The sequence below is a fragment of the Papaver somniferum genome, chromosome 6 (genome assembly GCF_003573695.1).
Source record: "Papaver somniferum cultivar HN1 chromosome 6, ASM357369v1, whole genome shotgun sequence".
Classification (NCBI taxonomy): Eukaryota; Viridiplantae; Streptophyta; class Magnoliopsida; order Ranunculales; family Papaveraceae; genus Papaver; species Papaver somniferum.
The window spans coordinates 163,294,458-163,366,546 of NC_039363.1; the positions used below are offsets into that span (position 1 = coordinate 163,294,458).

A 72,089-nucleotide genomic window follows, 5' to 3' on the forward strand; every position below is an offset into this window, starting at 1 on the left:
TTGGTATCAGAGCGGGCAAACACGTTTAAAAGACCTTACAAGTCTGTGTTTGTGGTAATCTGAGTCTGAGGACAGAATCTCTGACATATACACATACTAAGATGTCTTCTAAAGCTTTTAACTATGCCAAATGTCTTGGGAATACCTCAAAGGATTACACCTTAGTTGATTCTTCCAATCCCGAGGTAAGAAGATTGTTCCATCTTGTGTCAACAATTCTCTCTCCGATGAGACATTGGGCACTATGGAAAAAGATGAAATGAAGCTCACTAGAATTTCAAAAAATTCTACTGAGATCATTGATTTTCAGGATCATGATCAGCTTATTGATGAATTTGAAAAGTCTCTTGATCGAGAACATGAACTTTATAGCATCATTGAGTCCTTCTCTAAGAAAATTGAAAAACTTCTCCAAGAAACTACTCTACAGCGTGAAAAGATTAGTGTTCTTGAGGATATTGTTAAGGAAGACTCAGCTAGAGAGAAACGTTTGATCGAGACGCATTCATCAGAGCTTAACAGGCTTCGTGTAGAAGAAGAGAAACTAGAAGCATACCTTACTCCAGCCGATGAACAGTGCAGATCCTTGGAAAAGGAAAACTCTGTCTTAAGGAGAAACTCTTCTGTTCAAACTAATTCTGATGGATCATAGTACATGAAGGAACTTCCAGAAGAAGGTTGTGTCAAGAAAGGTTTACATAACTTGCGATCTTCTCATATGCCTATGAAGTTAAAACAGTTGCCGTTTATTACTTCTCTTCCACAAACCTGTACATTTTGTGGGAAAAATAATCACTATGATATCCATTGTTTTGCCAGAAGGAAACAAATTTCTAAACTTCATAATTTGCTTCTCTCCACTATCAATGGAACAAATAGTCGGTCGACTACTGCAGTGAATCACATGCCCACATAAAACCAGAAACCTTATAAACATGACCTCTTTCCTAGAAATCATCACAGTGTTCAAATGCATTCGAGTGGTATAAATTCTTGTGCTAATGATAAAAGCATTCCCTGTGTTTATAAGACTGTTTCTGGTAAATCTAAGTCTAGAAGATGGATCCCTCTCTATCCTGATCCTCTTGAACCAGTTGCAAGAGGTCCTAGATTTAGTCGTCCTCAGAGAAAGCCTTCTGACGGATATGATAAACACACCGTGTTTTACTCTTCTGGGATGAAAGACAACCGAAGAAAGGCGAAGAACACGAATACCAAACTGTCAGATGATATATACAACTCCTTTCTCGATGATCATAGTGGGATTAATTTCCACTCTACCACCTGACTCTAGGTATTCTTTTCCTTGTTTCTAACTTAAGAGGTGCAAGGAAATTTATTGATAAATACTCAAGTATGTCGTATATTATTTCAGTTTGGGTTTTTGTGCGATTTTTTGTGCTAACAGTCCACAAACGTCCGCGTTCTCCTCTTGAGAGTTCTTAGGGTTTCCAAAAACAAGAGTTTTCTTCCCTGTTTACATACACATATATATTACTCTATATTGTGTCTTGTCATCCCTAACAAGAAATTATATGGAGAACTCTGCAAAATCTCAAGAGATTGTGCATCTTGATATGGAGGAAGACGCTCAAGGACGGGAGTCAATTCAAGAGCTGGTTCTAAGGAAGATGCTTGAAAGAAAGGATCACAACTCATGGATTGATGATTCTGTCAAGGATTTGATTCGTGTTCAGAACGATTCAAAGGTCGAGTTTGCAAATCTTCAACTGCAAATAAACCAACTCTTGGATGGTCATACCAGAATCCTTGCTAATCAGAATATTCTGATACGGAATCAAAAGAAGCTCATCATGGACTGCGCCAAGGCTAGACAGCTTGCTCGGATTGTTGACGCAAAGTTAGTGTTCTAACTCACGAACATGGTGTGTCCACGGTCAAGAGAATAAAGGAAATCAGTGATACCTTCTTTGATGGATTCATTGAAAGATATGAGGTTCTCAAGGAACTTTGATTTTCTTCTTTTTTACCTAGTAAATCTTCTTTTTTCTTGTTTTTGTTAGAAGGATAACTAGAGTTTGGAATAGCCGTTATTATGGTTGCACATAGCTATGTCCAACATTTTCATCTTCATGTTTTTAGATTTATTGGTTTAAATTCTAAATTTGTTTGGAAGATGATTTTTGCAGTATTAATCTTTATGGTTTTATATATTGCAATATTGTTATGGGATATATGTGTTTACGTCCGTGAACTTTGACTGTCCCATATCTTGTCAAAAGTAAAGTCTTTCGTATGTCGATATGCATGTATTGATAAAAGAATGAATGGACTTTTGACAAATACCAAAGTTAAGCCTATATTGTCAATTATTGATGGAAGATAGGTTAAAATCTTTTGTTTCAAGGATTATGTCTATTGTATGTCATTTTGCAAATGGTGATGGAAAATATAATGAGTCCTTGATTATTCCACGGTATTAGGTCGATCTCCGATCCACAATTTTTGTGTATATACTGTGTTTTTCCATAAGGTGTCTTATGTTAAGCCTTATCGACTGAGTTATTATTGGCCTAGGTGTTGCTTTGTGAGGTACTTTATGTCGAGCATTTTTGAACTAAATTAATCATCTTGTTTGGTTATTTAGTTATGACTCCATAAGTCTTCTTATGTTTGAGCGTTTTTGACTGGGTTGATTATTTTCATGATTAACTTAGTCATTTCTCCATAGATTCTCTTATGTCGAGTATGACCAATTAAATTGATTACTTTTGTGATTAGTTTGGTTGTGTATTCCAATCGAATTAATCATTGGTTCTCTTGTGGTTAATTTAATTGAGTACTTTGGATTCAAATTCATACTTGTATATGATTTGTTATGTCCAAAAAAATCCTTCTTTTCCTTCGAAATTAAGGTCACTCTTGTTGTTCTTTCGGGAATGACATATAATGGGGGAGAGTTCTTCTTGAACTTGCGCTTAATTGCCAAATATTTGTGGGGAGTGCGGCTGTGGAATATTATAGGGGTTATCTTGTATCTTTAAACTCCTTGATGAATGCATTTAGCTTCAGCTTTATGATTGCATCCAAATAAGATGATATGTGTTTCTTTCTTTTGGTCATGAAATGTCTCTTTCGGAAATTTCATTAGGATCCCGTTCTTGTACCTTTGCCAATTTTATTGACAAAAGGGGGAGAATTAATATGTAGTTCACACTACAAATACATATGGTTTTCGGATCATTATGTAAGGGGGAGTGGTTTCCATGTGAGATGGAGTATTGACTAAGGGGGAGTGATACATATCACCATAGTGTTGTTGTTGAAGTTGTTATACAGTTGTACTTGGACACTGTGTAATGATACTATAACACTGTATAACAATGATTGAGAACTATTGTTTTCTTGTTGTTATATCTACGAATTTTCAACAAGGATGATGCTAAACTTACAACCTTTGGGATCATTGGAGTACTTGTAAGTGACGAATATTTCGAGTAATGTTGAAGATTAGGCATGTGGAATAGGAGCTACAAAAGTTAATTTATTTATTTTTTCTATTCCATATGTATTAATAGTTTTGTCACTAAAATTGACAAAGAGGGAGATTGTTAGAGCATTGCTTGGTCAAACTCGCATGCGTTGCTATCTCAAGCATGTTTGTCAATGTTAGTGATCAAAACTATAAGTCTTGATTTCTAGCCTATATAGCTAAAGGTCTCGGACTAGGATAGAAAGTGTAGTTGAGCTCAAGACTCCATGGCAATCATCATACAAGACGAAGGACTACTCAAGGAACTGGTGGACCTTCATCGACTAAAAGGTATGCGGAGACTTGAAATTATATGTCACTCAAAAGTCTATTTACTCTATCTCCTATTCTTGAGACAAAAGTCGTTTTGATATATAGACTTTCATTATACATATTTGCTATTTCGAGACGAGTTTAACTTGCCTATCTATTCTCGAAATATGTGTTGGTAAGCTTTCGCTTTAGCCAAATTCATCTTTACCTAGTGACGAATGTCATGTTATGTTTCAATCAATTTGAAAATTGCTCGGACGAAAAATGGTCTGTGAATAACGGCTATATAACGTCCTCCGAGAATGTTTCAATGATTGAAATGAGAGTTTAGATTACATAACCATTGGTAGGATATAAGCATTGTTGTGGAAACACATATATGTATAAGTCCTTATTCCTTGAACCAAAGTTTGCGAACTTTGTTGATCAAGAGAAACGGAATGTGGCGTGAGCCAAGTCCGCGAACTCAGTCCGTGAACTAGCGGAGATTCTCGGCCCGAGAATTTCTGCTGGAGTTTCTGAACTCCTTCTGTGAGCTTAAGTCCGCGAACCCAGTCCGCGAACTTGAGTAGGTTATATCTAAAATCGGTTGTTCTTGAACTCATGTTTATCTAAACTAAGGAATGCTTTTGCAAACCGTGGCTATAAAGTTCATGAACCGATTCGAGTGAATCAAATTGTTTTTGCTTCGATTGTGTCTTCTGAAGTTACATAATATCTAAGCAATTGAACAACTCTCTAACTAGTTCATTTGAGTCATTTGGACTAGTTATGGTGAAGAAGAATATGGTGGATATGAAAGTAATCATATGGCTAACCATTTTGTTAACTATTGTTGAACCAACAAATGTTAATGTTTGGGAACGGTTAAATAAACCCAAAATTGGACATTTCATTTGTGTGTAACAAGCTAAGGTTTCGATCCAACGGTTGAGAAATATTAGCTTGAATCTAATCAGGTTTTCATCTAACGGTGAATATTGAATACTTTGTTACCAAGCTAACATTGATTGCAAACCCTGATTTGAAAGACTATATAAGGGAGAACTCTAGCAACTGGGAAACCTAATCCCCACACCTTACGTGTGATACTAGTTGCATGAGCTAGAGTCGATTCTCCTTTAACCTTTGGTTTCTTCTTCTAAACCAGGTAACGACTTAAAGACTTCATTGGGATTGTGAAGCCAAACCGATACTACTTTTCTTGTAGTTGTGTGATCTGATCTTGTTGTTTCTATCGTTTTGAGTACAATTGTAATAATTGGCTTGAGATTTATATCTCCGATAGGCAAGATAGAAAAGTAATCACAAACACTTTGTCTCATTGTTTGTCATTCCACAATATCTTTTTTCACTGCGTCGATTAAGATTAGTGTGAGATTGATTGGGGTTCAACTACAGTCCAGACCGAAGTTAGTTTGGAGTAGGCTAGTGTCTGTAGCGGCTTAAAAAATACAGTGTGTGTTCAATCTGGACTAGTTCCCGGGGTTTTTCTGCATTTGCGGTTTCCTCTTTAACAAAATTCTGGTGTCTGTGTTATTTCTTTTCTGCATTATATTTGTTTATATAATTGAAATATCACAGGTTGTGCGTTGTTCAATCAATTAGAATATCCGACCTTTTGGTTGTTGATTTAAATTGATTGACACTTGGATATTGGTCTTTGGTACCATCCAAGTTATCTATCTTTGATAAAGACTCGTAGATTTCTATTTGCTTGAGTAAAGATCAAATCGAGAGATTGAGATATAAACTCTTTGATATACTTGTTATCTATATTGAGTCTGACTGTCTAGTTAATTCTCTAGAAAGTATACTGGAGTTTTCCCATACAGATTTCTAATCGAATTGTTGTGTGTGGTTGTTGTACCCCCACTCTTTCACCAGCCGATCAAGATGTGTGCACAAAATTAACCAGATACAAAAACTAAATAGATAAATCTTATTCGTCTTCAAATCTTCGATTATCTTGAAAGTACCTGCACATAGAAACTTGAATCCTCTTGTGATCAATCACGCACAGAACAGAGTCTGTTAACAATGGATTATTACAAGATGTCTTTATATTTGATAATAGTTCTAAAGATCTCGTCGATACCTTAATCTAGTTTGAGTGACCCTTATCTCAAAAGAGAGGGCTCTCAAGAATAATCAATTTAGGTGCAATCAAAGTTTCAACAACCATTAGTCAATCAAATCAATAATCGAAAGTTTCCCACCAACGGTACTCGTAGAGCTTCTTGATCCCACAAAAGTATTTAAACGAGCGATCGTAAGAGATTTCGCCTAATTAGGTTACTTTCATCTCCGAATAGACTACTCCACCAGAAACAATACGAATGAAGTTTTTCTGCTCTTAGGACAGTTTGCAAGAAACTCAAGTATTTATAGAGCACGGTTGCTTGAACTACAAAGAAATTCCCAAACCAAAAGATTCTCAAGATATGCAATAAGTACTAATTTCAGTATTCTTATTTATAATTGATGTCAAACAATTTTTTCGAAATCTCTCATAGAAAATTTATATTATTAGTTTGGCACATTAACTAATAATCATTTTCTAGAGTATATACTTTAATTGCTAGTAATTAAAACATATAAAATCGAAAATCATAATTAAATGCTTTTCAATTGTTTCAGTTTGGGATCACCTTGAGCGTCAAGGAATATCTTTGAAAAATTAATGATAAGAAACCATCGGGGGTTAGCTTAGTTGGCCAGGAGTCTGACTCTCAAATAAGAGGTCAGCAGTTCGAGTCTCCGCTCAAACGTAATTATACTAACTTTAACTTGGGTTTCAGACGGGCCGAGTTTGCTCAGTAGGGAGTAAGCCGGTGGCTACGGTGCCAGGGGACAGGACGGGCCTATGCCGCAACATCAAAAATAAAAAATTAATAATAATGATAAGAGTTTTGCACATGTTCAAATAATGTCGACATCTAGAAGTTTCCTATCTTAGCAAAACCTAATTCTAAATTCACACACAATACAAAAAAAATATGTGAATTTTGGAAACTCGGTTTTGCTCTTGGGAACGGTTCTACCATGACTCCCAAACTAAGTTAGGATCGGCTATACCATGACTCCCAATATAGGTTATGACCAGTTATACCTTGTTTCCTAATACTAGTTAGGATTGGTTATACCATGTCACTAGATGTAGGCCATGAACGGTTCTACCTTGTCTCCCAATAGTAGTTAGGATCGGTTATACCTTGTCACATAATATAGGTTATGACCGGTTATTCCTTGATTATCAACGTAAGTTAAGATTGGTTCTACCTTGTCATCTTGCATTGGTCATCCAAATATTCTTCAATGAAAAACCATATACTTCCTTAAACCAATGTAATAATACATAGTTTCCTAGGATGAAATCATACCTATATCCCACACATAATCAAGTAAGTAAATACATAGATTATATTGATGTCTTATTTACGAAGCTCAAAAGATAAGCGTTATACTTTGTAATTCAATATAATTCCTTGATGCCTTGATCATAATGCTATGACCAAGTCTAATCACTAGAGGGTTATAAATATAGCTTCGGATGTTAAGTTTTCTATATAAAGTGACTTGAAAGATACGTTAGTAATGGAAACAAGTTGAGTCATATTACTAACTTTAAGTGGAACGATGATGTCTTCGTTGTAGTTTTTACTTCTTCACAGTCTTCGGAATAATACTTGTAAGTCTCAACATTCCTAGACTTTCTAGTCTAACCTAAACGAAGGTGACTATAGTAATTAATCAAGCGACTCTAGATGAGTTTTGATACTGTTAGTGCATAGCTCGGTCAACCTCGCATGCGTTGCTATATCAAGCATGTTTGTAAATGTTAGTGATCAAAACTATAAAGTCTTGATTTCTAGCCTATTAGCTAAGTCTCGGACTAGGATAGGAAAAGTGTAGTTGAGCTCAAGGACTTCATGGTGATTCAACGACAACGACGAAGATCTACACCAAGGAACCGTGGAACTTCATCAACAAAAAGGTATGTGAAGACTTGAACTTATCTATCACTCGAAAGTCTATCTATTATTCTCATACTTATTATGATACAAAAGTCGTATGCTATATAGACTAGATCATATACACTTGATATTTCGAGCTGAGTATTCATTGCTTATCTTTTACTCGAAATCATGTGTTGGTAAAGCATTTCGCTTTGATCAGGTTTATCTTCACCTAGTGACGAAAGTCATGAAAGTTTCAATCACTTTGGAAATTGCTGTGAAGAGAAAGGTATGTTGTTCTTCATGACTGAATATCGCCCTCTGAGAATGTTTCAATGATTGAAATGAGAGTTTAGATTACATAACCATGTATTCCTTGAACTGAAGTTTTCGAACTTTGTTGATCAAGAGAAATCGGTAGGATTGTGAAATTGGCTTTGCCAAGTCCGCGAACCCAGTCCACAGACTCAGTCCGCGAACTGACGGAAGTTCTCGACCGAGAATTTCTGCTGGGATTTCCAGAACTCGTTTGTGTGCTAAGTCCGCGAACCCAGTCCGCGAACTGACGGAAGTTCTCAACCCGAGAATTTCTGCTGAGTTTGGAAAACTCAACCGATTAACTTAAGTCCGCGAACTTGTTTGTGAGCTTAAGAGGTTATGATCTAAAAATGTGCTCTGAACATAAAACATTAATTATTAAGTAATTCTTTATGCAAACCGTGGCTATAATGTTCATGAGCCGATTCTAATCGAATCGAATCATCTTTGTTTCAATTGTGTCTTGTGTAGTTACATAAGATCTCATAGCAATTGAACAACTCTTAACTAGTTCATTTGATTCAATTGAACTAGTTATGGTGAAGAAGAACATGATTAATATGAGATGCTCATATGGTTGACTGTTTATAATATTGAAAGTGGTAGTAAAAGTTCGTTGCTCGGACTTGTAAAGATTTAAAAATAAAAATATATGCACAATATTTGTCACAATGGGCGAGAGGTACTGGGACTAATGATTCGGCCAATTTTCATAACATAGGGCTCAATGATTTATTCTCAACAATAATCGCTCAAAACATAAATTATATGGACTCTTATTTTGCCAAAGTAGATTTTCAAAACATTGATTGTAAGTCCTAAGCATGATGTATCAAAACACCTAAGCCAAGCATACATCATCAAATTAAATAACAACCAATTAATTCAAATCATATTTCAATTTTAAATTAATGCAAAAGTCTTAAAAAGAATTAATGAAATTACCCCAAGTATGAAGTTTGGCCTCCTCCGTCGTCTCAGTGTTGGGTTTTAGCTAATCATAGTAAAAATGCTCTCAAAATAATTATTTATTGCTCAAAAATTGGTTTACAAATGATGAAAAGGTGTAAAACAATTGAACAGAAAAATCGCAACAGAAATAACTGTTGCAAAGGCGTTGTTCAGCTGTTACAAGAAGAACGATAAATGATAACTGCTGTTGTACGACGAACTACGACCCACGAGTGTGCGTCTTAGACACTGTTGATAAACGACTGCTGCTGCGAGTCCGTTCTTCGTGTTCTTCATCTTCATCAATGGCAGCAGCAGCAGCAGAGAGAAATCATGGTTCTCGATTCTGCAGCGTTCCTTCTCTCCTCCCAACTCTCAACACCCCTTCTACATCACCCTAAGAGACTATTTATACCCATATCACGCATTGAATCTCGTCATAACTCCAAATAATCTTCATTGAACACAAATATTTTCCACGGGCAATAATTTCTATATTTTGTTTCTCCACGCGTTTCTGAGATGTTTCGATCATTCCAATATCTTCTAAATATGTATATGAATCCTCAGAATTATTTTTATTGCCTTTAGTCTCCTTTAATTTCCATAAATCAACTTGAAACCCTATTTTCCTTTTTTTAACTGTTGTGAAAAATATCCGGCGATTTTGCCCAACTCAGGCCATTCCAACACTCAAAATATATTCATATACCCATAAGGAGTCTATCCCTTGAATTTCAGCTCTTTAGTCTACTCATAAACCTTTCAAATCATGCCCGTAAATTCTGCCAGTGTGTGTGAAATAATTTTCCCGCCAAAAATATTTTCAAATTCTGGGAAGAAAGTGACCTCCCCCTAATCCATTCATGGAGTCCCTTTAGCAATTGGGGCTGAAATAGTAATTTTTGGGGCTGAAACAGTAATTTTTCTGGGTTCCTCCGGGACATTTCTGGGGTTCTTCCGGTGCATTTCTGGGGTGCCTACGATACATTTCTCTGGGGTGTAAAACACTGCTTTTTGAGCCCATTTCGCCGCAAGGGCTTATTTATCTAAAAATTCCTACAAAGACATAAAAGAACACAATAAATACAAAATTGAGCACTAACAATACATACAATAGAGACATATTAGACACATAAATGCGTCTATCAACACCCCCAAACTTATTATTTGCTAGTCCTCGAGCAAAATTTATTCTTGAAAAGTGACCGAGTTAATCTCGGGTGGGTTTATCAGAGGTGTACCCACAAAAACCAATACTCCAGACCCTAGATATCTACGCAGAACCTTGGAAAGCACTAAAGAACCTCCTTGGTTGGCATACAATTGTTGACTCTAAGAGGAAGAACCCTGATGCGAAATTCCAATTGATGTACACGAGTTTGCACTCAAGCATACTAAAATTCATATAAGTGACAGAGCTCTACTAAGATAGTTTCACGATGGACATCATACTCAGAGTCAGACTAATCACATGAAAAGATTAAGAAGACGGAAAAAGAAAAATGTAGATGGTTGAAAAGTGAACGGTGTTTCCCATATCTGTCTGAAGGCCTCTGCCAAGGTGAACCTAACCTAAATGACTGAGATACCGGTCTGACTAATATTAACACACTGGCATATACAAGGGAACCAGTGGTCAATAACTTAAATCTAGATCAACAAACTGGCAAATACAAGGGAACCAGCAGTTGACTACACATAACAATAACCTTTTTTTTTTAAACTTAACGGCATGAATAGATCTTTTTGATCCAAGCGCATGCTTCTTGTCAGCAGATTACACGATAGTTCCCACGGGTCCTGCATTCCACGCTTGCTTAGGCGACGGAAACAGGGAGAACACACACATATTGCTATCCAAGTGTTAGTATTTATTCCGATTGGTCTACTGGTCTGGTCTAAATTTTTTTTTTTTTTTTTTTTTGAAAAGGTAACTCAGTCACTCTATTTCACCCTAGCAAAGGTAACAACTTGAATCGCGTGCCCCACCAAATCACTTGAAGTAAAAGAAAACTAAAAATAGAAAGTGAAAAGGACTCGACGAGATATGGCGAAACTATCATGTTAATTCTAACACCTGAGCTCTGTGCTTTTATGAATAGACTCTATAAATGTTTCCATCTAGTCAGATTGGTTCCTCAACTCCTAAAACAAAAATGTTTGCATCCACTTAGATTGGTTAGTGCCATCCTAAATACGCATAAATCTCTAGGCTCTGGAGCGTATTTATTTATTATGCAATTAAAAAGTTTCTCCCATACCCCCAAACTTAAATCTAACATTGTCCTCAATGTTCTAAAGATGAAATTAAAAGCATGCACAAGGAGAGACAGTTATTATTTGAAGCAAAAGAGTGAAGGAAGGATATTACCGGGTTGCATGAGATTGGGTTACCTCCCAAGAAGTGCTAAGTTTATAGTCTTCAACCATACTAAGAAAGGTTTAATCACCTCGAATCATATAGCAATAGCCGAAATAATTGTGGGTTATCGAAACCAAATAGAGCTATCACAAGTAAAAGGAATCTACAACAAGCCAAGAAAATGAACATGTACTACATACCCTTATCTAGTTTCCTGATTAAGATACCTATGTCCCATTGTGGTTCAGGTTCAGGTTCTATGAAAGGATCTTGATAGAAAATTTTCATTGGATGCACTTCCTCATAGCTAAGATCCAACAGTTCAGGTTTAAAAGTCTGGAAAAACTCAATTAAAAATAATAACAACCTGAATAAATGGGGATCCTTAAAGTCAATCAGATTTGACTTACACAGCTGACCACAAAGAGAGTGGTGGTCTTCCTTAAACAGATGTGTCGACCCTAATCTCCTAAAGTAATTAGGTTTAGTCTCAAAACTTAATAATTGACACATCTGAAATTTATATGTTCCCACAATTGGTTGAAAAGTTTTTGGTGGGAAAACAAAGTCAATCTTGGTATCATAGCCTGGGTTAACCACATCAACCAGAGGATGGGTTTCTAAAAACTGAGCTTCTTTCTGGACATCATTAGGTTCGGGAAAACGTGTATGAAGATAATCTTGTAATATGGTTGAGGCACAAATGTCAAGTCCTACAGGAGGGTACTTTCTAAGATTTAAAGCACACGGAGAATGATAATCACCCCCAAACTTAAAGTTTTCTGTGTCTCTAGAAAGACTAGTCACAACTTCCCTAATTTCTAGGTCATCAGATTCCTGGAAATGGTCAATAGATTCTTCTAAGTTGGGTTCATCCTCACTCATTTCTACGAGTTTATCATCTTCTAAGACTAGTGTTTCTAAATCGCTAGATTCTAAAACAGTATTGTCAGGGTAAACTCTTTCCTCTAAACCATCATCACAATCATATAAAGGATTATCAGAGAACGGATCATAAACTAAGGTTTTAATCATAGTTACCTCCTCCGATTCACTAATATGCACATCAAATAATGGATTATCCAACATACTGCAGGCTAAAGGATCATGAACTACATCGTCTAAAACGGTGGTATCTCTAGTCAAATCCACATCCTTTTGAATAGGTGAATAATTATTAAAATTATTTGGATTTGTATTAGAAACAACACTATCATTATAAAGCTCAATCGGAGTAACAAATTCCTGATCACTATGCCTACATATTTCATGTTCTTCATCAATACTATCCTCATCATAATCATCACTATAATAACATGAAAAAGATCGAACCTTATCAAAACAAGTAGTGTTACCAATTCTAACCTCGTCCTCTAAATTAGGCAAACAACTATCCTCATTTTCAAGGGTACTATTGGAAACACTATATTGGAAATTAAGACTATCTTGAGCAGTTCTGTTCTGGGCCTCTAATAAAAGCTTTTGAATCGACTCACATGGCTTCCTTATGGTATTGTGTATAAAAGGTTCACTCATGGGTGCATTTTGTTTATTCATTTCTAACACAAACCTATTTGTATTCTCAGTTAATTTTTTGAGAGACTCTTCTAGAGGAAGAACAGGTTTAGAAGGATCATAATAGGGACTAGTTTTCAATAGTTTGATTGTCTCCTCTAGAGACGAAGAACTAGTACTATGATCTTCTTGCTCGTAAGACTGATGCATGTGTGGATAATAATTGGGCTCACCAGGGTATGACCCATATCCTTCCAAAGGATGGCGTTCCCAACCACTATTCCCAACATGGTCATAAAAAGGATGATGTCCATATTCAAATTCAGGTCGATATTCATTGTATTGGCTTTTATCATACCAGCTCGACATTCTTAATTGCAAGGGAATTATACACAACCACAAACAAGGCCGACTCGACTTCACCAAAACAAACCTAAAGATTTCTAGCAAACAAAAAGCATGATGGCTCCACTTAGATTGTTTCTAGACCAGCTTCTATCTTTCGAAAGGGAATTCGTTGCAATTTGAGCAAACCCCTCTGGAATCAATCCGAGTCAAAGTAAGTTGAATTGAGGCGAGGGAAGCTCAGTGGAGCTTTGATACCCAAGGCCTCACCGCTATCACAAGGCGGCGCAGTCACGCATTCAACTCACAGAAACCATCATGAACTTTGGAGTGTGCTTAAAGAGCAACCAATATTTTTCGAACGAGTTTCCTACTAAGCTCGTTACCCTATCGGTCTCGTTCTATTCCAAATTTTAAGCTTGGGTTCGCGTTAGGTTTCGTTTTCCTAAGGCGGGCAAGAAGGGAGCGGTGATGAAATCCGAACCCTTATCTTGTATTGGACAGGCCTTGCCCTTTACTAGGAATTTAAAAACAGTCCAAATTCGTCCTCAATCAATGAATCACCTTAAGGAATACAATAACTCACTTACAGGAGATTCGCGAGTGTTTCGATGGACTTACCTCCCGTACCAGACGGGGGATGAACCGTTGAAGTCGACTCGGGCCATGACTCCTATGTCATGTACGAACCCGAGGGGCAGAGACGATATTGTAATCGTCGTCCTTCCCTGCAAACAATTTATATATATATTTTTTTTTATTAATAATACCCTTCCGTAGGGTTAAAAAAAAAGAATAAAGTCCAAAGTCCAAAATAAATAAAAAAAAATTACAGTTTTCCTCACGCACTCTAAAAAAATTACAAATTAAAAATTAAATCCTAAAATTGTCCTTTTTTTCTTCTCTTTTCGCTTTTCCCTTTAAGATTTTTCCTCTCCAAGTCCTTAGTTTTCACTTTGAACCTGCAAAATAAAGACAAAAAGAAACGTAAAAAGGAACAAACAATTCTAAAAAAAATAATAAACCTAAAAAAAATAAATCAATCTATATACAAGTCCGTGTCGGCGGCGCCATTTTGTTGTAAATATTGAAAGTGGTAGTAAAGGTTCGTTGCTCGGACTTGTAAAGATTTAAAAATAAAAATATATGCACAATATTTGTCACAATGGGCGAGAGGTACTGGGACTAATGATTCAGTAAATTTTCATAACATAGGGCTCAACGATTTATTCTCAACAATAATCGCTCAAAACATAAATTATATGGACTCTTATTTTTCCAAAGTAGATTTTCAAAACATTGATTGTAAGTCCTAAGCATGATGTATCAAAACACCTAAGCCAAGCATACATCATCAAATTAAATAACAACCAATTAATTCAAATCATATTTCAATTTTAAATTAATGCAAAAGTCTTAAAAAGAATTAATGAAATTACCCCAAGTATGAAGTTTGGCCTCCTCCGTCGTCCCAGTGTTGGGTTTTAGCTCATCAAAGTAAAAATGCTCTCAAAATAATTATTTATTGCTCAAAAAGTGGTTTACAAATGATGAAAAGGTGTAAAACAATTGAACAGAAAAATCGCAACAGAAATAACTGTTGCAAAGGCGTTGTTCAGCTGTTACAAGAAGAACGATAAATGATAACTGCTGTTGTACGACGAACTACGACACACGAGTGTGCGTCTTAGACACTGTTGATAAACGACTGCTGCTGCGAGTCCGTTCTTCGTGTTCTTCATCTTCATCAATGGAAGCAGCAGCAGCAGAGAGAAATCATGGTTCTCGATTCTGCAGCGTTCCTTCTCTCCTCCCAACTCTCAACACCCCTTCTACATCACCCTAAGAGACTATTTATACCCATATCACGCATTGAATCTCGTCATAACTCCAAATAATCTTCATTGAACACAAATATTTTCCACGGGCAATAATTTCTATATTTTGTTTCTCCACGCGTTTCTGAGATGTTTCGATCATTCCAATATCTTCTAAATATGTATATGAATCCTCAGAATTATTTTTATTGCCTTTAGTCTCCTTTAATTTCCATAAATCAACTTGAAACCCTATTTTCCTTTTTTTAACTGTTGTGAAAAATATCCGGCGATTTGGCCCAACTCAGGCCATTCCAACACTCAAAATATATTCATATACCCATAAGGAGTCTATCCCTTGAATTTCAGCTCTTTAGTCTACTCATAAACCTTTCAAATCATGCCCGTAAATTCTGCCAGTGTGTGTGAAATAATTTTCCCGCCAAAAATATTTTCAAATTCTGGGAAGAAAGTGACCTCCCCCTAATCCATTCCTGGAGTCCCTTTAGCAATTGGGGCGGAAATAGTAATTTTTGGGGCTGAAACAGTAATTTTTCTGGGTTCCTCCGGGACATTTCTGGGGTTCTTCCGGTGCATTTCTGGGGTGCCTACGATACATTTCTCCGGGGTGTAAAACACTGCTTTTTGAGCCCATTTCGCCGCAAGGGCTTATTTATCTAAAAATTCCTACAAAGACATAAAAGAACACAATAAATACAAAATTGAGCACTAACAATACATACAATAGAGACATATTAGACACATAAATGCGTCTATCAACACCCCCAAACTTATTATTTGCTAGTCCTCGAGCAAAATTTATTCTTGAAAAGTGACCGAGTTAATCTCGGGTGGGTTTATCAGAGGTGTACCCACAAAAACCAATACTCCAGACCCTAGATATCTACGCAGAACCTTGGAAAGCACTAAAGAACCTCCTTGGTTGGCATACAATTGTTGACTCTAAGAGGAAGAACCCTGATGCGAAATTCCAATTGATGTACACGAGTTTGCACTCAAGCATACTAAAATTCATATAAGTGACAGAGCTCTACTAAGATAGTTTCACGATGGACATCATACTCAGAGTCAGACTAATCACATGAAAAGATTAAGAAGACGGAAAAAGAAAAATGTAGATGGTTGAAAAGTGAACGGTGTTTCCCATATCTGTCTGAAGGCCTCTGCCAAGGTGAACCTAACCTAAATGACTGAGATACCGGTCTGACTAATATTAACACACTGGCATATACAAGGGAACCAGTGGTCAATAACTTAAATCTAGATCAACAAACTGGAAAATACAAGGGAACCAGCAGTTGACTACACATAACAATAACCTTTTTTTTTTTTAACTTAACGGCATGAATAGATCTTTTTGATCCAAGCGCATGCTTCTTGTCAGCAGATTACACGATAGTTCCCACGGGTCCTGCATTCCACGCTTGCTTAGGCGACGGAAACAGGGAGAACACACACATATTGCTATCCAAGTGTTAGTATTTATTCCGATTGGTCTACTGGTCTGGTCTAAATTTTTTTTTTTTTGAAAAGGTAACTCAGTCACTCTATTTCACCCTAGCAAAGGTAACAACTTGAATCGCGTGCCCCACCAAATCACTTGAAGTAAAAGAAAACTAAAAATAGAAAGTGAAAAGGACTCGACGAGATATGGCGAAACTATCATGTTAATTCTAACACCTGAGCTCTGTGCTTTTATGAATAGACTCTATAGATGTTTCCATCTAGTCAGATTGGTTCCTCAACTCCTAAAACAAAAATGTTTGCATCCACTTAGATTGGTTAGTGCCATCCTAAATACGCATAAATCTCTAGGCTCTGGAGCGTATTTATTTATTATGCAATTAAAAAGTTTCTCCCATACCCCCAAACTTAAATCTAACATTGTCCTCAATGTTCTAAAGATGAAATTAAAAGCATGCACAAGGAGAGACAGTTATTATTTGAAGCAAAAGAGTGAAGGAAGGATATTACCGGGTTGCATGAGATTGGGTTACCTCCCAAGAAGTGCTAAGTTTATAGTCTTCAACCATACTAAGAAAGGTTTAATCACCTCGAATCATATAGCAATAGCCGAAATAATTGTGGGTTATCGAAACCAAATAGAGCTATCACAAGTAAAAGGAATCTACAACAAGCCAAGAAAATGAACATGTACTACATACCCTTATCTAGTTTCCTGATTAAGATACCTATGTCCCATTGTGGTTCAGGTTCAGGTTCTATGAAAGGATCTTGATAGAAAATTTTCATTGGATGCACTTCCTCATAGCTAAGATCCAACAGTTCAGGTTTAAAAGTCTGGAAAAACTCAATTAAAAATAATAACAACCTGAATAAATGGGGATCCTTAAAGTCAATCAGATTTGACTTACACAGCTGACCACAAAGAGAGTGGTGGTCTTCCTTAAACAGATGTGTCGACCCTAATCTCCTAAAGTAATTAGGTTTAGTCTCAAAACTTAATAATTGACACATCTGAAATTTATATGTTCCCACAATTGGTTGAAAAGTTTTTGGTGGGAAAACAAAGTCAATCTTGGTATCATAGCCTGGGTTAACCACATCAACCAGAGGATGGGTTTCTAAAAACTGAGCTTCTTTCTGGACATCATTAGGTTCGGGAAAACGTGTATGAAGATAATCTTGTAATATGGTTGAGGCACAAATGTCAAGTCCTACAGGAGGGTACTTTCTAAGATTTAAAGCACACGGAGAATGATAATCACCCCCAAACTTAAAGTTTTCTGTGTCTCTAGAAAGACTAGTCACAACTTCCCTAATTTCTAGGTCATCAGATTCCTGGAAATGGTCAATAGATTCTTCTAAGTTGGGTTCATCCTCACTCATTTCTACGAGTTTATCATCTTCTAAGACTAGTGTTTCTAAATCGCTAGATTCTAAAACAGTATTGTCAGGGTAAACTCTTTCCTCTAAACCATCATCACAATCATATAAAGGATTATCAGAGAACGGCTCATAAACTAAGGTTTTAATCATAGTTACCTCCTCCGATTCACTAATAGGCACATCAAATAATGGATTATCCAACATACTGCAGGCTAAAGGATCATGAACTACATCGTCTAAAACGGTGGTATCTCTAGTCAAATCCACATCCTTTTGAATAGGTGAATAATTATTAAAATTATTTGGATTTGTATTAGAAACAACACTATCATTATAAAGCTCAATCGGAGTAACAAATTCCTGATCACTATGCCTACATATTTCATGTTCTTCATCAATACTATCCTCATCATAATCATCACTATAATAACATGAAAAAGATCGAACCTTATCAAAACAAGTAGTGTTACCAATTCTAACCTCGTCCTCTAAATTAGGCAAACAACTATCCTCATTTTCAAGGGTACTATTGGAAACACTATATTGGAAATTAAGACTATCTTGAGCAGTTCTGTTCTGGGCCTCAAATAAAAGCTTTTGAATCGACTCACATGGCTTCCTTATGGTATTGTGTATAAAAGGTTCACTCATGGGTGCATTTTGTTTATTCATTTCTAACACAAACCTATTTGTATTCTCAGTTAATTTTTTGAGAGACTCTTGTAGAGGAAGAACAGGTTTAGAAGGATCATAATAGGGACTAGTTTTCAATAGTTTGATTGTCTCCTCTAGAGACGAAGAACTAGTACTATAATCTTCTTGCTCGTAAGACTGATGCATGTGTGGATAATAATTGGGCTCACCAGGGTATGACCCATATCCTTCCAAAGGATGGCGTTCCCAACCACTATTCCCAACATGGTCATAAAAAGGATGATGTCCATATTCAAATTCAGGTCGATATTCATTGTATTGGCTTCTATCATACCAGCTCGACATTCTTAATTGCAAGGGAATTATACACAACCACAAACAAGGCCGACTCGACTTCACCAAAACAAACCTAAAGATTTCTAGCAAACAAAAAGCATGATGGCTCCACTTAGATTGTTTCTAGACCAGCTTCTATCTTTCGAAAGGGAATTCGTTGCAATTTGAGCAAACCCCTCTGGAATCAATTCGAGTCAAAGTAAGTTGAATTGAGGCGAGGGAAGCTCAGTGGAGCTTTGATACCCAAGGCCTCACCGCTATCACAAGGCGGCGCAGTCACGCGTTCAACTCACAGAAACCATCATGAACTTTGGAGTGTGCTTAAAGAGCAACCAATATTTTTCGAACGAGTTTCCTACTAAGCTCGTTACCCTATCGGTCTCGTTCTATTCCAAATTTTAAGCTTGGGTTCGCGTTAGGTTTCGTTTTCCTAAGGCGGGCAAGAAGGGAGCGGTGATGAAATCCGAACCCTTATCTTGTATTGGCCAGGCCTTGCCCTTTACTAGGAATTTAAAAACAGTCCAAATTCGTCCTCAATCAATGAATCACCTTAAGGAATACAGTAACTCGCTTACAGGAGATTCACGAGTGTTTCGATGGACTTACCTCCCGTACCAGACGGGGGATGAACCGTTGAAGTCGACTCGGGCCATGACTCCTATGTCATGTACGAACCCGAGGGGCAGAGACGATATTGTAATCGTCGTCCTTCCCTGCAAACAATTTATATATATTTTATTTTTTTATTAATAATACCCTTCCGTAGGGTTAAAGAAAAAGAATAAAGTCCAATTGTTTAAAGTCCAAAGTCCAAAATAAATAAAATTTTTTACAGTTTTCCTCACACACTCTAAAAAAATTACAAATTAAAAATTAAATCCTAAAATTGTCCTTTTTTTCTTCTCTTTTCGCTTTTCGCTTTAAGATTTTTCCTCTCCAAGTCCTTAGTTTTCACTTTGAACCTGCAAAATAAAGACAAAAAGAAACGTAAAAAGGAACAAACAATTCTAAAAAATAATAAACCTAAAAAAAATAAATCAATCTATATACAAGTCCGCGTCGGCGGCGCCATTTTGTTGTTAATATTGAAAGTGGTAGTAAAAGTTCGTTGCTCGGACTTGTAAAGATTTAAAAATAAAAATATATGCACAATATTTGTCACAATGGGCGAGAGGTACTGGGACTAATGATTCGACCAATTTTCATAACATAGGGCTCAATGATTTATTCTCAACAATAATCGCTCAAAACATAAATTATATGGACTCTTATTTTGCCAAAGTAGATTTTCAAAACATTGATTGTAAGTCCTAAGCATGATGTATCAAAACACCTAAGCCAAGCATACATCATCAAATTAAATAACAACCAATTAATTCAAATCATATTTCAATTTTAAATTAATGCAAAAGTCTTAAAAAGAATTAATGAAATTACCCCAAGTATGAAGTTTGGCCTCCTCCGTCGTCCCAGTGTTGGGTTTTAGCTCATCATAGTAAAAATGCTCTCAAAATAATTATTTATTGCTCAAAAAGTGGTTTACAAATGATGAAAAGGTGTAAAAAAATTGAACAGAAAAATCGCAACAGAAATAACTGTTGCAAAGGCACTGTTCAGCTGTTACAAGAAGAACGATAAATGATAACTGCTGTTGTACGACGAACTACGACCCACGAGTGTGCGTCTTAGACACTGTTGATAAACGACTGCTGCTGCGAGTCCGTTCTTCGTGTTCTTCATCTTCATCAATGGCAGCAGCAGCAGCAGAGAGAAATCATGGTTCTCGATTCTGCAGCGTTCCTTCTCTCCTCCCAACTCTCAACACCCCTTCTACATCACCCTAAGAGACTATTTATACCCATATCACGCATTGAATCTCGTCATAACTCCAAATAATCTTCATTGAACACAAATATTTTCCACGGGCAATAATTTCTATATTTTCTTTCTCCACGCGTTTCTGAGATGTTTCGATCATTCCAATATCTTCTAAATATGTATATGAATCCTCAGAATTATTTTTCTTGCCTTTAGTCTCCTTTAATTTCCATAAATCAACTTGAAACCCTATTTTCCTTTTTTTAACTGTTGTGAAAAATATCCGGCGATTGGGCCCAACTCAGGCCATTCCAACACTCAAAATATATTCATATACCCATAAGGAGTCTATCCCTTGAATTTCAGCTCTTTAGTCTACTCATAAACCTTTCAAATCATGCCCGTAAAATCTGCCAGTGTGTGTGAAATAATTTTCCCGCCAAAAATATTTTCAAATTCTGGGAAGAAAGTGACCTCCCCCTAATCCATTCCCGGAGTCCCTTTAGCAATTGGGGCTGAAATAGTAATTTTTGGGGCTGAAACAGTAATTTTTCTGGGTTCCTCCGGGACATTTCTGGGGTTCTTCCGGTGCATTTCTGGGGTGCCTACGATACATTTCTCCGGGGTGTAAAACACTGCTTTTTGAGCCCATTTCGCCGCAAGGGCTTATTTATCTAAAAATTCCTACAAAGACATAAAAGAACACAATAAATACAAAATTGAGCACTAACAATACATACAATAGTGACATATTAGACACATAAATGCGTCTATCATTGACCTTTTGGGTTATCATGTTGAACCAACATACGTGTACTCGTTTGGGCATGGTTTTTCTCAAACCCAGTAAACGTGTACCCAAGTGTGTGTGACAAGCTATGTCTTTCGATCTAACGGTTGAGAGATATTGGCTTGAATCTAAATCAGGTTTTCATCTAACTGTAAATAGAGTTTGCTTTGTACCTAAGGCAAAACCCTGATTTGAAGACTATATATAGGAGACTTCTAGCAATGAGCAAACCTAATCCCCACACGTCTGTGTGCTACTAGTGCTCTCGCTAGAGTCGATCTCCATTAAATATTGAGTTTCTTCTCTAAATCGAGTTAACGACTTAAAGACTTCATTGGGATTGTGAAGCCAGACCGATACTAATTTTATCGTAGTTATGTGATTTGATCTTGCATCTTCTATCGTACGAGTACAATCGATTGACTGACTTGAGATCGTGAGAGTTCTCCGATAGGCAAGATAAAGAAGTCACAAACATCTTCGTCTCACTGTTTGTGATTCCTCGACAATCCGCTTGTGTAGTCAAGAAGGATTGTATAGAGGTGATTGATTAGTCAAGGCTGTTCTTCGGGAATATAAGTACGGATTATCAATTGATTCATTTTACCTTGATTTTATATCTAAAGACGGAACAAAACCTAGGTTTTATCTGTGGGAGACATATTTATCCTTTTGATAGACTTTTCTGTGTGAGACAGATTCGTTTATTATCAAGTCTGTGATTTTGGGTTACAGTAACTCTTTGTTGTGAATGAGATCAACAAAGGGAATCAAGTACGCAGTGTCCGGCTGGGATCAGAGGCGTAGGAGTACAACTGTACCTTACATCAGTGGGAGATTGGTAGGGGTTCAACTACAGATCAGTCCGAAGTTAGCTTGGAGTAGGCTAGTGTCTGTAGCGGCTTAATACAACGTGTATTCAATCTGTCCTAGGTCCCGGGGTTTTTCTGCATTTGCGGTTTCCTCGTTAACAAAACTTCTGGTGTATGTGTTATTTCTTTTCCGCATTATATTTTATATAATATAAATAATACAGGTTGTGCGTTCGTGATCATCAACTTCTATAATCCAAATTTTGGTTGTTGATTGTTGTTGATTGTAGTTGATTGATCCTTGGACATTGGTCTTTGGTACCGTCCAAGTTATCTCTCTTTGATCAAGACTCGCTATTGAATTTAGCTTGAGTAGAAATCAAATCGAAAGATTAAGATAATAACTCTTTGAGATACTTTTTATCTAGATTGAGTCTGACTGTCTAGTTGATTCTCTAGCAAAGTATTTCGGAGTTAGTTCATACAGATTTCTAAGCGAAATATTGGGTGGTGGATTTAGACCCCCGCTTTTTCAATTGGTATCAGAGCAGGCAAACACATTAAGACCTCATCAGTCTGTGTTTGTAGCGATCTGACTCTGTGGACAGAACCTCATGCGCATACCAATATGCCTTCTAAAGCTGTCAACTTTGTCAAAAGTCTCGAAAATACCTCAAAGGGTCACTCCTTAGCTGATTCTTCCGAATCCCGAGGTAAGAAGAATGTCCCATCTTGTGTGAATCATTCTTCTTCCAGTGAGACATTGGACATAATGGCTAAAGCTGAAATGGAGCTCACCATAATTTCAAAATTTCTACAGAGTTTGTTGATCTCAAGAATCATGTACAACTCATTGATGAATTTGAAAAGTCTATTGATCGTGAACAAGTGCTCTATGACATTATATGGTCTTTCTTTAAGGAAATTGAGAAACTTCTTCAAGAAAACAATATACAGCGTGAAAAGATATGTGATCTTGAAAAGCTGTTTAAAGAAGGTTCAATTAGAGAAAGTTTTTTGATCAAGACGCATTCATCTGATCTAGACAAACTTCGTGTTGAGAAGGAGAAACTTGATGCTTCGCTTGTCTTAGCCCGTGGACAGTGCAAATCCTTGGAAAAGGAAAACTCCGTGTTAAAGAAAAATTCTTCTGCACAAATTAATTTTCATGAGTTACTGTACAGAATGAAATTTTCTCTAAAAGAAGATTGTGTCAAGAAAAGTTTTCACAACTTACAATCTTCTCCGGTGGCTATGAAGTTTAAACAAGTACCTGTTGTTACTTCTCCTTCACGAATATGCACCTTTTGTGGAAAAGGAAATCACTATGATATTCATTGCTTTGTTAGGAAGAAACGTGTTTCTGAACTTGACAAGTTGCTTCTTTCTACTGTCAATGGAGTAAATATTCGAACTACTACCACAGTGAAGATTCCCTTCACAGGAAACCAGGCATCTTATAATGATCTCTCTCCTAGAAATCAACAAAGTACATTTGTAAATTCTTGTGCTTATAAGATTGAATCTGATAAATCTAAGTCTAGTGTGTGGAGACTAATTTCGGAAAGTCCCCTAGAACTTATCTCTAGAGGTCCTAGACTTTATTATCAGAAAGGTTTCTCTCATGTGATTCCCAGAAGGACTGCTAGTCACACCCTCTTTTCTAGAAGCTGCGGTGAAAGGACTAGAAGTGCTGAGAAAAGATATCCGAGAGGAAATTACAGCTATTCTCTCAAAACCGATGGTGAGACTATGTCTCCCTCTGCTACCTAACAGCAGAATGGTCTATCATTGTGTCTAACTTGAGAGATACAAGGATGTGATTTTTAGAGATGCTCAAGTTTTGTGATATATTATCTCTAGTTTGTATATCCTTTCTTGTAATGATCTTCTCATTGTCACTTTGTTCTTTTGATGGTGGAAGTTTTGGATACTGTACAATATACCTCTTTAGGGCCTTTTGGGTTTGTTAGCCCACGAATGCCCATATCTCCTCAAGGATATTTAGGGTTTCTAGCCAGGGTATTCACGAACATATATAAATCTTATCTTATATGTGGTTCATTTTTCTTCAGAAAGGAGCCTTATGGAAACTATTCCCAAAGAAGAAGTTAATCCTATGGTTGAGGATGATCTCAAAGGGTGTGATTCTGGTCAAGAGTTTATACGGAAGAAGATGCTTGAAAGAAAAGAGTATAACACTTGGATTGGTGAATCTGTCAAGGATCTGATTCGTGTTCAGAATAAAGTTAAGAACGAACTGGGTAACCTTCAATTACAGATAAACCAGCTTATTGATGGACAGGCGAAAATCCTTGGTACTCAAAATATCTTGATCAGAAATCAGAAGAAAGTTATCCTTTATTGTGCAAAGGCTCGTCATTATGCTCGCACTATTGATCGAAAAGTCAACGTTCTAACCTTTGAACATGGTGTCTCTACGGTCAACAGAGTCAAGGATATCAATGAATCCTACTTTGATGAACCATTTCAGATGTATGAAATCATCAAGGAAAACTAAGTTTAGATGCCTAAGATGTCTTCTTTTTGGATTAGTTGGAAGAATAACTAGTGCTTTGAATAGCGATGATTGTGACTACACATAGCTATTTTTGTTTCATTCTCTTATGTTATTTTTTAGGTTTATTGCTTTAAATTCTAAAAATATTTGGAGGATGATATTATTGCAGTATTTTCTTGGTTTGTTATATTGCAATATTTTTATGGGATATGTATTGTTTGCGTCCGTGAACTTGAAGGTCCCATATTGTGGCCAAAAGTAAAGTCGTTCATGAATTGATATTCATATTGATAAAAGGACGAATGGACTTTTGACATATACAAAAGTTATGCCTATGCAATCATGTAATTGATGGAAAATAAGATTAAATATTTTGTATGATAAGGATAAAGTCTATTATGTTGTTATGCATATAATGATGCAAAGATATAATAGATCCTTGTATGTTATCCATGGTATTGATCTTCACTGATCCATTTTATTATGTTTTACCGTGAAGGCTCCATTATGTGTCTTATGTTTAGCACCTTACAACTAAGTCGATTAACCTTGGCTTTGTTGGTTGTTCCGTAAGATGCTATATGTTGAGCGTTATGAACTAAATTAATCATCCTTGGTTATTTAGTTTTGTACTCCTTAAGTTTTCCTTCTTATGTTGAGTACATGTGCGGTTAAGATGGTCATGTTTCATGATAATCTTAGTTGGGGTTCCATAATCTCTTATGTTGAGCCCAAAATAATTAAATTGATTACCTCGGTGATTAGTTTGGTTATTTGTATTCCGATTAGATTAATTATAGGTTCTCTTGTAATTAATCTAATTGAGTTTTCATATATTCCACAAGTTCTCGTGTTGAGTAGATGAACGGCTACACTATCATGTTTTATTGGTTAATGTAGTAACGTATTCCGTAAGGTTTTCCTTATGTTGAGTACTTGAACGGTTAAGTTAGTCACCTCCATATGATTAACTTAATTGTAGCCTGTTGCTCTGTGAGTTTACTTATGTTGAGCACTTTCAATTAAATTGATTACTTTTGTGGTTTTGATTTAATTGTGTATTCCAATTAGAATATTCATGGGTTTACTTGTGAGTATTTTGGTTGAGTTTTGGATATAAAAAACCATTCACATGGTTTTTGGTGTCCAAATAAAAATCCTTCTTTTCTTTCGAAATTAAGGTCGCTCTTGTTGTTCCTTTGGGAATGACATCAAATGGGGGAGAGTTCTTTCGAACTTGTGCTTAATGGTAATATCTTGCGGGGGCGGCTGTGGAATTTTATAGGGGTTATCTTGCGTCTTAAAACTCCTTGATGAATACTATTAGCTTCGGCTATAAGATTGCATCTAAATTAAGATGATATGTTGTCTTTCTTTTGGTCATGAAATGTCTCTTGTGGAAATTTCATTATGAACCCGTTCTTGTACCTTTGCCAATTTTATTGACAAAAAGGGGGAGAAATATTGTAGGTCACACTACAAATACATATGGTTTTCGGATTATTGTGTAAGGGGGAGTGGTTTCCATGATCGAGATGGAGTATTGACTAAGATGGAGTGATACATATCACCATAGTATTATTGTTAAAGTCGTGATGCAATTGGACTTTGATGTTCATAATAATACTATGACATTGTATAATAATGATCGAGAATCTCGATTTCTCTCATTGTTATAGCTATGGATCTTCAACAACGGTGATACTAAACTTACAACCTTTGGGATCATTGTAGTAATTGGAAGGACGAATATTTCAAGGAACGTTGAAGATTGGACTATGGAATAGGAGCCACTAAAGTTTATCTTTTTTGTATGCCATATGTATTAATAGTTATGTCACTAAAATTGACAAAGGGGGATATTGTTAGAGCATAGCTCGGTCAACCTCGCATGCGTTGCTATATCAAGCATGTTTGTCAATGTTAGTGATCAAAACTATAAAGTCTTGATTTCTAGCCTATTAGCTAAGTCTCGGACTAGGATAGGAAAAGTGTAGTTGAGCTCAAGGACTTCATGGTGATTCAACGACAACGACGAAGATCTACACCAAGGAACCGTGGAACTTCATCAACAAAAAGGTATGTGAAGACTTGAACTTATCTATCACTCGAAAGTCTATCTATTCTTCTCCTACTTCTTATGAGACAAAAGTCGAATGCTATATAGACTAGATCATATACACTTGATATTTCGAGCTGAGTATTCATTGCTTATCTTTTACTCGAAATCATGTGTTGGTAAAGCGTTTCGCTTTGATCAGGTTTATCTTCACCTAGTGACGAAAGTCATGAAAGTTTTAATCACTTTGGAAATTGCTCTGACGAGAAAGGTATGTTGTTCTTCACGACTGAATATCGCCCTCTGAGAATGTTTCAATGATTGAAATGAGAGTTTAGATTACATAACCATGTATTCCTTGAACCCAAGTTTTCGAACTTTGTTGATCAAGAGAAATCGGTAGGATTGTGGAATTGGCTTGCCAAGTCCGCGAACCCAGTCTGCAGACTCAGTCCGTGAACTGACGGAACTTCTCGACCGAGAATTTTTGCTGGGATTTCCAAAACTCGTTTGTGTGCTAAGTCCGCGAACTCAGTCCGCGAACCCAGTCCGCGAACTGGCGGAAGTTCTCGACCCGAGAATTTCTGGTGAGTTTGGAAAACTCAACCGATTAACTTAAGTCCGCGAAATTATTTGTGAGCTTAAGAGGTTATGATCTAAAGATGTGCTCTGAACATGAAACACTAATTATTAAGGAATGCTTTATGCAAACCGTGGCTATAATGTTGATGAGCCGATTCCAATCGAATCGAATCATCTTTGTTTCAATTGTGTCTTGTGTAGTTACATAAGATCTCATAGCAATTGAACAACTCTTAACTAGTTAATTTGAGTCAATTGAACTACTTATGGTGAAGAAGAACATGATTATGGTTGACCTTTTGGGTTATCATGTTGAACCAACATACGTGTACTCGTTTGGGCATGGTTTTTCTCAAATCCAGTAAACATGTACCTAAGTGTGTGTGACAAGCTATGTATTTCGATCTAACGGTTGAGAGATATTGACTTTAATCTAAATCAGGTTTTTATCTAACGGTGAATAGAGTTTGCTTTGTACCTAAGGAAAAACCCTGATTTGAAGGCTATATATATGAGACTTCTAGCATTGAGCAAACCTAATACCCACACGTCTGTGTGCTACTAGTGCTCTCGCTAGAGTCGATTTCCATTAACTCTTGAGTTTCTTCTCTAAACTCGAGTTAACGACTTAAAGACTTTATTGGGATTGTGAAGCCAGACCGATACTACTTTTATCGTAGTTGTGTGATCTGATCTTGCATCTTCTATTGTACGATTACAATCGATTGATTGGATTGAGATCGTGAGAGTTCTCCGATAGGCAAGATAAAGAAGTCACAAACATATTCATCTCACTGTTTGTGATTCCTTGACAATCCACTTGTGTAGTCAAGAAGGATTGTAGAGAGGTGATTGATTAATCTAAGTTGTTCTTCGGGAATATAAGTCCGGATTATCAATTGATTCATTTTACCTTGATTTTATATCTAAAGACGGAACAAAACCTAGGGTTTATCTGTGGGAGACAGATTTATCCTTTTGGTAGACTTTTCTGTGTGAGACAGATTCGTTTATTATCAAGTCTGTGATTTTGGGTTGCAACAACTCTTTATTGTGGGTGAGATCAGCAAAGGGAATCAAGTACGCAGTGTCCGGCTGGGATCAGAGGCGTAGGAGTACAACTGTACCTTGTATCAGTGGGAGATTGGTAGGGGTTTAACTATAGATCAGTCCGAAGTTAGCTTGGAGTAGGCTAGTGTCTGTAGCGGCTTAATACAGTGTGTATTCAATCTGGACTAGGTCCCGGGGTTTTTCTGCATTTGCGGTTTCCTCGTTAACAAAACTTCTGATGTCTGTGTTATTTCTTTTCCGCATTATATTTTATATAATAGAAATAATACAGGTTGTGCGTTCGTGATCATCAACTTCTCTAATCCAACTTTTGGTTGTTGATTGTAGTTGATTGATCATTGGACATTGGTCTTTGGTACCGTCCAAGTTATCTCTCTTTGATAAAGACCCGCTATTGATTTTATATTGAGTAGAAATCAAATCGAGAGATTGAGATAATAAATCTTTGAGATACTTTTTATCTAGATTGAGTTTGATTGTCTAGTTGATTCTCTAGCAAAGTATTTCAGAGTTAGTCCATATAGATTGCTAAGCGAAATATTGGGTGGTGTTATTAGACCCCCGCTTTTTCGGATACTAAAATATGACAACCAAACTTGACATACCAACGTTTGGTGGGTTCAACTGAGCAATGCTCTAACATTAACCTAGTCCGAGACTTGGCTTAGTTGAACAAAAATCAAGATATAGTTTTGATCATCTAACATTGAAAACAAACTTGAGATAGAAAAACTTGTGAGTTCAATCGAGCAATGCTCTAACATGACTGTATCATTTATAATGATCTCGAGGATATAGCTAAGACTATCGAAAAGATGTTGTTTTTCAAGGATCATTATGGAAGAGTTTCTATGAAAAAATGTGGATGTAATGGTTGAAATTGATGTACATACTCCCCTTTGGCACTGACTGCATGGGTGATGGAGTGAAAACTTGGATTGAATTCTCTTTTACTCTTCGATCCTTGAAGTTGTGCCAGTTCTACAAAATTCTTGGCCACTCCAAAAGCAATTATACTCTAAAGAGAAAAGAAATTCTGGAATCTAAACTAGTCTTGAACTCTGATAACCTTATCAATCCGGTATTTAAATTTCAAAATCTTAATCTCAATGCTAGTTCAACCTCCGCAAGATCCATATTAACCTATTAGAGCATTGCTCGGTTGAACCCACAAATTTGCTATCTCAAGCTTATTCTCAATATTAGATGATCAAAACTATATCTTGAATTTCTGGTCTGCTAAGTCAAGTCTCAGACTATATAAGAATTTGGTAGTTGAGTATCAGACATCACCCCCGATGACTGAAGATCGTCGAAGATATTTGGAGAACTTTTGTATCAGGTATGTGGAGAGTGAACCATTCTATTTAATTCACTAACTTACCATTCTATATTTTTGAGACGATGTCATACGACTTCTAGTAGATTTACAAAGAAGAAGTTTCGAGTCTAGGTTGTCTTATTAAAAATCTCGAAATATGATTCCAAGCAAAGATGTTCAACGATCCTTAACAATATTAGTTCTAAACAATTCATTCTGAGAACTAAATTTTTGGATCAATTTAAAATTGCCGACGCAAATGATTTTATCACGTGGGAATGTTTCAAACATTATAAGAGAGAAATATTGAACAATCATATATTTCTACGCAGGGTAGGTTGGCAAACCAGTTCGCAAACCATAGATACTTGAGTTTCAGAAATACAAGAGGGTTGGCGAACTAGTTCGCAAAATGCAAGTTCAGATGGGGACAGTTCACGAACCGTTGTCAACTGAAATTTAAAAGTTGGTATTAAAGGCTAGAAGTTCACGAACCGTGGTCAACTGAGTTCAGTAGTCTTGCAGGTTTGGTGAACCCGGTTCACGAACCGTCGCACCCTGACTCGTGAACAAGCCTAATGGTTCACGAACCGTAGTACCAACCGTCCCAGTTTAAGATTTTAGCACATGCTCAAAGATTTTTTCTTAAATATGTTTGGCCTTGTTAGAACACTCTCAAACACTTCTAAGACTACATTGATCACTCAAACACTTATGTGTGTGTATCATAATTAAGTTCTTAGGTGCTTAAATGAACACCAAATATCTTTAGTTCTTTGACATACTTGCCAAACCGAACAATTATTATACACGGTTCCAGAACCGGTTCCTAGTGTATATTCTTCTATTGTATTTTCAAGACCAAAAAGTGTTTGTTTGATTCTCAAGTTATCTTAGCTTGAATTCTAAGCAACCCCTGATCCTTGAAAATCTATAAAATAGAGTTGCTCTTTCAACTGGGAAATTCAATCCTTGAAACTTTGTATCCTAGTTGATTCTAGAGTCGTCCTCTATAGACCTAGGTTACCTCCGAGAAACATAATTAGGTCTATGAATAAAAGACATCGCTTTGGGGATTCGTGAAGCCAGGTCTGACTATCTTTATCTTGATATTTCGTGTATTCTGATCTTGTTTTTCTGCTATCGAGGTTTTCATAATTTCTTTCAGGCAAGATAGATAGTAATTGAACATTTCTCTTCATATCAGACTATGTGATTCCTCAAGATAGATATATGAAAACTGATCTTTTAAAGATTATTCTTGAGAGGTGGTTAAGAATCTAGGCTGCTCTTTAGAAGTCGCAAGTTCTGGATTTGTGAGGTTTACTAGATCTGTCTATTACAAACTGTTAGAGCGTTGCTCGGTCGAACTCACAAGTGTTGCTATCTCAAGCTTGTTGTCAAATTTAGTTGCCAAAACTATATCTTGATTTCTAGTCATTACACCAAATCCAGATTTTTGTCACAGGGCATATCTGTTACTAATTAAATTTTTAACAGATATACGCCGTTGCAGAGACACCGTGATTAATATTGTTATAGTTTTTTCTGTGACGACGATTAATTAAAGTCACACTTATACATTGTAACAATAATTGATAGTAACAATTGACCTAATTTTAGTACTGTGACACGTGTCGTGCTTGTCACATCTATCTTAACGGTTTTATTTGTTACTATATTTTACCACAATTCAACGTATGACACGTGTCACTTTCTGTCACGGATACAGTAACACCTATAAGTGTTACTTATTTACTAGCAACGCATTCCTTATGGACACGTCTCTTCCATTTAAACTAATGTCGACACATGCTTTTTTTTTATCACATCTGTTGTTACAGTTAAACCTGTGACAATTCTTTAAATTACAATTTTCAAAAAATGGATAGTCTGGATCATTTTCGTGGACCCGGGCTTGCAGTTTACAGGTCTGGACCTGCACTTTCAGTTTACAGGCCTGGACCTGCAAATAAACCTGGCAAACTATCCAGTATCCACATTCCACCATTTATACAGTCATTATTACACAATCTCAATCTGCAAACTATACAGATTATACCATTCATAAGAAATCTACATAAGAAGAATAAATCTTATTCAGGTACTCTCGGATACAAAAAAAAAAGATCCTCTCCAGCTGCTTAGTTGGTACAAGAATAAAGGTTTGCAGGCATGGAAAATGTATCTATCAACTTAAGGGTAATATGGTCATTTTCAGAGTCTTCGAAATTTTTAATGCACTTATTCCGTTAAGAGCAGTCTGATCACTTTCACAGTCCGTAATATTTAATTTACTTATTTCCGATAAAGGGTAGTCTGGTCATTTTCACAGTCTGTAATATTTACTTTACTTATTTTCGATAAGGGTAGTCTGGTCATTTTCACAGTCTCCATAATATTTATTGCACTTATTTCCAGTAAGGGTAATACGGTCATTTTCAACTGTGTAATATTTACTTTACTTATTTTCGATAAGGGTAGTCTGGTCATTTTCATAGTCTCCATGATATTTATTGCATTTATTTTCAATAAGAGTAATATGGTCATTTCACAGTCTTTAATATTTACTTTAGTTATTTTCAATAAGGATAGTCTGGTCATTTTCACAGTCTGCATACTATTTATTGCACTTATTTCCAATAAGGATAATATGGTCATTTTCACGGTCTTCGGAATTTTTATTGCACTTATTCCGATAAGGGTAGTCTGGTCATTTTCACAGTCTTCGGAAGTAGCAGATATTTTTGTTGTGGTTTCGTTGACAAAATCGAGAGAAAAGGTTGGTATTTGTCCAAGTCAAATTTCCTACAAAGTCATGACTTGTTGACTTGGTCTTGATTCTGTTTTCTAATATTAAGAAAATTAAAAAAAAAAATCAATATTGATTTTTAGAAATTAAATAAAATTGTTATTTTGTATAAATGTTGCGAAAGTCGTGACAAGAAAAATCCTAAGAGTTATTAATTTGGGGTTGTTTTAGATGTGGTGAATTTTTTGGGTGGAAACATCATTTTAGATTATAATTGTGATTTCTAGATAATTGTCAACAAATATTATTGTTACTAATAAAAAAAAATATTCCTAATCATTATCACAAATACAAAATTTATTAACAGTTATAATTGTTATAAGACTTATTACTGGTGTATCAGTGACTGCAAAATAAACTGTGACAAGCTACACTGTAATAAGATCCTGATTTTGGTGTAGTGAGTATACAATTAGTTAAGTCTCGGATTAGGATAAAAGATGTAGTTGAGAAACGGACATCACTGCAGTCATCATTGCGTTCTACCGTTTTAAGGCGAAGATCAACCGAAGCTTTTGGAGAACTTCTTCAAGAAAAGGTAAGTGAAGACTGAACCACATATTTCTCAAGTTATATTCACCTCAAAAATGCGCCATAAACCCTGGATGATCGAGGAACCCAACGACGCGATATCGAGACAAATATACAACTCTACTAAGATAGCAGAACCTAATCATAGGCGGTAACAACCTATATAGCTCGTGACGCCTCTGTCCATCCTAATTAAATACTAGTAATTAAGTTGGGGAAAAAACATTAACATTTTTTTTATTTCATTTACATTTTCGTATTGATTGTATCTAAACTTTAAGTCAAAATATTTACATACCTATTTTGAAGTCTTCAAAATGAAACGTGTGTAGTATACCACCAATGTTCCACAAATACAAACAACAATTTGTTTTGGTGTTTCTTCGCTGGTACAAAGTGAACCAAGAAAATTTACCGACAATAATTTTAGCACCATTAGGTAGCTTTTCATAAACTTCTATAACTTCACACCAACCACGTCTTAGTTTTGAGCATAGCTATCTTGCTCAATTTTTGTAGACAGAGCTTTGGATAATTCTGGACCGAAATATAGATTGTGATTATTCTCTTCATTCGAACTTGATTTTCCCGTCGATAAAGATATATTAGGTTTATTCCTTGGTGGGTTTTCATTTCCTTTTCGCATGAAATTTTGAGATTGGGACATTTTTTTAGAGAAATCTAGAAAAATAAAGTAAGAATTAAAAGGATTTTTAGCGGAGAAAATGTAAAGAAGATTAAACTTAGCTTGAGTTGAGTGTTTGAAGAAGATTGTTATTTATAAGGTTGAAAAAACTAATCATTTTCGGGATGTTGGGAGACATCCATGGTCGTTGGGGCCACCCACGGTTCAAGTTGAGACAATTGTCCAAGTCTAGGATGACCAGCTTAATCTTCTCCAATATACTCTGTTCTCCATTGTTAGAAATCTAGTTTGTCCATCGACGTGCACCATTAAATAAGCAATTTTGGCAAGTCCCACTTGACTCTCTTTTTATGTGTGAAAATTTCAGTCGGAGTCTGCCAAGTCCCAATAAACTAGTTCGAAGATCTAATATAATCGGAAGGCCAATAGAATTTATTACACTCTTTTATCAAAACAAATTGTCGATAGTTCCCCCGTAGACTATTTTATAACAACTATTAGATGACCGCCGTTATGGTGGGACGGCCGACCGAAAAAATTGACACAAAACTAAATTTTGTTCTTATATTTTAGTTCCGCCATAATGACACGAAGTCAGACTTGTAAATTTGTAAAGCAAAATTATAAAGCAAAATTATAAAGCAAAAAGATGTATCACTTTTCCTAAAACGGAGTGAAAGTATTATTTTTCCTGAAACGAAGTGAAAGTATCTCTTTTTCTGAAATGGAATGAAAGTATTTTTTTTTTTCTGAAACGGGATGAAAGTATCACTTTTCCTAAAACAAAGTGAAAGTATCACTTTTTCTAAAATGGAGTGAAAGTATCATTTTTCTTGAAACGGAGAATTAGTTGATGCATAAACCGTAATATGGTTGCATCATGGATTATGCATCCTTTGTGGTGGTTTGCATAATGGATATGCATTTAGTTTTCGAAAGTTGTGGCTAAATGGATAAATACCTCCGATTTTTTCATAAAAAAACTATAAAGTTGATACTGTTGTTTGTACTCATTGCATAGATTTCTTTAAAATCTTTCCAACGAGATAAAATTTGTAAAATTCCAAGACACGGATTTTTAGATATGTTATATATTCTAGTTTGCTTTCCAATTATAGTAATTAGAATAAAAGGGAGGACCAGTGTCGTTTTTCATCGCTGAACAAAAAATATTTGATTACATCAAATCCAATATTTTTGTGTCAAACTCGGAAAAAAAGTCATGCATGCTTCACATTAACGCAAAGTTAAGCATTTCTTTTAAAATAAATTTAATATGAAAAGCGTAGGATTTTAATATGAAAAGCTTACGATTAGCCCATTAGGATCTAAACCAAATACTAATACCACGAGAAATGTATCCAGGTACACAAAGTGGTTATTACTAACAAACAATATTTATAAGAGAAACATATACTTGATAGGCACCGATAAAGTAGTCAAGTTAAACAAAACTGACTATTCTTTGACTGTTCTAATACTTACCAAGCAGGGGATTGTCATGGATCCACAACAACCGCCTATCAAATGTCCCCGTAGGAAAGGAGTCAAAGGACTTCTACGGGTCCAATCATTTCTTCCAAATATGCAAAGTTGCAGCTTGCAAGGATAAAAAATGACTTTCCTTGTGTAAATTGATAATTGAACTAATGCAACGTAATGTTAGTTTGCACGCTGTGGTAGAGCAAGAGTTTAGTCAACAACGTGCTCTCCGTGGGATCTTAACATAAAACCCTCGTACACCCATGCCCCATGTGACGGCTGAGTCATTTATGTTTTCGTTCTAAAATTCTGAAAATGAGTCTTTATTTTAAACCAACTTGTATACCTACTCTCATCACTTGCCTCTTTATTCATATCAACTTATATAAATATTACCCGCCCTAAAACACAGAAGAAAGGCATAGGCATTTTAGTACACTGTTGACTTCCTTCCTCCGTGTCTACAGTTCTCTCCAGATGACGGTCATATCACCATCTCTCGACGATGAGCGGCTCTTCACTTCCCGTCAAGCGGGCGGTCGGTTTCTTTACAAGATCTATTTCCTGGTTTTTCTTACAGGAATAGTTTCTTTGTTGTACTATCGCGTCACGAATATAGCTTATGATCATCCAGTTCTATGGTTTCTCATAACTTTAGCTGAATTCTGGTTTGGAGTCACTTGGTTCTTACAGCAAGGATTCAGATGGGCACCAACGTATCATGTCGAATACCCAGAACGTCTGGCAGAATCAAATCTACCACCGATTGACGTCTTAGTGTGCACGGCTGATCCAGACAGAGAGCCGCCTTCCATAGTAGCAAACACTCTATTGTCGTTGATGTCTTACGATTATGATGTTAACAAGCTCTCTTACTATATCTCCGATGATGGTGGTTCTCAGTTGACTTTTCACGCCGTTTATCTGGCTTCCATTTTTGCCAAATCTTGGTTGCCTTTCTGTAAGAAATATAATGTAGAACCAAGGTCCCCAAAAGTTTACTTCTCCACTTCATCAACTTCTTCTCCTTCCGGTCAAAGTTTCAGGCAGGAATATGACAAAATTAAGGTACATAAACATCTGTATTTATTATTATCTGAAATAGCTCACTTACGTGTCATACTCAAGTTGCCACTTTTATTTTGTCCTTCTAGTGATATCATATGTGTGGTGGTTAGAGAGGGTACTTGGTTAGGTTAGGATTTATACCCGTTTCAGTGAGTTCGTAACCTTGTGCAAGTTTGACTGTGAAAATGTTTGACTAATATCTCCATTTTTTTTTTCCTTTTTTGTGTTTCGATTTGTTGAAACTGTTTCATAAACCGGTTGTTGATGCAGGCCAAATTCGAGAAGATGCAAGAGCGGATTGAAAAGGCAGGACAAATACGAAATGTGCCAATTGAAACAAGAAATGAGCACAAGGGCTTCAAGGAGTGGGATACCAAGGTCGACCCTCGTGACCATGCCAGCATAATCGAGGTGAGTGTTTTAGATTTCTTAATCATTTCATCGCAAAACTAGAAACACGTCAATGCAGGAAAAGAAAAATCAGCTGACATGCTATCATCTTTATATCGTCTGATCAGGTTTTGCTGCGTGGAAATGGAGTCGATAAAGATGACGAGGGCAATCCAATGCCATCCCTTGTATATGTCTCCAGAGAAAAACGACCTACTTCCCACCATCGTTTTAAGGCCGGGGCGTTAAACGCCTTGGTACGTACTTCTTCTATTTTAAGATTCACAATTCTGTCTGAACTTCTATTTTACTAGTAGTTACTAATCTAACTGGGAAGCTTTTCTATTTTGTGCAGAACCGAGTGTCGGCATTGATAAGTAATGCCCCGTTAGTTATCAATGTCGACTGCGACATGTATTCTAATAATTCACAAGCACTTCGCCATGCCGTCTGTTATTTCTTAGACCCTAAAGAAAGCCACCGCATCGGCTATGTTCAGTTCCCGCAGAGCTTTGGTGGGATTACGGATAATGATTTGTACGGAAATGGCGTGAAAAGAATTTATGAGGTACTTAAAAAGGAACCAAAGTCATGTCATGTGTTTTTTTTTTTTTTTTGCCTCTTATGTGAATTTGTTCCCTAAGAGCATCCACAGTGGGCGAGTATAACCAAAAATTTGGGATGAGATCGTAACACAGTGGGACGGAGTAAAGATCAAATCCCAACCAAAGATCAAATTCCAGACCAAATATGGTCGCGACCAAATCCCAAATTCTAATATAGTCGGGCGTAAATTTAAAGTACGCTTGTTGCTGGGCGTAAATTTAAAGTACGCTTGTTAACGGGCGGAGATTTAAATTACGCCCGATGAAATTTTAATTAAATAATAAAAAAAAAAGAATGAGGCGGACTTTTAAAGTCCGCCTGATGAAAGTTGCAAAGAATGGGGCGGACTTTTAAAGTCCGCCTGATGAAATTTTACAAAAAAAAAAAATGAGGCGGACTTTAAAAGTCCGCCTGATGAAATTTTAATCATGTACCGTTGCGTCACAACACGGACTAAACCCAAATTTTGGTCTTTTTTTTGATCTTTAATCTTTGGTTTTGATCGCACCACTGCAGTTGCTCTAAGTGACATGTTTCTTGTTTTTTAGATTGAATTTTTCGGCACCAATGCACACAATGGGCCTATGTACGCTGGAACTGGTACGATTCACCGTCGGGAGTCTCTTAATGGAAGGAAATATGATCCAAATGTTAAAATCAAATTAGAAGACAAATCAGGTAAAAAATGCACAAAATTGGTTAAAAAGATCAAAGTCAACAATTCCTGGGTGAAATGGACAGTTAGATTTTGATACTTTAAATGGACAAAAATGTAAAAATAGGCATGATGTAACCAGTTTCATCGTGCCCATTTTCAAATATTTTTTCTTATTTTTAATTTACACAGGATATATCAAGTTTCATCCTTGCTATTTTTTAAATTTAAGCTAGGATGAAACCAGTTTCATGTTTCATCCGTACTATTTTTTCTTGGCCATTTCACCCAAACTATTTTTTACTCGTCCATTTAACCCGTGATTTAAAAATATTTGGACAAATGACCCATTTTCCATAAAAAATGCAGCAATGATTGTTTCGTGGCTAGAGTTTACAAATATTAACAGATTTATGTATTTAAATGAACCATTATTTAGAAATCAACAAGTGTTTAAACAAATCTGTGTGATGCAGTCAGAGGAAGTAAGAACTGGGTTGAATTGGAGGTTCATGCAAAACTTGTAACAACTTGCACATACGAGGAAGGCAAACCATGGGGGAGTGAGGTATGCATACCCTTGCTAGTTATGATTCATATTCTACTGCCGTTATGATTAATCTTTCATTTTATTTCTTAAAAATCTCCCCCCTCTTTAATGCAAACAAGCCAAAATGATAATCCTTACTCATTTTTTGGTTCACCAAACGGAATAGGACTAAAATGATTAACGGAATAAGGACTTTTTGGTTAATATATATCTAAATAAGTACGGAAACGATTAACAGATTAGGGACCTAAAAATAATAATATGTGAAACCGTTTATTTACAGAAACGTCATTTTATAAAAGAGAAGACAAATATTTCAAAACTTCGTATCTTCTAAATGATACGTCGGATTTTTGTGAATTTTATATATTTGGAAAACTCTTTGAATTACCTACTCAACGAGTATAAATAAAAATATCAAAATTTTACTTTTTAATGTATTTATAGTTCTCCAAAAAACTAGCTACTATAATTTAAAGGTAAATTAAAAGAGCCTATGTAACTTTTATATGTTGCCTATATGATACTCAAATCAAATACTTCATTAGATACACTATAAAATTACTTAGAAAAATCTATAGATTATAGTTTGGAATACAAATGATTACCTCGGTTTCATTAAAAGTGATATTTACACTTTTTCATTTTTACCTAATAATAAGCCAAATTTGAAAATAAAATGAAAGTACCGATTTTTAACAAACAGAAGGGAAAATTAAGAAAAAGTAATGTCGCCGACGTGCATCGCACGTGCCCACTACTTGTCATGTTAATGCAAGCGAGAATGTCAGTGGCTTACGCGCTTATTTCTGTTCTTGTTTTTGCTACGTAGATGGGACTAATGTATGGAAGTGCAGTTGAGGATGTATACACTGGGCTAGTGTTGCATTCAAGGGGGTGGAACTCGATATTTTGTAGCCCTGAGAGGAAGGCCTTTCTAGGTTTGGCACCAGTTAACACCAACGACACCCTCATTCAACACAAAAGATGGTCAACTGGCTTGCTTGAGATCTTCCTCTCAGATTACTGTCCTATGAGTTTGGCTAATCTTTTTGGAGATGGGAAACTAAAGCTGGGACAAATAATGTGCTACAGTTTCTACACTTTGTGGGCACTCTGGTGCTTACCAATGCTCATTTATGCTGTCGTGCCCCCTCTAGCAATGGTGAACGGGATATCCTTATTTCCAAAGGTCTGTCAGTGAATTTTACACTTAGTTCATACCTCGATGTGCATTTGGTTGCATTATCATGTCGTATTAGATACTTGGTTTATATTATTTCTAGTTAATATCTGTTTGGTTTATTTTCTGTTTTGCAGGTAACTAACCCTTGGTTTAGGATTTTCATCTTCTTAGGGATTAGCTCTCATGTATTTAGTTTAGCGGAGCTAATGTTGGCTAAAGGGACCTTCAAGATGTGGTGGAACGAAACAAGGATGTGGATGCTGAAAGGAACATCCTCGTACCTGTTTTCAGTTATGGTCACAATTTTGAAAGCATTGGGTATTTCTGAATCAGGGTTTGAAATTACTAGCAAAGTCATTGATGAAGAAGCATTAAAGAGATACAACAAAGAAATGATGGAATTTGCAGTCGCATCCCCCATGTTTATTCCACCTATAACTCTGTCGCTGCTGAACTTATACTGTCTTGCAAGGACAGTAGTATCACTAGTCACAGCAACAGTCATGTCCAATAATCTTGAAGAAGCAGAACTCAATACCAGTCTTGGTGTCAGTAACTCATTGGCGTTGGTCCTACAAATAATCATTTCAGGATATATAAGCATTATGAGCTTACCGATATACAAGGCCATGATCTTGAGGATGGATAAAGGTCGCATGCCAACGTCAGTGACCGTGTACTCAATCGGGCTTTGTGTTACTTTGGTCTACCTAGCTTCAGTTTTCATGTGATTTGATATGGGACTTTTGTACATTTTAATTTCTAGTCTTTGTATGCTTTTCGAAAGGTCTTCTATTTAGTAGCCTTAATCTGCGAAAGTTACAGTTAGATCTATGTGCACCATTATTCTGGTTTGGGCCAGTGTTGTATATTTTGATTTCTGGAATGTAAGTAGTGCATCTGTTTTCACTCTAAAACAGACATGTGTACTTTGGAAACTTTCACGACCTTGATGCGCTAAAACCAATTGAAAATGACGAGGACACCAAGTATGTACCACAATTTTTTTGTATCGGTTCATAATAGACAAGTCTTGTGTAATCAAAAATACAAAACATAATTTGGACAAGTTTGGCAAGATAAAGAGAGGTCTAGATTTATCTAGGGAGGAGATAAATCAATGATCTTAGTTTGTTTAACTTAAAAACATTATGAATGTTTTATTAATTAGTGTCTTATTAATTGATCATAATAAATAATTCATTAAATTTTCATTATAAATGTCCTCTTAATTAATCTAATAAATATGTATTTTAATTAATAAATAATTTTAATAAAAATTATATTAATAGAATTAGTGGCGGTAGTGTAAGAAGTAATGGCTGGTAGAAACGGCGGCGGGTGTTAGTGAGTGGTGGTGGTGGAAGAATAGTGGCGATGGGTGATTTATGATGGTGTGTGTTGGTGAATAGTTGTGGACAATATAAACAGATACCATATTTTGAGGATGATACCATGCTATTTAGGAAAAAATAATCATAACTGCCGGATCACCTAAATGGTACCCCTGCTACCTTTAGTACCCTATTGTATGAATCATGGTTCTAAATGTTAAAAGAAAATTGATCGCAGTATAAAAGAAAATATAACAATAAATAAATATAATGAAATAAATTAATTAACAACCTAGGTTTGTTCAATTAAAACTTTATACATGGTGTTTATAATTCAAAACTAGAAATACGAAGAACGGCTAACAGGAGGTGGGCGGCGGTTATGCTGGAGAAAGAAATAGTATCATATGATTTTGTGTTGGTGACGGCGGCAGCGGTTGGTGAGTAGTAATAGACTATGTTAATTTTGTGTCGACACAAAATAGGTAACATTATAAACTAAAAGATGTGGTTGACCGTCCTTAATGATAATTGAGTCAAAAAAAAAAGATTGTCACGTCATATAATTACTAAAGGCAAATGGCACAAGTCAAAATCCATACACAAAAAATTACTTATTGTCACGGTAAGGGTTGTACCCTAGCTAGCAGGAATACTTTTCTGTCTATTTGTTTGTACTGTATTATAAAACGAAGCTTCGCGAAGTTAATTAGGAAAGATAAAGACCGGTCCGGGTTTTTCCTCCCAATTAATAAATTCACGGTTACGGTCGATCCTACGAATACACACTTTAATTGAGAGAAATTCATTACATATTCTGTTCATCCCATCTCAAAAGTCAAATCAAAACAGAGAAATTTGATCAACTGAAAATAACAAACCTATCTTACCATAAAAAGAACAATTCATTCTCTCACTCACATCCGTTCGGACGAATAGATTTTGAAAACTTTAATTCCTCACTTTGGAGCAAACAAAATCAAAAATAAAATTAGGAAGGGGAGATAGATTGCAGAAAGAAAAAGAAAAAGACTTGAATCCAAAAATATACTTTTGGTCAATCTTCTTTCCATGTTCTCTCAATCTTCTTCCACCAAAACGTACATCTCTGACCAATTAATCAAATAACTCTGGGATAATAATATTTGAGAAGACCATTTCTTTTGACATCGGTTCATGTATGAATTTTTGGGGTTTCTATCATTTTTTTGAATTTCATTTATTGTATATTTAACTGAAGTATACATTTTCAACGATAGCCTACTTAATTACAATAATGTCATGGCTGAATTTGGGTGTTTGTATTTTGTTATTAGCCAGATTATGAAAATTTGGCTATCATAGGTCGCCGAGGTTTTAATCTATTTACAAATTTTTGGTCAGAAAGGTGAGATTTTCTGAAGTACCAATTTTTTTTCTTTAGACTTTAGTGGAAGTAGCATTTTGGATTCATCTTGATAGATACACTTAGCGAGAAACTACTAAAATTACTCAGATTACACATTATAATTTGACTATCGACTAGCATTTAAAATACATGTATATAGCCAGAATGCCCCGTTTTTCAGGCTTCTGTTCGAAAATCCAGAGGAATTTGATTAGATCCAATTTTCACTAAATAATCTAATATAATTATACGTAATTCATATTATGACACGAGTTAATAAACGATCTATTAATTATTGTTTCACAATAATAAATGATTTATTGATTTTTTTCATCATAAAGTGTTTTATTCATTAGATTTTCACTAATTGCTCATAATAAATGATTTATTAGGTTTTTTTAATAAAATGTTCCCTTAATTAATTTAATAAATATATATTTTCATTAATAAATAATTTTGGTAAAAATGAAAATGATATTAATAGACACTTGTGGCGGTAATAGGGGGTGGAAGCAGTGGCGTTCTTAAAAAATGCTGGAAGCGGAAACATTAGTGGTGGTATGAGGCGTATCCAAGCCCAACTTTAATTGTTTTTTATTTTATTTTTTTATCATAAAATGAGCTATTAAGTGTTTTATGCACCATATCCAATTTCAAGAATTTTTTGTCCCCTTCCTCAAAATCCTGGCTCTGCCCTTGCTGGTGGTGCTGGAAAAGTAGTGGCGGTGGGTGCTGGTGAGTGGTGGTGGACAATATTAATATTGTGTCATTACAACATGGATAGTCGGATAACATTGTATGGTGAAATATGAGGTTGGTTGTTTTAGCAAGATTGAAAAAGGCATGTACCACATATTTCAGAGATGATATCAAATCATACATGACAGCTGGATCAACCAAATGGCACCCATGCTATCTTTGGTACCATATCATATAAATCATGGTTTTTAATGTTAAAATAAAATTGATTGCAATACAAAAGAGGATGGAGAAAAAAATAATGGGACAAATTAATTAACGACTTAATTTTGTTCTATCTAAATCTCGTATATGGTGTTTGTGATTGAAAATTAAAATTATTCCCAACAACCTATAGGGGTAGGCGCCAGTGGTGGTAGCAGCGCAAGAGCCAGAGATTGACACTGAAAGGGCTAATTTTTTTTAAAGAAACATGTAAACTTTGGTGGACTAAACCTTAAATATCGATGTGATAAGTACTACTTATAAATGAAATTAAAGATTTACTATGTAGTTTTATGGTGAAAGAAATGGTATCATGTGGTTTTGTGGTGGTAGCGCTTATTGGTGAATAACAATAAACTATGCTAATCCCGTGACGCTACAAGATGTGTAATATTATAAAGTGTAAAACATGGTTGACCGTTTTAATGTTAACGTAAATTCGAATAAAACACATGATAATTGAAAAAAAAAACTTGAATCAATTGTCACGTTATTTAATAATTGCAGACAAACGACATGAATCAAAATCAGAACATATGAAATTACTAATTATCGAGTCGTGGACTGCATAATATAAATATCTATTGGTTTTTCCTTTATTTTTATAATGATAAGGAGGGTAAACTCGATAATTAATAAATATTAAATTTAATATGAGGGAGGATCCCCTTACACTTTTATTTTTATAGTATCTCACACTTTGGGCACTATCTTTTCTATGAAAACCAAAAGGTAGCGCATTTGAAGCTAATATTTGGGGATATGTTCGTCTTACCAAGCTATACATACCCCCGAAAAATGAGAAAAAGCCGAAATGTATAACCCTGTAATCTACTATTTTGAAAATCAACCGTCAAAAACCAACGAATTTTCAACGGTTAAAATTAAGATCAGTAGATGGTGGGGTTTAGTATTTCGGAATATGCTCATTTTTTGTGGATATGTATAGCTTTGCGAGACAACATATTCCCAGAATATTAATTTCAAATACTCTCCCATTTAAGGTTTATTAAGAAAAATATCTTCCAAAGTGTGGATTAAAGTGAATCTAAAAGTGTGAAGGGATCCTCCCTCGTTTAATATCCAGATAAAAATTAGTCCCATGTCGTTTCGACATGGGTTAAGCGCTATATCATATTCAAAAGACAAAAACCGCTACAACAGGAGTTGATAAGTTTTCGGGACACAATAAGTACGATATTAAAAATTAACCAACGTCAAGGCCCGTGCCGTTACGGCACGGGTCAAGGCTTAGTCTTACATAAAAAATAATTGTCAAAGATATTACTCTGGAATATAGTTATATGGACGGAACTGAGCTAACTATAGGATCTTCTACCAAGTGGATTAATGTACATGTGTATTTACTTTAATTATAATGACAAGCAATATAATGCGAAAGTAAAGTAAGTCACACAACACATAAGATTTTGTGAATAAGGAAAAACCGCAAAGCAGAAAACCCCTGGACCTATCCCAGTTTTGATTACTCTCAGAATTAAGTCGTTATATAAATTGGCTATTGGAATGTCGTATAATTGATACCAAGTAAACTACTCATAGTTAATTAGTTCCTTCAGTATTAATTTATGCACCTATAGCCAATATTGCATAAGCACATGAATCCGAAGATGGATTCCACTATCTTAAGACGCTTCACATGCTGTAAAGACTTCTGCTCTCAACTCCTTTTGATCGTAACCCGAAACAATAAAAGACTTACTTGTTCCAGTAACTACCTCACTGTAAACCTCTAAACCCGGAAATAGTCAGATATAAAGTTGAGTGTAAAGGATTTTCCATCTGATCAATGTCAAAACTCCTTTAGTCGAAGATCAATACCAAAACAAAGATTATATAAATAATATTTCTCAATCAGCAAGCTCTAGTCAAGCAATTCTACGAGGAAAAGAAACTAACCAGTTTTTCTGATTTTTCTACAGTTTTATGTTTATCAAAATAAAGTATTTGTTAGATCCCATATAACCAAGTTTGCACGAAGTATCACAAAGATCAGAATACTAAAATTAAAAAAATCTAGTCTTCAATGTATAGTACATGCACAAAAAACAACTTGATTCCTACTAATGTTCAACACACGCAAAACGGAATATATTAACTTTGATTGGTCAAAAGTTATATATCTTCAGATCTTGAAAAACTAGATCCGATATAATCAATCCTCGAACAAACTTGAGTGGTCTTATATATTAGAAGAGAATGATTATGCAATAAACAAGTTTGATCTATCAAGGATAACTACATCGTTAGCAAATCAAAATTAATTAATCGAAAATTAAAATAACAATATGATTTAGTTTCCTGCCAACGGTACCACTGATGTAGTTTTTTCAGTGGAATGTATGGGATTCGATACTCAGACTTATTAAAGATTAAGTTTTAAGACTAATTAAGAGTAACACTAAAGAAAATTTCTAAGATAATTAATGGGATAAATACCTAGGGTTTGGGATTCCACTACTTTTGATGTTTGTAAATTCAGTAATTAATTTCTCTAATTTACTCATAAAACTAGTCAAGGAAATTTCGAACCCAATCGCATGCCTCGGAGAATAAATCATTAAAACTCTTTCTTTTATGACTTTTGCCGTTAATTTAAATCCTATTTTTCCTTCTCTTATAAAATATCGGTAGCTTAAAAACTACCAAAATAGATTTTGTGAAGCATATGAAGAAGAAAAAAATTTAAGCAATTAAAATTTAATTAAAAAGTAATAATTAAAGAAAATTAAATACTTAAAATTACACAACAAAAAATAGTTTCCTCCTCAAACCTAGAAATTTGTTTAGCTACTCATGAATCTGAAATTGAATAAATATTGATTAATCATAGTATTCAAAAATAATTAAAATAGCTTAAAATTATTTCAGTCGCTAAAGATGTTTAGCCACTATGCAGTTGCAATAGTCCAGTTGCAAAATGCCTATTGCAACGAAACAGTAAATGATACATCACTTTTGTGCTTATTAAACGACGGCTTCTGCGATTGTCTCTGACAAACTATTGTTCTTCGTGTTCTTGGCTCAGCAGGAGCAGGTAACTTTTCTGAACCACTCAATTTCTTCGATTCTAGCTCTATACTTTTTCCCAACTCTCATTTTTTTTATTCTCTTACTCGTAACATCTATTTATAACCTCATAGCACCTCCAAATCTCACTGTAAACTCCCAAATCTTCTCACAATGAATGCATTAACTCAGAAAATATTTTCTTTCCTTTTTATCGTTTCCACGCGTTTTGTAGCTGCCAAATATCCTTTTTTTTATCTCTTTCATGCTCTAAATAGTGGTTCAAACCTTCCAAACACGTGGAAGTACCCCAATCAATTTCAGCCATTTAGTTTCATTAAAACTCATCAAATTATTAAACCCTAATTATGTTTCTTCAAAACCCATTTTTCTATCAAAACACAGATTCAAAAGGTTGAAGATGGACACCTTTTAACCAATCTAGAGGTTCTTTTAGTAATTTTGAGTGTATTTAGCAATTTAGGGGGTGCGAATAGAAATTTTGGGGTATAAAAAATAATTTTTGGGCTGCAAACAGTAAAATTTATGGGGGTGCCTTTATCAACTCTTATGGGACATTTCTGGGAGTGCCCTTATCCAAAGTTGAAGCGCCTTTAACATTTTTTTGGCTGCCTTTAGTAATTTTTCGAACCGGATTCTCCAAAAATGTTACCTTCCAAAAGTACCTACACACACACAAAACACCATAATAAGTAGAAAAATAAGCATTAAGAATATATTGAAAATTTAGTTTACAAATACCCCCAAAGTTATTCTTTGCTAGTCCTCGAGAAAATTTAATTTACAAATCCTAACTCATTGTTGCAGGCATCTTGATTGCACTTAGCGTGTGCAATAAGCCTTTAAACCCCAAGGTGGCCGTCGTGGTCGAATTATAGTGTCAGGATGATTTACAATAGGTGTACCCACAAAACCTAACTAGTCACAAGTATCCAGAGAGCTATGACGACATAAATTTTCTCAACTTATTGCCAAGTAACTAGATTGCAAGAGAAAAGCATATATCAGTGTATCCATTAAACATCGGGAGAGATCCTTTAAACAACTGGAACAACACCAAGAGAGATTTTACCGCTCAACGGCGGACAGATGTTCACTCCACAGTGGCATTAACATCGGGAGAGAGATCCACTCAAGAATTGTTCTTATCTACTTAACAACGAATAAAGAGAGTACATGTGAAGAGTTTAACCAGTTCCAGATAGATTTTTTGCCAGATGGAAAGTGGACTAACAGAGCAACCAATACGAATTTCTCCTCGAATTTCTTGTAATGCTCAATCGTCGTCTTCGGCTTCAACTGTTGATGATAAACTCTTGAACTTCATAGAACTTTGACTTTTCTCCTCAATTTCTTCTTTCTTAAAACTTCCTCCATGAACTTATTGAACAATTGACTACAAAATGCAATTCTTTTTTTTTTGATTAAAAGACTACCATGTTGGGCATTTATTGAAAAAAACAACAACAACAAGAGTATTACACTGGAATAGATGGGAGACGGGCGACTATCTGAGCGCCAACTCCCTTTTGGATAGCCATACCTACCCTATGGAAAAGAGAACCACCTATTTTGTTGTTAATATCATAGTTAACTAAGCAGTTCTTCAGCATCTTCAAAAGGACGACCAAATCATCACCAAGCTCTCCTAAAGTCGTAAAGGCCAGTACTCCAAAACTATGTCCATGAGACGTGCATATGTCTAAGTACTTGGAACGCTTTCGGATCACCGCTGCAGAGATTGCACATCCAGGTGTGAAACTACGAATACCTCTACCGGCAAAGGGAGAGACCCCTGTAATGTAATGTCGAAGCATGTGTCCAAGCCGTTTTCCCAATTGTACACTAGTAAGTCTGCAGGTTTTAAGGCCACGCCATTAGAAAAAATGCCAAGATAAGCTTTCTTTCTAGCCGACACTCCTGCCCTATAACAAATGTCGAGAATTACATCCCGAAATAAATCGTGTCGAAACTTCAGCTCGACTTCACTAGCGCATTGGAGGGCATGATTTCCGAAGCGCGCCTGCAGCAAGTACATACACTGCCCTCGGGAAATAGAGGTATGCCAAACCGATATTGCGCAATGGCTCTGAAGTGCCGGGGACCAATGGTCTGGTTCAGTCCAGCGGTGGGGACATCCTTCAGGTAGTCCATGGCATGTTCGAGCTTATTACTTTGCCACAGGATTGAGTCTCTCTCTGACATGTTGAACCTGGAAAGAATCTCACGTCTAACGACACCAAAATATTGGGCCGCCAGTTTTTTCATGGGATGTGGGGCGGCTGAATGAATGTTGAAAGTCGCAGAAGTGAGTCCGCGGGTATGCAGAAAGTTGTTGAGGGCAAACTGAAAACTAGCACTTGGTGTTGGGGTATCAACGGAGTTCAAAATAAAGCTCTGAAGTTGTTGAGTTTGCAACCAGGATGCGAGGTAGAAGTATTTACTAGCATCCTCCATAATGTATACGCCTAAACCACCGTCTTAAATTGGTAGAGTTGCTAAAGGATGTTGAAGAGGGTCGTAGCCAGCGCCATCTCCGGTAACCAAATGCCGTAGGAACTGCTGTAGGTGTTGATCTAAACGATAAGTAGAAGGTTGCAGGAACTCGGGGTTAGTTGTTCGCAATGTAAAGTACAGTTTGGAGACCCCTACACAATTGCGAAGGAGTAAGAGTTCACACTGCGGGTCCTTAAGAGTCTTGACACATTCCATAAGCCTGATTGTTTTATCAACTCTCTGCACCACCAAGTCACCGAAAAAATTGTTGTCCAAAATAACAGGACCACCGAGTAGCTTTACTCCCCCAACAGGCCTTCCGATATTAGCTGGGAAAATACCCTCTTCAAGGCTTCTAGGGACAGTCGAGGGCCAAAAGATTTAAGTCTTCCTAATGTTTAGATGCAATCCTCTTGCTCTGCCCTCGTGTTGAATAATTTTGAGAGCCTTCGAGACTTCCATAGTGTCACCAATAATGGTCTCGTCGTCAAGATACCATGCATGTAGGTGGAGGCAGCAGTTGTTTGCAATGTTACAAGCATTAGGGTGTAATTCCAGGGAGAAAAGCAAAGGACCAAGGGGGTCTCCCTTCTGCACTCCCTGATGTGAAGATAGGATAGCCTCACTATAGTAAATTCTTGCCGGTCTCGCGTAACAGAACTCTACCCAGCGTGGTATACTAGGGCATTTGGCTTTGACTTCTCTTATTATGGTGGATCTATCTACTAGATTGAAGGCGTTAGAAAAGTCGATGAGCATCATAGAGAGGTTGTTGTGTGTACCTTTTAGCTGTAGTAGCCTATTTGCGGAGTGCAAGATGCCTTCACCCCCGCAAGGAATTCCCACCCCGACCTGATAGTTTCCCAAATAGCTTGCCATTTCTTTACACACGGAAGTAGCATCCAATTTTGAACACAGACGCCTCTAAATTGTCCCAATAGCTATGGGTCGTAGACCACCATCAGGTTTTAAGAGTGGTGTAAGTGGGGCACTGGCAATATACTCTCCTAAAGCAATAGGGAGGTTACCATCCAGCCACAAGTTAACCACTCCAGCAATGGATGTGAGCAGTTCTTCAGAAATCGCAGCGGCTGAACCACTTAAGGAGTCAAGCAGGTGCTGAGCCCTTAGGCCATCCCTTTCGCACGATGTTCCTTTAGGAAAGCTCCTAATGGCATTCAAAACAGCAGGACCATCGACTGAAATAGGTGCATTCTCAATGTTATCTGCAGGAATAAGGGGGGACGGAGCAAAGGGATGTTTCAACCTTAACTCAGGCAAGGTGTCTTCGTTGTAAGGAGCAACACCATTAGAAGAAAGGATTCGAATGGCTGTTGTATAATGTCTGTAGTTGATTTTTTTACTACAGGCCTGGGCGTTAGTTTTTTGTTTCTTTTTGGCGCCCTTCCTGTTGCGTTGAAGCTCTTTGTGAGACTCTAAAATCTGCTGAGTTAATGTATCACAGCCGTTAGGCTCCTTCCATATGACCAATGCCTTATTAACAGCATCCGTCTGAAGTTTCTTACGGGTACCTGATCTTTCCTCTACCGTGGTTTTTGGAGTGTAGTGGCTGAGAGTGCAGGTGGGCATTCAAAGCAGCTGAATCCAAGATGATAGATCAACAGGGTGTGCAAGAACCTTGTCCAAAGAAGCTTTTAAGGTTCTGGAGAAGTGTAGCCTGCATTGTGGGGGGATAGTAGATACTGTTGTTATTTGCTTCTGAAAAACCAGATTAAGTACATCTAGGGAAATTCCTGCTGACTCTTGTGCTAAATCCGCAGCCTCTGCATTATGGTTATCAATGTCAGGGGTGTGTGTAATGGGTTTATCAATCCCACACATCAGAAAATCCACCCCCTGCCATTGAAAGGACCATTCAAGATACCCCTGGATGATCGCGACACGGTCTCTTCCAAGAGAAGCAATGAAAGCACTGAAAGCAGAGCCACGTGCCAAGCTGACGCAACATTCGTTCCCAGGTTGTATAGACATTCATATCTGAACTGATTCTATCCTTACAGGCAGATATGCGAGCAGCAGTTGAAGAATGTCTGTCATGGATATGTTTCAGAATAGAGGTTCTGGCATACCCCTTGACTCCCACGCCATCATTGCAGCCATCAAAGCGTTTAAAAGGGCAGTGGCAAAACGGATCTTCATCATCGTCATTGTCTCTACAGATAGAAGAAACTCGAGAAGGCGTTGCTGTAGAAGTATCAATAGAGGTAGAAGAAGAGAAACCTACTCGAGATGAAGATGTATCCTGTGGAGATTGGGCAGAAGATGATCGTGTTCTTTTTCTTGGCCAACGATGGAGATAACTTCCCTAGCCGTTTTCTTTGCTTTGATGGAATGGGGAGGGTTAGGGTAAAAAGGGTATCGCACGATGCAGAAAATTCTCAGGAATCCTGGGATGATGGAGATGGATGATTTAATGAAGAGGTGTTGGTGATAATATGAAAATTTTTTGTTTTTTTATTTTGAAAGAAAATACAATAATCACAAAACTGAATTTAACATGGCTTTAGAGAAGAACTTTACAATTTGGATCTTCACAACTTATAATTTCTTAGTATCATAAACTTCAACAACTTATATCATTTGATTTTCTTCGCTCTTGTACTAAGTCTTCAACTTTGATTATGATTTTTTGCTCTTCCTTGTATTTTTGCTTATAAACCTTGAACGTCTTTAACTTTCTTTATGGATTTTGATGATGCTCCGCTTTTTGATGATGATAAGTTTTCTTGAGAGAGAGTCGTATTCCAGTAATTAAGACTACATGATGAGGTTGCTCTATTATTCTGACATTTCCTTCGGGATTAAGTGTCTCTCCAGCATGGATGGTTAGGTCCATCACGATCCTCTCAAAGGTTATTTGCCTCTTAAAAATGTCAATTTCTCTATATTCTCTCAACTATCTTTTTAGAAAGTCAAATACCCTAGCAATTCTAATTTCCTTCTTTTCGGTGAGAAAAATTATGTAACTTAGCTAACCGAATACTACGTGGCTCTAAAAAATTTTCCCTTACCCCCAAACTTAAATCTAACATTGTCCTAAATATTTCAAATTAAAGTGCAATACCAAAAATATAAGCAACATGAGGAATAAAGAGGTATCCAAAAAGATAGTACCTGGATGAAGAGTAACAATCCTTCGATGGAGAATAAGACAAAAAATAAAAACAAAATCTTACTAATGTACAATAACAATCGGTCCTCCAGAGGGACTTCATCAACATCACAAAAAATATGAGATGCCTCCCATAGAGCGCTAAGTTTAGCGTCCGAAAAAAAGAGGGTACCCAAATACACCACAATCTTTTTGTTTCAACCTATGTGTCCTCTACCGAATGTGATTACCTATGGAAAAAGTCGAGAAAATACGACAATTCGGTTCACACTTCGTGTGATCATCTATGGATACGAGATCGAGACAATACAACAACAAGATTACTTGTGTGATTAATTATGGATACAAGATCGAGGCGATACGACAACTAAGTGTTTACTTGATAATAGGTCTGGAAAACGATCATGCCAAACGTGCATGCCAAGCGCGCATGCCAAACGTGCCACTTTACAGTAGTAGCACGCCAAACGCGCCAACGCGCCATGAATAGCGCACCTACGTGCCAACCCACCTTCTGTTCGTGGCCAACGCCATAACAGACTTCAACGTGGTTCTCCTAGCCATTAGCACGACCCTGTTCTAGTGGCGATGGATGAAACTCTAATTTCCAGTCGTGGCGTAAACTATGCCACTTCGGGCCCCACAACATTCCACGAGCTGTGTGGACTTAGGAAAACCTAATAAAGGCGCCATATCATAGCTACCCATGGCAATACTTGCTCCTGTGGACATTTCCACATGATGGCATGGATATGGTTCCTTTGGCGTGGCTCTGGCATCGCTTGCACAAAACTCCATTGTGCCACGGTCACATTCCGTATGCTGCATGTGCTAATTAGGGTTTCGGCATGCCAAACCCTAATTTAGGAAAAGTTGCTACGCCAACCAAGCCAAATAATGTTCCACATAACATTGGGATTGATGTGGATACTGGAAATGATGTTGCCACACCACATTTGAGTCCAACATCAATGTGCCAAAATCTGGCGGCCATGGCTACGCCAAGCGTTACTTACACCATTGTGCTACTGGCATGCGCTGACCATGCCACCGTGCCACTGGCATGCGTTAAAAGCGCCACTACGCCATTAAAATGTATCAATGGCGCCACTGTGCTATTGACAGGCGCCAACAGGTTGTGGCCTTAATCAATGGCCACCCTTTCTCATGAGATACAATCTTAGTTGTCCAAATTTGCCATGGAATTGACAGGCCTGTGGCAAGTTTCTGGCGACCATCCAAGACAAACCTAATAGCATCACGTGTTATTTTCCTGTGGTAAGTCTCTTGACTTTGACTTGCCACACGTAGCAGACTGCTACACGTTTTCCACGAAAACACTCGAGACATCAAACATGTCAGAAACTAGGGGATACTCATCAGGGTATTGGTCTGGAGGTTTACAACGTGCGGCGTGCAACACGCCCATTATAAGAAAGTGTCAGGAAACAGGGCAGTTAGTGGTGGCAAGAAGTAATGGGTGTAAACAAATCTGTTTCCTTTATCGTGGAAGCGTGGTTTCTGGCGGTTACACATTACTCCACTCTTCCATCACTCCCACTTCCTACGAGACCAGTGTGCGTTCAATTATGACTTGTATAAATAGGTTTCACATATTTCCACCAAACAACAAGTTTTGGTCAGAACAACAACACAATATCCAGAAAAACACCAAAGAACTGATAGGTTACATTACGCAAGCCAGTTCAAAATTCTGATACAAGTCATAAAATAGCCACACTTTCAGAATTAACCATTCTGGTTTTAACACCTTCTTCGCTTCCCTCCCTAAGACCAACCCTTCTCCTTCACTTTGTGACTGAAGCAAGACTGGAATGACCATTTCTTGGTTTAGGCCAGGATTGTACATATTGAAATATCGAATCTAAAGTACTCCCGTACAGTGCATTTATTTTAGGTTTAGATTTGTTTCTCATCCACACACCCAAATTTACCAAAACCAGCAGAAACAGTTTTCATCCATAAACAATTGGCGACCACAGTGGGAGATTAAATCTCTCGGTTGCAAATTCAATTCTCAATTTCATTTCCATCCCAATTGGTCTTAGGCCCAATTCAATCGTTAATTGAAACATATTTCAGTCAAAGATTCTTTCCAGATGTATTCGGGTAATTCGAAACTTGCAGAAGAAATGAATAGCTGGAAGCCAACTACCATGGAAGACATGACAAAAATGCTAGAGGATATGGTTGCCAGCCAATTCGATATTATCAGGCGGCAAAACGAGACTTTTCATATCTTGAAGAGCATCATAAGACGATTGTGGGAAGAATCATCAAAGGCTTATCCGGAGGATCCCATCAATTTCAAGATTAATACGAAGTATGTTAAAAATTTGGCTAAAGCCTGCGCCTCTACCAATGAGGATGCTTACGGAGCACGTAGCCACATCATAAAGGAGCAGCATAAGAGCGGCCAATTGGATTCTGCCAACACAGAGAGCCAAGATAATTTCACAAGACCGGGGGAGGAGACTTGCCAGGTGCGCCACAACATCTACAAGACAAAAGTAAAAAGCCTGCTTATGAAGCCTTGGTGGAAAACATTTATCTCTAAACCATCGCAGAAGTTCAAAGAGTTTTCCAACAGTCCGCAACCACGACTGCTTTGCTGAAAAGAGAAGCACCTGAAGAGGGGAAAATCTACCAAGACGCTTATGGAAATGAATATTGCGCCAATGAATAATATCCATCTCAGCCACCACATGTCGCCGTCGCTGACGCATGCCCCTCAAGAGAAATTACCTTTTAGCAATACAGTAGAAGTAAATGGTCCGCTCATGAATCAATGATCGTTCAAACGTTAGTTCCGCCCTCAAAGAGAGCTTCATGCCAAAGCCTGCAAGAATTTCCGCCACAACAACTACTGATGCGGGAGAAGCCAGACTCAAAATATCCACGCTTCCCATTGCCTATCAGAAGAGTTATAGAGTTACTGGAAATTTGGGTACGAGAGGGAGTAGTCCAACTACCCCCGGTAGTGCGTCCACCAACTGATCAGGAGATGCTAAATTCAAGATATTGCCACTATCACAGGTTTATTCATCATCCTACAAACGAATGCAACGCTCTGAAGCGCATTATCCAGGAAAAGATTGATTCATGGGAATTACGCCTGGGGACTGGAGGTTCTCCGCCTTGCCTCAGATCGACATAGATATGTTACAGAGACAATAAAGGATGACTGGGGATTTCTCGCGGCCAGGATTGCGTCACACAATAAACTCTGATTTGCAACCTGAAAATTCAGTTATGTGGAGAGACCCCTAAGCGAATAGAGTATGTGTCCGTATCGGGAGAGACAAAAAAATGAATGACCAACACCAATGTACCATCCGAAAGCGCAGTACGTCCCATGGCGTTACATCCTCTACCACCAACACCAGCAGCACCGGAAGCATTCCCTCTAACATGACGCCTTTTATTACCAGAGCCAGAGCCGCCATTACTCCTAATATTTCTTCGAGCATGACGCCTCCAATCATCACCAGGGCTGCCACCAATTTTTCATCATGACGAGAGACCAGAGGAGCCAGAGGAAACCAACCTTCCCATTACCATTATCGATTTAATGGAGAGACAAGAAGTTCTTGCCAAAACTCAGACGGACATGGCCACAACTCAGAAGGATCCTCTTCAACGTTTCACTCCAGAAGCCGCTCTTCTTCAACGTTTCTATCCAGGGGCCGCTTCAACGTTTCGCTCCAGGAGCCGCTCCACTTCAACGTTTCGCTCCAGAAGCCGCTTCAACGTTCTCTCCAAGTCGCCACTCCTACCTTCCAAGGATCGTGCCGTAGCCACCACACTCCTCCCCGCCAAGGATCGTGCCGTGGCCGCCACACTCCTCCATGTCAAGGATCGTGATCACAACCATCTAAGGTTCGTAATTATGGCCATCCATCTCGCCAAAGCTCGTGGTTGTGGATAGTTTACTCGCCTACGCATCCAGCCAATCCCTTTGCATCCATGGACGCCCATGCAATTCCAGCCAACCTATTTTGGTTCCCACGACAGTGTAGTCTCTTCTGCTGCCAAGAACTGTTGATGTTCGTTTGTTGATACCATCCAGAGCTTTACCATAGCAACAACCACTACAAAGGTAATCCATACTTATCCATATTTTAGTTTCACATGGAAGAAGTAATGGAGTCACCATTACATATGCAAGATGTTATATTTATCATGGTCAACTCACCGACCATATAAGATAGAAACATGTAAACCAAACTTGGGGACTGAGGCTCTACATGGAATCCCTTCACTGCTAAAGCTCGGGAGACACGATCAACCCAAAAGTAATATCCATGACAAGGTCATCTACTCTTCAAAGGTGTAATGTAAGGATATCAACACCTCTCCATCTAGAAGGCGCTTGCAACACTTTACGAGGCCCACGACGGATCCCAAGCCTACTCAGAGGAAACAATTTCAGTGACCGAAGAGAGGTGCGACTGGGGATTGCTCATCGCGGTCCATCCCCGATAACAATCAAGAATTCATAAGATAACTCCAGAGACGCGGCTGAAAAAAATTTCTCGAAAAGAAAGAGGGAGCCACGATTAACGACATAACTCTCTTACTTGTACCTTTTCATTATCCAGAATGTTTCGTCCATGTGACGTTCCAAGCATCCCAACATCACATCCAGGAGAGTAAAATAAGCTTGTATCAAATCCCATAGGCGTGGATTCAAGGCGATGCAATTAAAGTATGCTACACTTGGGGATTGAAGCCTCCTTCCGGTTTAGAAGTTTAAACATAGTCACCACCTTACCAGTGAATGTAGTAGAAGCACATCTTCCACGAGAAAATAGGCTCAGGATAATTACACATGGGGACTACCAGTATGGGATGCCTTCACTTCCCTCAGCCAGGTTATTTCTGATTTCAATATCATCACTGTCGAAGCTTTAGGAGACGCCGGAATTTCTCAACATGAAGTCGTACACGTGCATCAAAGACTCTAAAAGAACGCCAAAGAGATACATTCACATATCTGGCCAAGCCATCAGATCTAACAGAAGTATAACTGGGGATTTCTCATCGCATCCCATTCCATACAATAGTCCAAGATTCAGAAGATGGTTCAAAGGATGTCGCTTGGAAAAAAGTCCTTGAAGACTTGATAGCAGCACATCGGCAACAGAACACCTTTCAACTCATATATTTCACCCAATGGCTCTGGAAGATTTCTACCATACAAGCATCCACAACATATCATCATCGCAATCAGAAAGTATAGGCACCAAATAACCTAAAGTCAAAAACGGACCAACAACACAACCACAATCTCCAAGATTATCCCTGACATGATCATTGCCGAGCATATATTTCATCCATCCATCCCAAGAATGTAACGGAGTTTGCTAATTGAAATTCACTGGAGAAGTTAGATACTCATTTTTCTGGAGTCAGAACCTTATTACACATTCTGGAGAAGATCGATGGTACTGTTGGGTGGCTACATGCGAGAGCAACTACCTTGAGTTCTCCTGGATCGCCTTGCCGCTGACTATAACTATTGGAGCTTGCTTTGTTGCCATTAGTGCTAGCTCTACCACCGCTAACAAATGACGAAAAGGAGCCAGATGCTGCAAAACAAAGCACAGAGCCGGACGAGCAACAAAAACAGAATAGGGTCGATACTCCTTTTCATATGAACGGAGTTTCTAGAGTTTGAACAGAAGAGGGATTCCTCCTTGCTCCATGAACGGGAATAAATGAGTGGGCGCACCACACTCACACTATATAGCCGAACAAGCAGTGTGCCAAAATATCCGCTCCATAGTCGAGAAAGCAGCGTGCCAAGATCACCGCTCCGTGGCCAAAGTCGCAGCGCCATCATCACCGCTCCGTGGCCGAAGTTGTAGCGCCATCATCACCACTCCGTGTCCAAAGTCGCAGCGCCATCATCACCGCTCCGTGGCCAAAGTTGTAGCGTCATCATCACCACTCTGTGGCCAAAGTCGCAGCGCCAACGTCAATGCTCTGTGGCCAAAGTTACAGCTCCAGCATTAGCACCCCGTGACCAGAGTTTCAGTGCCAACGCCAGCACCCTGTGGCCAAGCCGTAAATACACCATTCCGCCAACACAAGGATCATAGACTACTCATGCCTCTTGCCAAAGGTTAATCGAATTTTTCATGGCAACCTCTTTATGACTTGCCGTTTCGATTTTTTATCCTCGTCTGTCACCATCTCATGCTTACCCCGTAATAATGCCACTATTACGTGCTAAGCAGGAGACTTAATGTTGATGGTTTTCAGTTCAGGGTTAAAATTGTAAAACCTAGAATTTAATGTGTCGTCACTCTGCAAAGAAACTGAGACATGTAAAAGTGGTGAGTGATTTAACCTCTCCACTGGCGCATTTATTGAGCAACTCAATATATATTCTCATGAAATTTATCCAGACTGGTGCATGTAGCAACAATCCCAGACATTCTGTAAAATTCGGCACCTTGCCTGTGCTATTCAATTAATATAAGTTTCTTTGAATTCTTTCTGTGCTATGTTCCCCGTCCGAACCCTTAATATTTATATGGCATGACAATTTGTGTTCACTCGCGGCAGAGTAACACGAATTTCCAAGTATCAAGGTTAAGGTCTTTCCATAAAGTATTCAATCGGAAAGCATATTGCTCTTTGGTAATAAACGTAAAGAACTTTGTGTCAACACACAAAATTCAATCAATTTTGTGAAAATTCACAAAATTCAAATATTAACCTAATTTGCAAAATTAGGGTTTTGCGTCCTGCGCCATATGTTAGACCTAGTTGGTCGAAACCAAGCCTAGGCAGACTAGGCAATTAATCCGCTGTGGATTAGTAGGTGCAGAGTCCCACCTAAAATCATAAAGCAAGGAATAAAAAATCCGCGGAGAAGGAACATCAACAAAATAAGGTGTGACCATGACATAGGCCGGTCGGTGCCACTTGCAAGTGGACACACCCCATGTTTCCTAACCGGCCCTTATCTCCAGTCGACCAATCAGGTCGCTTTAAACCTGCCACACTCCCATGAGTTATGGATGGGCCCATACTTTACGGCCCTATTCCCCATCGACCAATCAGGTCGCGTTAAGTCTACCACGCGCACCAGAAGTGTGGCCACGCCTATGCTTGGCCGACCCTCTCTTTTTATTGAACAATAAGGTTGCTCTAAACCTGCCACAACATTAAGAGAGGTGGTATTGCGTCAAGTGGCCGCCATGACAAATTGGCTTCACAAAGCCAGCGCCCGTGCCAACATGCCAATGGCATGACAAACAGGCATGCCAAACAATCATGCCAAACGATCATGCCAAGCGCGCATGCCAAACGTGCCACTTTACTGTAGTAGCACGCCAAACGCGCCAACGCTCCATGAATAGCGCACCTACGTGCCAACCCACCTTTTGTTCGTGGCCAACGGCATAACAGACTTCAACATGGTTCTCCTAGCCAGTAGCACGACCTTGCTCTAGTGGCGATGGATGAAACCCTAATTTCCAGTCGTGGCATAAATTATGCCACTTCGGGCCCCACAACATGCCACGAGTTGTGCGGACTTAGGAAACCCTAATAAAGGTGCCATACCATAGCCACTCGTGGCAATACTTGCTCCTGTGGCCATTTCCACATGATGTTCTGGTTATGGTTCTTTTAGCGTGGCTCTGGCATCACTTGCACAAAACGCCATTGTGCCACAGTCACATGCCGCATGACGCATGTGCTAATTATGGTTTCGGCATGCCAAACCCTAATTTAGGCAAAGTTACTACGCTAACCAAGCCAAATAATGTTCCGCAGAACATTGGGATTGATGTGGCTACAATAACTCATGTTTCCACATCACATTTGAGTCCAACACCAATGTGCCAAAATCTGGCGGCCATGGCTACGCCAGGCGCCACTTGCACCATTGTGCTACTGGCATGCGCTAACCATTCCAACCATGCCACCGTGCCACTAGCATGCGCTAAAAGCGCCACTTCGCCATTAACATGCATCAATGGCGCCACTATGCTATTGACAGGCGCCAGCAGGCTGTGGCCATAATTAATGGCCACCCTTTCTCATGAGATACAATCTTAGCCATCCGAGTTCACCATGGAATTGACAGGCCTGTGGCAAGTTTCCGGCGACCAGCCAAGACAAGCCTAATAGAATCATGTGCTATTTTCCAGTGGTAAGTCTCTTGACTTTGACTTGCAACACGTAGCAGACTGCTACACGTTTTCCACGAAAACACTCGAGACATCAAACATGTCACAAACTGGGGGATACTCATCAGGGTATTGGTCTGGCGGTTTACAACGTGCGGCGTGCAACACGCCCATTATGAGAAAGTGTCAGGAAACATGGCAGTTAGTGGTGGCAAGAAGTAATGGGTGTAAATAAATCCGTTTCCTTCATCGTGGAAGCGTGGTTTCTGGCGGTTACACATTACTCCACTCTTCCATCACTCAATCACTCCCACTTCATACGAGACTAGGGTGCGTTCAATTATGACTTGTATAAATAGGTTTCACCTATTTCCACCAAATAACAAGTTTTGGTCAGAACAACAACACAATATCCAGAAAAACACCAAAGAACTGATAACTTACGTTCCGCAAGCCAGTTCCAAATTCTGATACAAGTCATAAAATAGCCACACCTTCAGAATTAACCGTTTTGTTATTAACACCTTCTTCGTTTCCCTTCTTAAGACCAACCCTTCTCCTTCACTTTGTGACCGAAGCAAGACTGGAACGGCCATTTCTTGGTTTAGGCCAGGATTGTACAGATTGATCTCTCGAATCTAAAATACTCCCGTGCAGTGCATTTGTTTTAGGTTTAGATTTGTTTCTCATCCACACACCCAAATTTACCAAAACCAGCAGAAACAGTTTTCACCTATAAACATTAGGATACTTTCCTCTCTGAATAGACGGTTCCCCCAGAAACAACAACAAATGAAGTTTGCTTGGCTCTTAAGATAGTTTTCTAGAAATGCAAACTTAGGTATTTATAGACCAAGGATGTTTGGACACCAAGTAATTTCCAAAACCAAAAATATTCTCAAGATATGAAATGAAGGCCCAAATTCGGTTTTCCTAACTCCAATAAATGTTTGTCCAATATTTCCGAAATCTTTCAATAGAGAATCTCAAATTAGTAAATGCATATTACTAATTTTTATTCTCTAGAGCTATGCGTTAATTGTTGGTAATTAAAGCATATAAAACCAAAAACCTTAATCAAAATATTCTTAACTTATTTCGGCACATGATCATCTTGGGTACTAAGGAATATCTTTGAATAATAAATGATAAGAGTTAATGCACGTGTTCAAAGTATGTTGACATCTTTTTACTGTAAATCCTTATTCCATATTTACATGGATTTGCATCTTGGAGTCGCTTCTACCACACTTATAAACAAGTTTATAATTGGTTATACTAACTTCCAAGACTACTAAGTGATCAGTCATATCAAATCACAATGGTTAGTTGTGATCGGTCCTACCGATTCACATACATGGGTTCAGATCGGTTATACCAAGAACTAGGATCGGTTCTACCTATACATGGTATCTACTTGTGATTGGTCACTAGAATTGGTTACAAGGATCGATCACACTACCACTTATGATCGGTCATACCAATTACAAGAAACGTTCACACCAATTACAAGGATCAATCATACCATCTCATGGTGATTACTTAGAATCGACTACACCAATTACCAAGACCGGTCATACCAAATCATAAGTCTAGGTTATACCAAGATACATAACCGGAGTTAAGATCGGTTCTACCAACTCACACATGTTGGTCATCAAAGAATATGCAATGAATAGCCAGAAAAATAAACCTATTGGTTTCCCTTTATGTTCATGAAATAAATTCATGAATGTACTTCCTTTAAACAAATGTAAGAAATTGTTTCCTAGGATGAAATCTTCACCATACACCCATACGCATAATCATAAAATATATACAAGATTATGTCGATGTCATATCTATGAAGTTCAAAAGATAAGCATTATACTTCGTAGTTTAATTCCTTAGTACTATGATCATACTATTATGATCATGTCTCTCCACTAGAGTATAATATACAATATATACATCTTCACATGTTATGTTTTCATTATAGCATGACTTGAAAGATACGTTAGGAATTGAAACAATTTCAAGTAAATATTACTAAATTCAAGTGTAAGGATGATGTCGCCGTTGTAGTCCTTACTTCTTCTCATTCTTCAGGTCTTCGGAGTAATACTTATTTGTCTCAACATTCCTAGACTTTGTAGTTTAACCTAAACGAAGTCGACTCTAGTATTTAATCAAGCGACTCTAGATGAGTTTTGATACTAAAATATGATAACCAAACTTGACATACCAACGCTTGGTGAGTTCAACCGAGCTATGCTCTAACATTCTCCCCTTTTGTCAATTTTAGTTACAAAACTCTTATTACATATAGAGCTAAACGAATTACATAAATAACTTCTTCATACGCTTGATTCCAAGTTTCAACAACACAATAACCTGCATATATTCAATCAATAAATGTCGCTGTTGAAATTTGAATAACAAAAGATTTTACTCCCCCTAAAAGAAAGGTAGGTAAATATTCAATCCGAACATATTTGTTATTCCCCTTTTGTAGTAAGTATTACTACACAACAATATGATATGTTTCTCCCCCTTAGTCAATGCATTACTCTTTCGTTAGATATAACTGTTAGAGCACTGCTCGGTCGAACTCGCAAGCGTTGCTGTCTCAAGCTTGTTTATCAAGTTTAGGTGATCAAAACTACAAGTCTTGATTTATAGTCTACTTATATCCATGTCTCGTATTAGGATAAAATATGTAGTTGAGATTTAGACTTCACGGATTGAAGACGAAGATCTACCGAGGAGAGCTTGGAGGAACTTCATCAACAAAAGGTATGTGGAGACTAAAATTTATCTATCACTCAGGAGTCTATTCTATTCTATCTCCTATTGAGACTAAGTCGTATAGCTATATAGACTTTTACATTATGCACATTTGATATTTCGATATGAGTTTAACTTGCTTATATCTTTCTCGAAATATGTGTTGGGAGCTTTTTGCTTTTGCTACATTCATCATTATTCTTGACGAGTTTAGTTGGAAACAATTTATTTTCTGGAAACTAAACAATAAGTCAAAATATGATCATGTGAAAATTGCCTTCAAACACCTTACATGATTTGTGTGAGACAATCATTTGATGTTGAATCGGAATGTTTCGTATTGATCATTCGATTACTTAAAAATTTCTTATAAGCTAATGGTCTGTGTGAGACAGCCATTGTCGTCTTCTAAGAATGTTTCAATGATTGAAATGAGAGTTTAGAACTACAAACCATGTCTGGAAAACATCACAGTACGCGTACTTAGTGTACAAACTGTGTTGGTATGATTCAGGTCCGGAAACCAAGTTTGCATACCAGTATGCGAACAAATTTAACTGTTGAAGTCCGGGAACCAAGTTTTCATACCAGTATGCGAACTGTTCTACCTGAGTTAGGTATGGGACGGCAGTTTGCGCACCCGTTTACGAACTGTCGGACAAGACCAAAGTCCGGAACTTAAGTTTGCGTACCCATTTGCAAACTAAGTGGTGAAAGTTATAAATCAATTTAATATGATCTCATACTCATGAACAAATACATTTATAAATTAAGGAATGCAATTTTTGCAAACCATGGCTTAATGTTAATGAGTTGATTCTTGAATAAGTACTTTGTACAATCATGAATTAAATCTGATTTTGTTTCAATTGTGTCTTGGATACTTCTATGAGAATATAAACAATTGAACAACTCTATGAGTAACACGATTAGGTTCATTTGATTATCATTTGATCTAGAAGTGTTAGATGAATGAGGTTAATACAAAAGTGTTCATATGGCTAACTTCGGTTAACTATTGTTGAGCTAGCTCAATATACACGTTTAGGTACGGTTACCCATATCTAAATGAAGGCATATTTCATTTGTGTGTTACAAGCTAAGACCATCTAACGTTGGATAGATATCACTTTAGTTTTAAGAAAATTTAGCTTGAATCTTAAATCAGATTTTCATCTAATGGTGAATATTGATTGCTTTGTTTCAAGGCTATCAAACCCTGATTTGAAGAATATATAGGGGATAACTCTAGCAACTGGGAAACCTAATCCCCACACCTCCTGTGTGATACTAGTTGCATACTAGAGTCGATTCTCCTTTAACCTAGGTTTTTCTAAAACTAACATAGGTGTTAGAGCACTGCTCGGTCGAACTCGCATGCGTTTCTATCTCAAGTATGTTTTTCAATATTAGTGATCAAAACTATAAGTCTTGATTTCTAGTCTACTTATAGCTAAGTCTCGGACTAGGATAAAAAGTGTAGTTGAGCTCAAGACTCCATGAAGATCATCATACAAAGAAGAAGAACTACTGAAGGAACTGGTGGAACTTCATCGACTAAAAGGTATGTGGAGACTTGAACTTATCTATCACTCAAAAGTATATATACTCTATCTCCTATCTTGAGAAAAAGTCGTTTTTCTATATAGATTTTGATTATACACATTTGCTATTTCCAGCCGAGTTTATATCGCTTATCTATTTCTCGAAATATGTGTTGGTAAGCTTTCGCTTTGGCCAAGTTCATATTTACTAGTGACGAAAGTCATGTTAAGTTTCAATTACTTGAACATTTCTTTGACGAAAAATAGTGTGTGAACAAAACTATATAACGTCCTCTAAGAATGTTTCAATGATTGAAATGAGAGTTTAGATTATATAACCATTGTTGGATATAAGCATTCTGTGGTAACTCATTGATAGGTGTAGAATACACCGTATTTACTATCTAGAGTTTATGATTTATTTGCTATTTTTTCTTGTAAATTATGTATTTTACGCATGTTTTGAGTTTTGTAGCTACTTTGGAGTCATGAGGAAGAAAAGGAGAAGAAGTCACCCAATTTGAGCGAAAAGGGAGAAAATTGTTATTTCATGAGAAAACACTATCCGGAACCCAGTCAATATTAAGGGGCAGCTATATTTGGAAGAGCACTAAAGACAGGCCAGCTGAGAATTAAGGGGATGGCAATTTGGGTAGTCCTTAGCTAGAAAATGTGTGTGCTATTAGCACCCAAACTGGGGTGGTCCCTATCCCTGGGGTGTAATCGTCCAACCCTAATGCCTATACCCTATAATCAAGAGGAGACTTCCTCTCATTCATCCATTCACCTGAAACTAAAAGCAGCGGCTGCTGCTGTTGAAACCAAGAGAAGAAAAGTAAATCGATGCTGCTATGATCGAGAGATTGTTGTGAAATCTGAGATGAGTTCGGTATTGGAAGAAATTGGTTAGTAATTTGAGAGAATTACGAGAATCAATTTATGAGATTACTGTGGTTGAAATTGATATGGGTTTGAACTGTGGAAGAAGAATCAGAGATGGGTCTTCACTGATGATGATTTTGGTGGAGAATTAGGGTTACAACCACAACTCGAGATGCTATGAAATTTATGAAGAATTTGAAGATGAGCGAAAGAAGAACAACTAGTTGCTGCCATGGATTGAATGGGTTTTTGGTTGAATTTGTGATGGAAAAGACAATAACAAATTGAAGGGGTTTCTGCTAATCTGTGATATGGTAATGATGGTGAGCTGCTCGTGCTGTAATTGTGAAGAAATCAAGACTGGGGTAAAGACGGGTTTTCACTGCAATTGGTAGCTGAGTTGAGATGCAGAAATTTTGTTGGTGATATGAATCGGGGAAGTTGAGCATGATGATGTTGATATCCATGGGAAGTGGTAGAGTTGGTGTTACAGGGAATGAATGAAATGCTGCTTGTGAATTGTATGTTAGGTTGTTGCAGGGAGAAGAAATTGGCCTGAAATTGGCCGGGAGAAACACCGAGAAACAAACAGAACTCTGCCGCAGTTCTGCTCGAATGAGTCGACTCAGTGACTCGGTAAACCTAACTCGGAAAGTTAGCCGACTAAGCTAACTCAGACCCTGACTAAGATCAGCTGACTTAGCTGACTATCCTTCTCTTGACCCAGTTGACTGACAGCTTGACCAGTTTGACCGTTAACTGTAACGACGACGGGATGGAATATTCTGTCAGCGGTGATGAAGATTCCAGCGACCGACAAGGAGATTTCCGATGTCGTATTCCGGTGGTACCAGTGAAGTTCCGACGACTCAATTAATGAAGAATTTTCTAGACTCATATAGACTCATGGGTTTGAAGAATTGGGCTTGGATTTGGAAAGAGAAGATGAAAGATTTGAGAAAGACTTGGATTTGGAAGTTGAGCTACAAAGGGAAAGGGATTCTATTCCTAAGAAGAGTTGAAGCAAATTGAAGCCTATAAATAGAGAAGCTCTCTACACAAATTCTACACCTCTACACACACAACACTTGTGTTTTTGCTTGCTTTTCAAAATTCTTCTTTTAATTATTTATGTGAACTTTAAAAATTATCCCTTTAATTATTTGTGTGAATTTCAAAAAAACATGAGTAGCTAATTTTCTTATTGATTGAGGATGAATTCCTAGTTCTTAACGTGTTTTGAGTTTTGTTTTTAAATCTACTTTGAAGTTTTCACATGATTATCGTTTGTTTTTACTAATAGGAATGTTTATACATTCATGGTTGATTGATAGATTGTTTAGGTGGCCAACTAAATTGATTTGTTAATTGATCTAAAGCTAGTGAAAGTTAGCGGATAAGTAATCGTTTCTTGACTCTTTACACAAGTAGCAAACACGAGACCTTGCGGAGGGATTCCGTGGAGCAATTGTGTGTGGAAACAATGTTAGCAAGTAGACCTTGAGCTAAGAGTCTAACTACTAATATCAACCTAATAAATTCATAAATCTTAATGCGTTTAACTAAATTACATCTTGAGTGAGCTACTACTAGGTGGTTAGGTAAATAGAATCCGGTAGGCGAGAACTTCCATATCCGGTGATACAAGGGATTTAGGGGTTTAGCACTGAGCTAGATGCTTTACCTACGGTTGGTGATAATCTGTGACTAATAAAAAGTGGAAAAGAACATAACTTGAATCACTGTTTTGCAACGAAGAAGGATTCCTTGATCTAATCTCTCTTATTGGTTTAAATATACACTTTTAATTGCTTTGTTTATTTTCTTTTGATTTTCAAAACCAAAACCCTCCCCTTTTCGTGACAACATTACAACTAAAAATCTCTTGCTCCTCGTGGGAACGAACTTGACTACACTATATTACTTGTTAATTAGGTGGAAAAACATTAATTAATTTGTTGTGGTTACGACACGCATCAAATTTTGGCGTTGCTGCCGGGGAGCAGCGGACGATTTTAGTTGTTTTATTTTTCTTTTTGCTTTATTCTTGCGTTGTTAGATTCTATATTGTATCTAACTTAGTTTTCGAGAATCTTGTTTCAGGTACTATATCTTTGGTGAATGCTTAAAGAGGGCAGACCGAGTCCAATTGGTATACGTCTTCGATCCGGCACTCAACTAAAGGACCTCTTTCGAGCGGTTAACACTCCGCTTCCTCCTTCTTCATCTAGTGAGTTCGCAGATTCCGATATAGACGAAGAAGAAATGGCTGATCGTACACTCAAGGATCTAGCTTCTCACAAGCTCGATACACAACAATGGTGTATCCAAACTAACTCAACCTTCGAGATCAAGCCGGGGTTGATTAGAGAGTTACCAAAGTTTCATGGCATGGTGAATGAAGATCCAAACAAACATCTTATGGACTTCTCTACCATAGTCATGGCTATGCTTCCACCGGAGACTAATGCGGATGGAGCAATGTTGAAAGCTTTCCCGTTCTCTTTGGCGGGCAATGCTAAGGAATGGTTGTATTATTTGCCTTCCGGAAGTACCACATGGAATGGGATGAAGAAACTTTTCCTCGAGAGATATTTTCCTGCATCAAAAGCTACTCAAATTCGCAAGGAGATTTGTGGGATGAAGCAAAATGTGGGAGAGTCATTGTATGAATGTTGGGAGCGATACAAGAGATTGGTGGCAAGCTGTCCACACCATCAATTCAGTGACGTCATGATACTCCAATACTTCTACGAAGCTCTCCACCCAAGTGATAGATCTCTTCTTGACGCCGCAGGTGGTGGTGCACTAATGAACAAGACGTTGACCCAAGCTAGAGAGTTGATTGAAAGTATGGCTGCAAACTCGCAACAATTCTACACAAGAGAAGAACAATGGTTAGGCGAGTGCATGAAGTTAGTGATTCATCATCACACCTTGAACAAAGGATGAGCATGGAGGGTAATGCAACGAATGGCCGCGGTAATATTCATGATGAGACCGAACAAGTAAATGCTTTATATCCAAATCAAAGGCCAAGGTACGATCCATACTCCAATACTTACAATCCCGGTTGGAAGGATCATCCTAACTTTAGTTATGAACAAGCAAGCGGCTCCTAATCCATATGTGCAACAAGGTGGTTTCCAACAATCACGCTTCCAACCTCAACAACAATTCCAACCACAACAAGTCAAGGAGCGTGATTCTTCGAGTGATGACAAGCTCAATGCGTTAATGCAAGGCATGCAAGGTCTTACTTCTATGTTACAACAAAGCCAACAAAAGAATGAATCGGCCATTAAGGCTTTGGAAACCCAAATGGGACAATTGGCAACCGATGTGCATCTATTGAAATCTCAAGCATCCACAAAGCTTCCTTCACAACCATTTGTGAATCCAAGAGAGAATGTTAATGCGGTTACTTTAAGAAGTGGAAGACAAGTGGAGAGTCCAAGTCATCATGAAGAAGCTAGTGAAGAGGTAGTCAAAGACAAAGAGGAAGTCGCACCAAAGGAGAATTCAACACCTACCAACCAATCCAAGGAAACGGTTCCTAGTTTCACTACTCCACCTCATTTTCCTAGTCGTTTTGCTAAATCCAAGAAAGAAGTTCAAGACAAGGCACTCATGGATATCTTCAAGAAGATCGAAATCAACATCCCATTCATCGAGGCCATCAAGACAATGCCAAGGTATGCTAAGTTCATGAAGGAATTATGCACAAAGAAGGATAGGTTGCTTGATAATGAAATTACTAAAGTTGGCGAGAGTGCGTCGGCTATGCTATTGAAGAAGATGCCTACAAAGTGCACGGATCCCGGTGGTTTCACGGTGCCAATTACTATTGGTACAAAAAGGTTTGAACATGCTTTACTTGACTTGGGAGCTTCCATAAGTGTAATGTCGGCCGATATATATGACTCCTTGAATCTTGGACCTTTAAAGAGACAAGAGTTATTATCCAATTAGCAAACAAGTCTAACATATATCCTAAGGGACTTGTAGAAGACGTGCTAGTGCAAGTGAATGAGCTAATTTTTCCGGTTGATTTCTTCGTGGTGGATATGGACAACAATGAGAATCGTCATCTACTTCTTTACTTCTTGGGAGGCCATTTATGAAGACCGCAAAGACGAAGATTGACGTTGACAAGGGTACACTTACTATGGAATTCGATAAGGAGATAATACACTTCAACATATTTGAAGCCATGCGCTACCCAAGTGATGTGCATTCCGCTTACTCCATTGATGTGGTTAGTTCGTTAGCGCAACAAATGGTGGAATTGAGTCAAAAGGACGAACTTGAGGTGGTGTTGCAAAAGAGCATTGAATTGGACGTCCACGGCTTGTCTAATTTGGATGTTGAAATCTCCAAGGAATTGGTGGAGATGTGTGGTGCCTTGACGGCATTGCAAGAAGCTAAAAAGGGTAATGTTTCATATATTTCTTTACCCATGGATGATGAATTACTTGTACCATCTATTGTGAAGGCGCCTAAGCTAGAATTGAAGCCACTTCCGGAACATTTGAAGTATGCTTTCTTGGGAGATGAAGATGAGCTTCCGGTGATTATTGTAAAGAACCTCACACCGGTACAAGAAGACCGTTTGCTTAGAGTTTTGAAAGAGCACAAAACGGCTATTGGGTGGACAATTGCGGACATCAAAGGCATTAGTCCATCCGTGTGCATGCATAGAATTCTAATGGAAGAGAACGTGAAGCCGGTACGTGATGCTCAACGTAGGCTTAATCCTCCCATGATGGAGGTTGTGAAGAAAGAGATACTCAAATTGCTAAGTGTGGGGGTGATCTACCCAATATCCGAGCAAATGGGTTAGTCCGGTACAAGTGGTACCAAAGAAGTCCGGTGTTACGGTTGTTAGAAATCAAGACGATGAACTTGTTCCTACAAGAGTTCAAACCGGTTGGAGAGTGTGCATTGATTATAGAAAGCTTAATTCCGCAACTCGAAAGGATCACTTTCCTTTACCTTTCATTGATCAAATGTTGGAGCGGTTAGGGGCATTCTCATTATTGTTTCTTGGACGGTTATTCGGGATACAACCAAATTGTTATTGCACCGGAGGACCAAGAGAAGACCACTTTCACTTGTCCGTTTGGAACGTTTGCATATAGACGGATGCCGTTTGGTCTTTGCAATGCACCGGCTACTTTCCAAAGATGCATGGTTAGTATATTCTCGGACTATGTGGAGCGCATCATCGAGGTATTTATGGATGATTTCAGTGTTTATGGCAATTCTTTTGATAGTTGTTTAGACAACCTTGAACTAGTTCTTAAACGATGCATAGACACAAACCTCGTCCTTAATTGGGAGAAATGTCACTTTATGGTAAACCATGGCATAGTACTTGGTCACATCGTGTCCTCTCGAGGGCTCGAAGTGGACAAGTCAAAGATAGATTTAATAAGGAACTTACAATATCCCACTTCGGTGAGGGAAATCCGTTCATTTCTTGGCCATGCAGGTTTCTATAGGCGGTTTATCAAGGATTTCTCCAAAATCTCCATGCCGATGTGCAAGTTATTACAAAAGGAGGTACCTTTTGACTTCAACAAGGAATGCAAGGATGCCTTTGACAAATTGAAGGCAATGTTGACAAGTGCGCCAATTATCAAATCACCGGATTGGAATCTTCCATTTGAATTAATGTGTGATGCTAGTGATTATGCGGTTGGAGCCGTTTTGGGTCAAAGAGTGGACAAATTGTCCCATGTTATCTATTATGCATCGAGGACCCTTAATGATGCACAAATCAACTATTCTACCACGGAGAAGGAGTTATTGGCTATAGTTTTTGCATTGGAAAAGTTTCGATCATACTTGGTGGGCACAAAGGTTATTGTATATTCCGATCATGCCGCACTTAAATACTTAATAAAGAAGAAAGAAGCTAAGCCAAGGCTAATCCGATGGATCCTATTGCTACAAGAGTTCGACATAGAAATTCGAGACAAGAAAGGTGTGGAGAATACCGTTGCGGATCATCTCAGTAGACTTGTTATGTCTCAAGAAGAACTTCCATTACAAGACCGCTTTCCGGACGAACAACTTTTCTCCTTGGAAAATTCTACACCTTGGTACGCGGATATAGTGAATTACTTGGTGACAAGGAAGGTACCTAATACAATGTCTAACTTCCAAAAGATGAAACTTAAGAAGATAGCCAAGCAATATGTGTGGGATGAACCATACTTATGGAAATATGGCGTGGATCAAATGATACGAAGGTGCGTGCCTAATTCCGAATTTCAATCTATTCTCTCTTTTGTCACACTCTTGCTTGTGGTGGCCATTTTGGTTCTAAACGTACCGCTCTCAAAGTTCTCGAGAGTGGATTTTATTGGCCCACCTTGTTTGAAGATGCACATGTTTTTTAAATCGTGTGATAGATGTCAAAGAACGGGCAATCTAGGTGCTCGAAATCAAATGCCACTCACACCAATCCTCATTGAGATTTTTGATGTGGGGAATCGATTTTATGGGCCCTTTTGTCAATTCAAATGGAAATTTTTATATACTTCTTGCGGTGGATTATGTT

At 37.6% G+C, this 72,089-nt stretch overlaps 1 protein-coding gene across 1 annotated transcript; it reads left to right on the forward strand.

The window, feature by feature from the left end:
* Positions 1-35,698: 35,698 nt before the first annotated feature.
* Positions 35,699-40,780, forward strand: LOC113289966 (cellulose synthase-like protein E6). Its single transcript, XM_026539424.1, has 8 exons — positions 35,699-36,410; positions 36,681-36,821; positions 36,929-37,057; positions 37,156-37,368; positions 37,955-38,084; positions 38,538-38,629; positions 39,444-39,803; positions 39,932-40,780. The coding sequence occupies exons 1-8, from the start codon at positions 35,820-35,822 to the stop codon at positions 40,526-40,528; spliced, it is 2,253 nt and encodes a 750-aa protein (XP_026395209.1). The 5' UTR covers positions 35,699-35,819; the 3' UTR covers positions 40,529-40,780.
* Positions 40,781-72,089: the final 31,309 nt, after the last annotated feature.

Bases quoted from the DNA above. Each gene is read 5' to 3' on its own strand.
- LOC113289966 (XM_026539424.1), top strand. From the start codon at position 35,820: ATGACGGTCATATCACCATCTCTCGACGATGAGCGGCTCTTCACTTCC. The intron at 36,411-36,680 runs GTACATAAACAT...TTGTTGATGCAG, and splicing joins AGGAATATGACAAAATTAAG to GCCAAATTCGAGAAGATGCA. The intron at 37,058-37,155 runs GTACGTACTTCT...TATTTTGTGCAG, and splicing joins CCGGGGCGTTAAACGCCTTG to AACCGAGTGTCGGCATTGAT.